The sequence below is a fragment of the Triturus cristatus genome, chromosome 5_1 (assembly GCF_964204655.1).
Source record: "Triturus cristatus chromosome 5_1, aTriCri1.1, whole genome shotgun sequence".
In the NCBI taxonomy this organism is placed as follows: Eukaryota; Metazoa; Chordata; class Amphibia; order Caudata; family Salamandridae; genus Triturus; species Triturus cristatus.
Genome location: NC_140587.1, coordinates 840,507,566 through 840,579,654, shown reverse-complemented (window position 1 = coordinate 840,579,654; position 72,089 = coordinate 840,507,566).

Below are 72,089 nucleotides of genomic sequence, written 5' to 3'. Positions count from 1 at the left end.
CTCAGATTTGTTGCAACCTCTTCCCTGGTTCATTTCTTTCTCCATGAGTCTGCAGTTTTACATGCCTGTCGCCTAATCTTGGTATTGGGGGACATTTCCTAAGCCCCATTTTTGAGCTACATCTTGTTTTGCTATAATTTCAGACCAGGTTTACTAGGAGTTTCTGATACCGGATGTGGTTAGTCTGTCCCCATAACTCAAGCCTAGGTTGGAGGACTTGGGGCACACCTGTCGCCTCCACAAGCACTCACCACACTGCCTCCCAAAAAAACACACTATTGGGACAGCTCCAGAACCCCCGACGGAAATATCGAAGTCTCTTGCCTGTCCTCCTTGCCTAGGTCCCCACAATTTTGCGACCATCTATCCATCAGTCTAGATGGGGGGGTGTATGTGCTCCTCATTAAGGACCCATATGTTAAAGTGATCAATTTGCATTCGACTGGTTCGTCTAGCAGTCTAATTTCCAGCATGGATTCTTCTTGGATCTCCTTCTCCAGGACACACTTTTTTAGGGCAGTCTTTAATTCAGTGTTCTTTCACCACTGCATCCGTGACATCCAATATTCAGACTGTAGGTGGGCAGAGGGGACCACTCCATTTGATTCCCATACATCTGCAAGGTTGGAGATACCAATATTATCCCACCACAAGATTCCTGTCAGGTTTGCCACATGTCTCAGCCTAGACCATCCCATAATGGCATTCTCATGGTCAGCCTATTCCCCCACCTCAACTCTTTAGTCAACTTCCTCCAGACATCTATCGCCGTTGCTGTTGCCGTGGCTGGGCACACGTCACATCTCAGAATGCCTCCATATAACACATTTAGGTAGCTTTTTCCACCCATCGCCAGTCTATCTATGCAAAACGCTAGATCCTCCCAGTCTAAATAAGCTCAGTGATTAACCACGCACACCTGCACCACCTCATGATATGTCCGAATATTTGGCAGGACTATTCCCCCCTCATGCTTGGACAATTGGAAGACTCTTAAGGCCACTCTGGGTTGGCCACATGCCAATAACAAAACTCATAGCAGAGTGCCCACCCTTCAAAGAATGAATCTGGAAGCTTATACGTTGAGTTCTGAAGTACAAAAAGAAATCTAGAGAGTGCCAACATAATGAACATTGCTGTCTTGCCAAGTAAGGAGAGTGGCAATACATGCAAGTGTTTAATGTATCGATCTAACCTCGCCAAGAGGGTTACCACGTTTGCCTTATAGCCCAAATTGGAATATCTAATGATCCATATCCCCAAGTATTTAAATCTACATACTTCAACTCTCAGCTTTAAGGCTAATGTATGTGTCTGATCCCAATCTCCCACCAGAAACAGTAAGTATTTCTCTTAATTAACAGCGAACCCAGTGACATCTCTGAAGGTGTGGAAAATGTTTCTCAGTTTAGTGAGTGTCAAGGTTATGTCAGGTAGTCAGGTAGAGCAACATATCGTCCACGTGTAATGATATATGTTCCTCCCGTCTGGACTCTACGGCCAGCCCAGATCTATGCCCTACTCTCACCCATTCTGCCAGTCCCTCTATCACCAATGCAAATAAAATCAGCAAGAGAGGGCATCCCTGTCTCATGCCACTGTATAGATTGCATTCCCTGAAGAAATACCTATTGACCCATACCTCTGTCTTTGGCTTATCATTAAGTAATTGGACCCATCTCCTATATTTTTGGGCCGAAGTCTTTTTTTGCCAACACTCCAGATTGCATCTGCCTCATAGCTAAAGAAACCTCCTTCACTGATATGTCTTCCTATATGTCCATAGTTTGTTGTATGTAGAGCCGAATCATGGGACAGTATTTTATAAAGTCCAGTACCTCCTGGTGAGCAACAAACTTCTGTGACCTATAAAAATCCTTAAGCTGCTCCGCACACTCTTTCGCTATTTTGTGACTGCCTCACACCATCTCTCAGGAGGTCTTCTTCAATTCCCTGATTAACAAACTTTACCTTTCCTTACTCCCAATCTATGGCAGTAGTTTCCATACCTTATTCCCTGCCTCATATATCTTTTGTTGTTGCGCTTCATATTTCGTCCTGACCTCGTTTTTAGCCACTGATTGGTATTTGGCCCTTCGCTTTTTTCCCTACAGGTGTGTGTTTCACCACTTTGCGCCTCTCTAATCGTGTCAGTTCAGCTTCTGGGATAGCATATCGATGGCGTCGCTCCCTGCAGTGCCCAATTTCCATGGCTATGATAAGCCTCTGAGTTGTAGACTTGTAATCTTCCCAGAGTGTAATGCAACTCTCTACCTACTCTCCATTTCTGCAAAACAAATCATGGAAGCCCCGTACAGATGCTTGACCTCTGACTTGTTCACTAGGTGCCATGCCTCAATCTCCACCCAACCCTGGGTGATCACACATTAATATTTGTAACCCTTAGAGGCGAGTGGTCACTAATTCCATGTTCCAGATACTCTGCAGTTTCGATTCTGGGTAGTGTGTCAGTGGTTGTGAAGAAGTAATTCAACCTAGAGGTTACATCAAAGGCCCCAAGTAGAAGGAGTACACCCTTTGATCTCCATGTATAGCCCTCCGTATGTCACATAACCCCAACTCCTGTGCAAAGCTCTCCAATTTCCCTCTTGTCAAATCTCCTTCTGCTCGTAAGCTAGATCTGTCTAGATTCGCATCTAGTGCTAGGTTAAAGTCCCCTCCCACATTTATGTGAGCCCGTGGTGTCCCCACCGATAAGTCACCCACTTTTTGAAGAGTTAACCATTGAAGTCCAGAAGGCACATTGACATTAAGTAATAGCAGAGATTCTCCTTCATGTTCACCCAATATCGCCAAGTAGCACCTCTGTGAATCCACCTAAGTGCGGAGTGAGTGAAACGGGAGCGATGTACGGATAAGAATCAACACTCCACTGGATTCAGATGTGTATTGGGCATGTCCTATCAGGTTGTACCTGTCCTTCCCCATACTACGATGTTTTGCATCTACAAAGGTATGTCTCTTCTAAATATATTATGTCTGGTTGGTATCTTTTAAGGGCTTTGTGAACCAAACCCCTTTTTACCATGTTGCCCAGTCAATTAACATTCCATATCAATAGTGACAGCTGTCTAACCTTTATCATGTCTGGTGTGTGCCTCCCTTCACCAAGTACACATGTAACAATTGTGCGACTGCTCACGGCTTACGGGTGGCATGTGGTGTACTACAAAATAATACCCCAAAACCTTCACCCCACCCTACATTACTGTGTCATGATTACAAAACTAGCCACCCCTCTAACACACAGTACATATAATTCCCAAACCTGGCAACCAAACAAACTGATTGTGACTCCATCACTGGTGCGCAGCTAGCGGCTTCCACATTTCGACTGTCCAAGAATCCACTCATAGTTCAAGATGTAGCTCACTGTGTGACAGGACCCCTTGCCTGCGAGAGCATTCTTTCCCCAGAGCTTGAGCTGCTAGTACCAGGAATTATTGTCCTTAGATCCCCCATTAATCCAGTTGATCCAACGTCATATGTGTTACTCTAGGCAATGTTTCGTCCTCGAGCCACATTCCATTTATGTGTGTTCAGAGCCACTGTCCCCCTCCCTCCAGTACCAGACATCATTACTTGTTGTTACCTAGAATGTCTGTGTTATGTTTGATCTCTTGGACCGCCTGCACTTTTGCTGCTTTCATTTGTTCTTTAGTTATGGAGGCGTTGATTTTCCTCTTGTTGTTCCTGCACCTGTTCATCGCTTGTTTCCAGCCGTCTTTGTCATCTGCATCTGGTGGTTGACCGGACCATAGACCTCATGTCTTAAGCCATGTCCAGACCTCCTGTGGTGTAGTTGTAAATTGAGCTTCCCCTCATGCACTAGCCATAGGTTCGCTGAGAAGAGGACCAAATAGTTTAGATCAAGTTGGTACAGCCCTCTCTTTACTGGGACATAAATCCCCCTTTGCTGTTGGACCAGATTGGTGAAATCCGGGTATAAATTGACCTCTTGCTCGTCTATCATCCAGGGACCATGTTTTCTTGCTGCCTGAAGAATCACATTGCTGTCCCTGAAATTCTTCAGGTGAGCAATGACCAGTCGTGGGTTTGTCCCTGGCGGTGGCAGAAGTGTCCATTTGTTAAGAAAAGTATATATAAGCACACGTGCCCAAAAGAGTCCAAGTCCACCTCTGTAAAGTTGCGGCTGGTGCAGGGACCTCTTTACCTTGGTGTGACCGTGAGTAACCACTCTCCGCAGGTTGCCACTGTTCCTTGCATCTCGCCACAGGTTGCTCATGTCCAGCTCTGACCAGCATAGGCCTCTCCCGACGGTGCGTCGGTGTCCTGGCCCCATGTTGGTCAAGCAGTGCTGCTTCTTCCACCTGGGGCTACCCCTGAGATGATAAGAAGACCTTGTCTGGTAGGGCCTCTTATGCCAAATATGTTGTAGTGATGTTCTGATCTCTTAAGGAAACCGCCCTATCTGTTTCCATATCTAACCCCCTGGCAGGGTCCATCCCAACTGGCCCGTTCATTTTGGTCTTAGGACTATTAGTATTATGAGAGGTATGGTGATGCACCTCAACTGCAACCTGAATGTCCTTGCCAGGTTGGAGGGCTAAGTTTGGCTCCTTGCTACTTTCGGGTATTGCCACAATGATTGATGTATTACCCATTGCTACCAGAGCCTTGTCCCACTCCCTTCTGTGATGCCTATAGCCCACTCTGTGTTCTCTTGAGCTTGGATGCTTTTTATTGCCTAAGATTCCCAGTGAAAGAAACACTTTTTTATTTTAGGGTCCTGGTTGTTGGCTCTGTGGAGTTCTCTAGTACATGTAAGGCTACGTTAAAGTCTAAATTGGACGCCTCTAGCCAGAGCAATTGTATCAGGCTTTGTAAACCGGTTGTATGTATGTCCTTATGATATCTAAGTAAGGAGTCAACTGGGATCTTTCAAAAGACAAATTTTATTTGCACTTTTCCCTGATGTTTGTGAATGGGAGCTTGTACTTCTGAGTGAGTAAATGCAAGCCCTTCTTCTTGTTCTACTAAGCCTGGCTCCAGTTCGGCTTCCCCATGAGAGACTTTGCTTAAGATTGGCCCATTAGACTGTTTTGGTCTCTGTAGAGCAGCTGTTGGCACTCCTCTTGTTTTCCCTGATCGCATTATGCAGAGATAGCGGTGTTGGTAAGCTTTAGAATACTGCAGAGTTGTGCGTGCTAGCTCAACCTGTGGCCTCCTTCCCTTGGCCCTCACTTGATTCTCCATTGTTCTTCCATACCACCTCTGTTCTGAAGCTGGATCTTTCTTTGCACCTCGCTCTACACAGATCTTTTCTTTCTCTACCCCCGACCTTTGGGACCAGCTAGAGCCTGTTAGAGCCCGGCCTCTCCCCGCACTTCGGGAGCTGCCGCGTTGGCAACGACCAGAGGCAGAATCCTACTGCTCCTACTGCTGGGGGACCGGGACTTGCCAGGGCTCACTGGAGTTCATTGGGTGACACTGGGGCCCGCTGGGGGATGCACTGAAATGTGGGCTGGATCTTAGTCAAGATTAGAGCTGGAACAGAGCAGCAAGAAAGTACAAAAGGGCCTTCTTACCGCCAGACTCCAGTAAAGCGCATGAGGTCCTTACAGAAAATTACTGTTTGGCTGGCGTATAGCTAGAGAGTAGCTGAAGTGAGGGGCCCAGTGGTGCTCAGGGCTTCCCAGACCAGGTTTCTTGGCCGCTGCAACTGAAGCAGGACCAGTTCTTTCCCTGGTCCTCACAGGATGGAATTTTACAATTTTTTCCAAGACCTCAAAGTCCACAAATCCTCAAGCCCTCTTGTCCTCTATCCCGCAGGCCAAGGACTTCCTGCTGTTGATATTTTTAATGCCATTTTGGCTTCCCAAGTGCAGAGCCACTGGATGAGTGGGGCATACCAGATGAGTCCACAGGCCACACCCAAACCTAGTCAGACAGCCTTCGTGGACCACCTGAGAATCTCGCTCTGCGGCCCCAAACTATCGGCAGCTGCACTCGTCGTTACGCCACGAGAATGCTCACGGTCAATGCACAGCTGCCGGTAAGGAGCAGTCAGGAACATTACCCGTGGACCCGTGAATCTCGTCACGAGTGGCTTGCAAGTCGCAGGTCACAGTTACATGTTGCAGTGGGACAGCAGACTCGAGCAGAACCTCGCTTTTGTTTCACCTCGCTTCACCGCTTCACTGCCTTGCTTCGATACTTTGTTTCTCCCACTGCAACCACCAAGTTTTAGGTTAATTTGACTGTGGCTGGCAATCCCTGATATAATCAATGACCTGTTGCCGTTGTCATAAGTTGCTTTAGCAGGGGTATCTGAGGGAGTACGACCATTGATAAATCGTAGTTGGTGGTTTAATAAGAATTTTTAAAAAGAGGGATGTTGGCTGGCCGGCTATGGCGTCGGACACCTAGTTCAGAGCTCCGTAGCCAGCTGGATGCCCCGCAGCAATATATCCTGACCTGGGGTGCCCATAACTCCATTGTTGGTGGCACCTGATTAAGAGCAGTAGATGTGATCTGGGTTTCGCCCGTTCTGCCCTGCTCCTGAGGCTCTGAGATTAGAAGCTGAGCCTTGGAGGCAGAGAACGAGCACTGGCAAGATGACATCTTGCTATGGCCTGTTTCCTCCTATCGGTTACCCCTGACATTTCCATACAAGCTTAAACCCCACACAGTCAAACCCCCAGTCAAAAAGTAAGAAAATCAAGAAAGTAACAGTTGGAAACTCTGCTTAGTTAACGCCTTAACGTATCAATCAAGCAAACTTGATATCCAGGTGGATCTTCTAAACACAATGGCTCTTTATATTACTGCAATTGACTAAAAAATCACAGCACTCAACTCACTTGTCCAGATGGCACAATCCGATGCGTAATCCGATGCCCAGCGTGTTTCTGCCTGTGTCCGTAGTCCAGTTTTAGATAAACAGACATCGCTCCCAGGAATGCTAGAAACAGTGCTTGCAGAGATTAAGTGGCAGCTAAAAACCGGCACTGCCGAAAATGCCATTCCATTGTGAATTAATCTTGACAGCAGGCAACCAGAAACTAAGTTCTCTCCAGAAAGTCATCTGATGCTGGAAAGCCCACTGGGGAGACAACCAGAATGGAGATGGAACATCGGGAGATGGGAGCTGAGAGGTTGTCAACTAGTAGCCAGTTTACCAACTCTGACTACAGTGCTCATCTCTCACCTAATCCATCAGACTTCATTGCACTGGGAAGGGGAGCTCCAGCAGTACATTCAGTGACAACGCATGCTTCACAAGGGGAACAGGCCCAACTTTCAAAAAGGCAATGTAAAAGACTTAGGAAAACTCACAACAAAAAGGTTAATCCATGTCCAGAGGAACCATACCCTGGACAACTCGGGCAAGCCTCCCTATTTTAAAAAATGTGGCAAAGGCAACAAAGTTAGTTGTCACTCCAGATAAAAAACAAGAAGCCTCCATAGAGGACCAACTCATGGAAGATAAGGGGGTTAATTCAGTTACCACTCAAGTTAAAGCATATACAGCGAGGAAGGTAAAAGATTCCCTACAAGAATAATTGGACCAGAGTCAGCGGCAGCCAGCCCTCCCTTGGCTGGGTAAGAAGGGACTGGTTACATCAGGGTGCGCTCAAGATAATTACCAACACAGTCGAAAGAATCAGGCCACTATAGTATCACATATAACAAACATGGAAAGTAATTTATGATCCCTCCCCCTCAAAGATAGAATTAAACAAACCACCATTGAAAAGTCAATTTTCTTTGAAGATGAAAAGGTAAAAACTGAAATGCGGCTCCTCGAGTTAAATAGCAAAGTGTCGCAACAGTGTTCGCAAACATTAGTGCTGGGGCCCACTGTTCAACAGGCAGTTGAACTCAAAGCTCAGCCAAGTTTAGGAGCAATGTCATTCTACATCTGTCTACCTAACCACCTCTGAAAACTGACATTTTTCCTAAACTACAAGAGATCATTTGACAAAATAAACAGAGGAACAATGTTACATATGGCCAAAGAAATACCGGTGTTACGCCACATTGAGTCATCTGATATCCATTCAGTCACCTTTTCAAATGCATCATCAGGGGGTGGCATTGAACCGACGTTGATTACCTGGGCCGACAAAGTGTGAGCAGAAAAGGAGGCATTCGCAAATTGGGGAATAGACATGTCACGGGAAAAGGAGGAAGCTTACCCACAGCTTCTCCACCTGGAATGTTCTGGGGCCTGTGCCTGGGCAGAAGGTGAAGGGGGAGGATAGGGCTTGCATGGAGAGAACAAAAGTTTACAAAATCCTACGAACAATCAACACTCAGCGGCAACTTCAATTCTAAAAGGGGCATGGAGCCAATCAATTTCATCGCGTTGTGCCACAGCAGTCATCTCGGACGGGAATAGCTCTGATGAACGATCAGTAAGCCAAGCCCTAGGCCAACCTTTTGTTTGGTCTTGGCTTCCAGGTGTACTGCTTTCTGATCCACATAAAAAAGCTTACAAATGACAGAAAAATTGTTCCCCAGCCGGCCAAATACAGAACACCATTGCTGTTTGTGCCTGAAACATCTAGGGGCTTTCTGGGAAGAAGGGCGATAAGGATTTCCTAACCTTCATCAGAAGATTTCACATATTGCTCCTGCAAGAGACATGGGCACAAGAAGAAATTGATCTCCCAGCAAATGTTATGCTTTAGCAAACCAGTTATTAAAACAAAATCAATGGGGTGTGCTGCAGGAGGTCTGACCTGTCCGTAACAGTGGACTGGAACATAAGATTAGAAGAAGTAAATATTGATCATCCTAACGTACAGGCGATAAAGGTTTAGGCCAATCACCCATTCGATGTGTCAACACTGTTGATTATAAATGTTTACATTAATCGTCACCCAATTAGGAAAAAAGAAATGATCGCATTTGTATTGAGTTTCATATCATCCAAATGTTCATCTAACCCAGCTCCTCTAATTCTTGATTTCCGCAATTTTCATATGAACTCAATTCAGGTTATGCCTAGGGATCAGATAACAAATAAAATTGACCATATTTGGCATGTTCCTCAAACCCAAGCCTTTAAACAATGGTCAGAAACAAGGGGGAACGAACTGGTGAACAACTTGGAGCACTTGGGCGTACGAGTATTGAATGGCCGGGTGTCTCCGGACATTTCGGTACAGGCATCGCACCACTCAGAAAATTCCCATGCAGTCATAGAATACTCTTTAGTATTCTCCCCCTATACCACATGGTCATAAACTATGGGATGGGCAATAGGTTGCAAAGCGACCATCAGCCACAAAGGATCAGTTTTGACTTAAATATTTCATTGCACGATCAAACTGCCACAGGAATAGGCTATGCTGTGATGTCCAATTATAAATAACTACAGTGGTCGGTAGCCTGCATTGAGAAAGTCGAACTTCAAGCTAAAGACCTGGGGGAAAACAATACAATGTAAATAAAAACCCTTTGGATCATTGGGAACAATTCTCAACACTCCTAAAAGAGAAAAATGGCAGCCGTCAAAGAGTTAGAACGATAACAGTGATTTCCTTCCCAAGGAAAATTTCAGCTCAACTTACAATAGCTAAGAAGAAACGGAATCATGCTCTGAGGGTATTAAGAAACCATAGGGATTCGAGCACATTGGAGCGAGATTTTAACAAAACTAAGGACATTATATAAAAAAGCGGTATAGTCCCAAACTAAATCCGAATTTGACCAATATTGTTGTATAATTCTCCATGCTTTCAAGCGCAAAGATTCAAGAGAGTTCTGGAAACTAGTTAATCAAACTACCAGCTGGAAATCCCAATGCTCAATATCAAATTTCTCAGGAGAAGCTTGGAGAAAACACCTGGGAAATATGTAGGGGGGCACAGTCACTGTAATCTGATCTTTAAAAACAATCAGTCAAAATGTGATCTGGGAAGACCCGCCTAGGCGGATCCATTCTAGGACGGTGAAAAAAATCATCAGCAAACAGAACCCGCAATTCTGGGAGGAGAATCTAACCATTCTATTTAATCACATCCTTTTTAGTCAAGAAATTCCCGACAACTGGAGGAGATCAATACTGGCCCCTATTCAGAAGACAAGATTCCGCCAATTATCGGTTGCAATTCCTTATGGATTGCACGGCTAGTTTTTCACCAAATGCTTGCTGGCAGATCTTACGGCTTGGGTGGCATCTAACAATCTGTTGCCCAGAAATCAGACTGGGTTCATGAATGGTCTTGGCACATCAATCAACATACAGATGCTGGTCCTCACAATCGAGCAAGCAATGCGTCGCTCAGTCAATCTTCACCTGTGTTTTATTGACTTTTGATCAGCATTCAACATGGTGCAGAGAAATATCCTCTGGGGAAAACTATTAAATTGGGACATCTCTTATAGTCTTTTCAGAGCAATCCAATTTCTGTATACAGACAAGTTAGGCTGGGCCAAGGTACAACAATAAAAAAAAAATACTAACAATTAACGGCCTAAAACAAGGATGCATCCTTGCCTGTCTCTTGTTCAACATGTACCTCGCTGACATTACTCCTGATTTGAATAATACTAACTTGCATTCCCCGTCTGTGACCAGCTTTAATGTTTCCCATCTTCTGTACGCAGACGACATTGTGCTGCTCAGTTACACAAAGATGGGGCTTCAGTGGTTAATCAGCAAAACTGCTCAGTATGCCTCAACCCCTGGGTTAAAAATTAACTTAACCAAAACAAAAGCCATGCTAGTGAAACAGGGTATAGTAACTAGACCAAAATATTGCATAGAAGGGATAGGGCTAGAGTCAGTACAAGAGTAAAAATATCTGGGGGTAACCTTTGACTCGAGAAGCTCATTTACATTTAAGATCCAGTGTGCTGTGCTACAAATACGGAACAACGCATTAATCGTAGTGTTCGCTTCCCTACCGGAACACCTTATAAGGCTTGTCCCTCAAACCATTACTACAAGTCATGGCAGCCAAACACACCCCGTCATTGACATATGGCGTGGAGATCCTCAGCAGGCCTCGCCATCACAAATCCGATTGGAGTTCGGACTCAGGAGAGCAAATGTAAATCATTTTGGGGCATTTTTGAAATTCTGCCATAAATTAAAAACAATAAGAACTCCACTCTCATGACAACCGTATGGAAGGCGATAAGTGACCCTAGAAATACGGCTGCCCATAAATATTTTAATCTGGCCATATCTACTTTTAGAGCGGAACAATTATGGGCCTTACCCCTCTCACAACTCGTATTTGACTGAGTTATCAATGGGATCAGTAAAAAAGTCTCATCATTGATGGACAAAGCTGTGCTAGTGAAAAGATCCCATGCTTCGATGGTTATTGAAACTTATTGCCAATTAAAACCCCAGAATTATAAGGGGGGCCTGAATGGATTCAAAGCAAAGCTAATGCTTTTGCGACTCTGGCTTGGCAATTTCCAATTCCGTTGCAACACACCATCTTGGAAAAGATCGATCAACGCAATGTCATGTCGCTTCTGCTATTACAACAGCAAAGACATTTGTCACAAAGTCTGCAGTTGCCCAGCTTTAACTGTAGAATGTAGAAGCCTTTTAAAACATGATATCAACCAACATGCCATTGCAAACACAAGGAGATGATGGATGGAGCGCTGAAACTTTACAGACACTCACCCCCAGTCACAGATCTGGGTTGAATCCACCATCATTGTTTAGCTCACTTTGCCACCCCAGTTCAGACACAGCTATATGAAAATCAGTCAAATCCCTGTGCGTGGGTACCTTGCTTACTTTGCCACTTTGCCACTGGATTCGAGCTAGCCTGGCTGATGAGGGCTATTAGCCCAAAACCAGTACCAGGATGCTTGTTTCCGGTCCAGGGAAGACATGGATTGGCAGTTTGGGCTGGACTGTTCGCATGAGGCACAGGGTCAAGACGGATTTGCATATAGCTATGTCTGAACTGGGGTGGCAAAGTAAGCTAAAGAACAATGATGGATTTAACCAACATCTGTGACTGGGGTGAGTGTCTTAAAGGTTTCAGCGCTCTTTCCATCATCTCCTTGTGTTTGCTTTGTTCACCCTAACTTGTCAGGGTATGCCGAGACGTGGGTCCCTTGCTCACTTTGCCACTTAGCCTGTCTGATGAGGGCTGTAAGCCCAAACCTGGTCCCAGGATGCTTGTTTACGGTCCAAGGAAGACATGGCTTGACAGTTCGGGCTGGACTGTTCCCATGAGGCACAGGGTCAAAACTGATTTGAATAGAGCTATGTCTGAACTGGGGTGGCGAAGTGAGCTAAAGAATGATGATGGATTCAATCCAGATCTGTGACTGGGGGTGAGTGTCTGAAAAGTTTCAGCTCTCTGTCCATCATCTCCTTGTGTTTGATTTGAACCAATATGCCATAATCTCCTTGTGTTTAGTTTGAACCAACATGCCATTCACACACGCCGTCAATGAGTTATAGCTGGCTTGCAGGGAGAAGATTTACCATTTACTGGATTTAAAAAAAAAATATGTTGATATAGCCGAGGGTAAAATAGCTAAATGTAAACGGTAAAGGGTTTTCGATTATTTAAAATTAATTGAGGAATAAACTAATAGGAACGAGACATAATTATAGCGAGGGCCAATAAATGAGCGCCTCGAATAATGAGTAAAAACAACAGCTTTGAAAATGTAAAGCATTGAGTCGATTTACAAAAAGGCACATGGCACTTTAAAACCTTAAATGAAGTAAGCCCTCCAGGTCTAGCGCCAGGGCCCAATAAAAATCTCTTGAGACACTCTATGGGACATATTAAACTCAATTTATTTTGCACCTTCACTGAACAGATCCACCCACAGTACGTAGTATGATTTAATGGCCAATAGGGCAAATATGGTACTCTAGGCATAACGGAATTAGCAAGGATATCAAGACCCAAGTAAATGCACCTTGGCAGAACGTTTCGTTTTTTTTTTTAATTATGAATGAATCTTTTTAAACATAGAAACTATCTTTTTAATTTGCATTTTAGAAAGCCGTTACTATATGATAATATGTATGAAATATGTAATGTGTCATATTTTTATTAACTGAACAACAAATTCTTCTTCTTCATAATTAACATTGCAAGCTGGACGAGTGCCCTTGATACTGTGGTTGTCAAAAGACCAGAAAGTGATAATGATCCTCTGGTATTATGTGTTAAATCTAGCTCCGTAAAGCATTTTAATTCTGATGCGTATGCTAATTATGGCCTTGTGATCACTCCAACTAATAACAGGAAGTGTATAAGATGGAACACGAGGAAATGCCGAACTGAAATATCTCATCTAGAGGCCATAATGGTAAAGACCCTCAGATTGAGAGCAGTGACTGTAGACTTATAGTATTTGGTCTGTTATTGAAGACCTGAAGCTGCTTTAGTCCAAGCCAGTAAAGGCCAAGACAGATCGTCACATAGAGGCATAGCTGGTATGATGCAAAATGTTTCTCTATGAAACAAGGGGGCAGATTTACAAGCCCCTTGGGCAGCCAGTACGTCACTTTGTGTGACACCCTGGCAGCACAATACACCCTGCGTGGCTTTTCCTGTCCTTGTAAATATGGCCCCTTAACACGCAGCACTTTGCGTGAAAGGGGCGTTCCATGAGTGTCGCTGTGGGTGTTCCCACGCAACACCCCAAGACACATTCCCAGGTTTACAAGGAATCGTAAATCTGGATATGCGTCTGAATGCTACGCCTACCCAGGGGAGACGTAGGGAGGCGCAATGAGGAGGAATGTTTTCATTTCTGCTCGTTTTTTTCCTCTTTCAATGAGTGCTGCATTCCGCAGCACACATAGAAAGAGGAAATCACCTCTAATGATTGTTTTTGTTCAGGAAGGGTTCCCTTCCTGAACAAAAACAATCTCCCCACGACGCAGGTATCCTTGCTCCATGGTTCAAGGGTGCCTGTGCCGGCGCATGGCAGCAGATTGTGCGCCAGCGCAGGGGAGGCACAGAGATGGGACATATTGTTGTAAATATGTCACATCGCTGTGCTTTCCAAACTAACGCAGCACGGCGCAGCAAAATGACTTGCTGCACCATGCGTTAGTTTATTGTAAATCTGCCCCGAACTGTCTAGCAAGCTTTGACTTTGCGTCACTATAGTCCACAGAATGAAGCACGTTTTCGTTTATGCAGGGAAGAATACAAACATCTTTTAAACTCCAAGAAACTGGTATTCCAAAATGATCTGTCGGTTGAGCTAAGAGAGTGCTCCTCTATTGAACACTGAGGGCCTCATTTTTGAGACTCCTTGCGCCTCCGGAACGTCACGTTCAGTCACTTTAACGCAGTATTCTGCGTTAAAGGGGCTACAATGGGTGTGGCTGGGGGCGTTCCCAACAACATCCATGGCCTTTTTACACTGTCCCAGATTTACGAAAAATCGTAAATCTGAGGCAGCACCAAAAGCTTACACCTCCCCAGAGGAGGCGTAAGGGAGGCACAAGGAGAAATATCTTTATTTCTCCTTGTTTTTCCTTTTTTTATGTGTGCTGCATTCTGCACCACACATAGAAAGAGGAAAAAGCCTCTTGTGATATTTTTGTACAGAAAAGTTTCCCTTCCTGTACAAAAATAATCATCCCCGCAACGCAGGCACCCTTGCACCATGGTGCAAAGGTGCCCGCGTTGGTACTCGGCAGTCCATTGTGCGCCGGCGCAGGGGAAAAGGATAGGAATGAGCCGTATCTTATAGGTACGGCGCATTCCTGCCCTTTTCTTTTGTCGTAGGGAAGCGCAGCTGGAAGGCCTACTGCGGCGCCCTACGGCAAAACCTCATAAATGAGGCCCTAAAAGGTTCTGGGTGTTTGTTTCTCGTGTAGAGAAGGGTGGATTAAACATACTAGATTGACTTTTTGGCCCAGACATGGGGGTCAAGCTCTTTAGCTCCCTGTAAGGGTAATTGCTCATTGAATATTTTAGTGTCTGAAGTGGAGCGGGCTATAAAAAGTATGAAAAAGCACAAGGCACCAGGACCATATCTAGTGCCTGCTGATATCTATCGGGAGAATCCCGAAATATGGGCAAGAATTGTTGCCAATATATTCAATTTGGCAACTGCAATTAATCAGGATCCATCATCTGTCCTAGTGCTCATATATTCAACTAAGGTGACTGTAGTAGTCCCTCTAATTACCGCCCAATGTCTCTCTTGGATGGGGTAGGGAAAATATTTGGGAAAGACCTTCTAAAGAGATTGCAAGCCTGGATGGATAACCAGAATATATTAACAGAGGCGCAGGCAGCTTTAGAGCAGGGGTTGGGGCTATAAATCAAACAATACACCTGTGCATGGTCCCGCATAAATATACAATTAAAAGGAAATCTCCACTTTATCTAATCTTCATTGATCTAAAGGCAGCTTTCTGTCTTGTAGACCAGGAGAAGCTATGGAGATCTTAAGCTGCATTAGGGGCTGACATAACATTAGTACATGTAAAAATGGTGCTCCACAAGCACAACAACGCAGCTAGGGTATGGGCGGGGGATGAGTGCACTGTAACCTTCCCGATAGAAAATGGTGTCCGCCAGTGATGCCTGCTAGCCCCTCTGCTTGTTAGCCTATACCTAAATGATGTAGTAGAACACCTGCTCAAAGATCACATTGACGCTCTCATTATAGCAGGGAAAAAGGTCAAGCTGCTGCTATTTGCTGATGATGCAGTTTTATTGGCACAGACAGAAAATGCTATCCACAGCTTGGTATTGAGCTTTGTAGACTATTGCCAAAAGAAGTATCTGAATGTTAACTGCAGTAAGGCAAAGAGAATGGTGCTGAAACCGCCCCCCAGGGCCTCATTTATGAAAAGTGATGCATTGCTGCGAGAAAATAGCGATGCGTCACTTTTCATTGCGCTCTCCTTGCGACACCAAAGATGCGTCATATTTACAGTATGACACATCATGTCGCAAGGAGTTACAGATGCGCCAGTATTTCTGATGTATCTGTAGGCGTAAAAATTACGCATTGCTGGGGTGTGCCACAAAAGTGATGCAACTCTAGCAATGGGTCATTTCACATGATCAAGTCCCATGTGAAATGTGCCTGTGTCAGTCTTACGCCTGCTGTGAGGCAGGCATAAGATATTGATGCATTTGCATCCTAGAAGTGGCGCAGTGAAATCTTATAGATTTTACTGAGTCACTTCTACGACCCTTTTTTGCGTCAGAACGCCCCACCTGCATACATTATACCTGGCACAGGTATAATGTGGTGCAGGGGTTAACAAAGTGACACATCTACTTAGATGCGTCACTTTGTAAATATGGTGCAACATGGTGCATTTTTTAGGTTGCTAGTGTGTCACAAAAAGTGATGCACCGGTGGCGCAAAAGTGATGCAAGGGCTCATAAATAAGCCCCCCAGTGTCAAACGGAAGATGCCTATGTATTGCAAGCATTTAGAGCCTGTCAAACAGTTTGACTGTTTGGGGTTATGGTTTATTGTAGGCTAGAAATGGAACAGTCACATCACAAGGCATCTAGAATTTTAACCCATACCCCTGGGGCAATTTTAAAATGTAGGTACAAGGCAGGTGTCCAAAGTATTAGCACTATTCTGCAAATTTATCGACAGATAGCGGTAGCAGCAGGACTGCTGCGCTCTGGGGGTATGAGAACCTAAACCCCCTACAAGTTGCTGAGAATCATTTTCTTTGATGCCTGTCAAGGCTGGACCCCGGTACTCCCCTGCTAGCACTTTATATAGAACTCAGGCAAACAGCAATAGGAGACAAAACACCTCTAAAACCAGTATCGAGAAAGCAAAAGACACACAATTGATGGACGGAATACACAACAAATCAAAACATTCACCCCCAGTCAAGAGATCTGGGTTAAATCCATCATTCTTTTGCTCACCATGAAACCCCAGTTTAGACCTGGCCATATGCAAATTAGTCTTGACCCTGTGCCTCATGGGAGCAGTCCAGCCCGAACTGCCAAGCCAGGTCCTCCCAGGACTGGCAACAAGCATCCTAGGACTGGTTTCGGGGGTTTCACCCCTCTTCAGCCAGGATAGCATAACTCCAGTGGCACAGTGAGCCCAGGACCCACGTCTAGGCATACCTTGCGCACTTAGGGCGAGAAAGCAAAAAACACACAATTGATGGACGGAATGCAGAACAAATCAAAACATTCACCCCCAGTCAAGGGATCTGAGTTAAATCCATCATTCTTTTGCTCACCATGCCACCCCAGTTTAGACCTGGCCATATGCAAATTAGTCTTGACGCTGTGCCTCATGGGAGCAGTCCAGCCCGAACTGCCAAGCCAGGTCCTCCCTGGACCGGAAACAAGCATCCTAGGACTGGTTTCGGGGGTTTCACCCCTCTTCAGCCAGGATAGCTTGACTCCAGTGGCACAGTGAGCCCAGGACCATCTCTTGACTGGGGGTGAATGTTTTGATTTGTTCTGCATTCCGTCCATCAATTGTGTGTCATTTGCTTTCTCGCCCTAAAACCAGTATTATCAAGCATTAGAGCTGTAGTGAACCCCAAGGCAGTAGCTTATGTAAAATCTATGGAAGATGCCAGCCACACTGGTGCTCATGGTAGAAACACCTGGCTGTCCTATGCTCAATGCTTACTTGTTGAATTACGGCCGGGGTCTCTTTAGACTGGCCCAAGTTGTGTAAGGTGGGACACAGTAAAACTGGTCAAAGTACGCTACTTTGAGATCAGACTGGAGCGAAACCTTTTGTCTGATTAGACCTAGGAGTTTATTGGAGCAGTATTTTAGCGACACCTATGGTACCATCGACATGCTCTATCTAGATCTGATCTATCCTGAAGAAAAACCTACGTTTTATATAAAAGTGAGATTGGGTTCCTTGGCGACAAAGGAATACCTAGTGACATGTGCACGGCCTCCTATAAGTGAATAATACAGTGACTGTAAATTTAAAGGGAAGAATAATCTATTGCAATTTTTGCTGTTTTTCACTAAATACATCTTTTAGCACGTAAGAAGTGGCTTGTGCCCCTTTTGAATAAATATGAGATTAAATGCTTTTGAGCGGTATTAGCATTTTGTTTTAGAACAGATGATGAATGTATTTTTAATTTAATCACCTCATACCCATGGGCAGATTGGCCACATATGAGGGGGCTGGTAGCCTCCCCAGGAACCTGATTAGGCGCCAACAGCAATGCATACAATTATGGACGCTATGGTGCCTAAGCTCGCTTTATAAAATGTGTACATCTGCACCCTGCAGATCTTGATTGACAGTTGTGTTCATGGACGCCATTGTTTGTATCTCATATGCCAACACAGCCAGTGGGAGATTACTGTTTTTACGTGATTTTATTTAGCTTGGGGAATGCCAACACCATTTCTTTATTGTATATGCACTTGCACTTCGCAGGGTTGTCAACTTGTAGCTGCGGGTCCTGCAGGCACTACTGTCCTTACTAATGGTACCTTGTTGGCTAATACGATTAACAAGAGACTGTTGTATCTGATTTTATGTATCTATAGATTTTACTATTTTTTACTGTATGGCAGAAAGCCAAAACAATAAACAATAAAGTGGTGGGATGGTAAACCTCAGTGTGCAAGTTGCACATCCTGGTTTGTGAATGAGTCTTTGTACATCCGGTCCTAAATAACTTTTGTGCCAGTTTCAGCGCATTGGCACACCAGTGTAGATTTTTCTACAAATGACTTCAACCAACCTGTAAGGGTCCCTAATTAGGTCTTCAACTAATTTCTGTCGTCGAAGGATTATATATCCTCAAAAATCATGCTGTGCACCTAGCCCAGGCATTCTATATGTTGCAGTTCTCATGCAGGTTCTGTTGCTTCGGAGGTTAAATGCTAAGGGGCAGATTTACAAGCCCCTTGCGCCACTTTTGCATCATTTTTAACGTGGAAAAAATGACGCAAAAGTGGCGCAAGTGGCTTGTAAATCTGCCCCTAAGTACATAGGTTTGTCAATATTTACTATGCGAGTTTTCATTTTGGGTCAACATGACTGAAAGTGGCCATCGTCCCAAAATCCTTTGGGGCATATTTACAAGGGCTTTATCTCCGCTTTTTTGGCTTACAAAGATAAAACCAGCGCCCTATTTACAAGAGGGTGCTAACATGCATAATCGCATGTTAGCACTCTTTTTCCCAACGCCTCACTTTGCATCTCCAATGAGATGCAAAGTGGGCGTTACTGGGCGTACCCAAGATGGACTACCTTGCAAATATCGCTGATGTTTACATCGCGATATTACAAGGCAGCCCACATGATTTTGGCTCACATTAGATTTTGGCGAAAACTGCAGTTTTCGCCAATACCTAACGCCTGCTAAAATCCTGACTTAGCCATCCCTAACATAGGGGGTGGATTATGCTGATGCGACCCTGTGGGTCATATCAGCAATGTTATCGCCCTTTTGCAGGGAACATCGCTGGAAAACCAGCGATGTTCCCTGCAAAAGGGCGATAACCTCGCTATCTCTGGAATATGTATCACCCTGGAGTAACGCGTTGTTAATAACGCGCTACCAGGGCGATAAATACCAGAGATAGCCTGCGATAATATAATTATCGCTAAGCACGGCCAGCGATAATTATCGCTGGCCGTTGTTAATATGCCCCTTTGTGCTTGCAATAAGTTTCTCCATATGTTTCTAACAAGCCTCATCTGCAGCCTTTTTGAACTGCTGAGGTAGTGCATATGGCTAAATTAATTTCTACCTACGACTCATTCTGTTTTTTAGATTCCAGTGAAACAGTTGAATTTACATTGTCAAGCCATATAAGGTGAGATTTAGACATCTCATTATATAGCTGAAAACTAAAACACATTTTTGCAAAGTTTATCATAACTGTAATTTGCAAGATGAGGATCATGGAACCCAGTTACCTTGACATTACAGTCGCCTGTGATGAGTATGACTACGTCAGGGTTCTTATGTGTAATCTTGTCGAGCATTTTTCACTTACACCATCAAAGACGCATTGTCTTCTCGAGGATATAAATATATGTTTAGCAAAATCATATTTTCACACCCTATGAACCTGACTTCACTGTTATGCATACCCATCACAATAACCAAAACGTGCTTGCATTAAACATGAGTGTTGGGTATGTGTGGCACAACCCTGCCATGACTCCATTCACTAAGCCCCTGCTCCTTCAACTTTTTAAGCTTTTTCTCCCTAGATAGTGAAATAGAATGGATCCTGCAAGTGGTAGATGGTACAAAACCTAGGTTTCTTGAAATGCAGTTGGATGAAATTGCTCCAACTATTCTCATAAACTAAAGTTCTCAAGACATTGGTGTAGGCCAGCAATGTTCTAGGGAGAACTGTTTATGGCACCAATGTCCTAGTTAGGAACTGGCTGTTACTGCTTGGCTTAATATGCCCAGGAGACAGGTGACCATGCATCTCTTTTCTTCTTTTTATGTCATATCTCAATGACAAAAGAACATCATTAAGAGTGTTGCAATCCAGCATTTCTCGTCCAAGACATGAGCAGAAGATTTCACCAGGGCACTTAAACAATGAGCAGAGGCTGTGGATGCTGGATTAATGAGAGAAGGCAGACAGGAGATCCCTGAAACATCATCATTCATGCTTTATTCACAATAGAGTACACACAGCATCTCAATAGCTATCCCTTAACACTAGGACAGGCCTATCTTTGTGGTGTACTCCGCTTGAATGTGCAGTCTCTGCAGTTGTAAACTTACTATTACATCCATTGTTTGTGAGTAGTGAATAAGAGAAAACTTACTCAAAAGTGTAAGTTTACCTTTGTGAATCGGGCCCACAGTGCCCAAAATGACACAGTGATTACATGAAGAGTTGATGAGAATAGCAATGGGTCCTACGTCTTCTGGCCAGCAGGCAATGGACCAGGCTGATCTCTTGCCAAAAACAAGACTTCTGTTTTGTCTGTGCTCAAATGAAGTGTGTTCAGATCGATCCAGTTGGCAATTGCCTGCAGGTAGTCATTAGAATGGGATTGGCTGAGAGGTTGATTGCTCTCTAAATTTAAAATGAATAGCATTTCATCTGCAGATGGATAGAAATGCAAATGAAGCACTGCCAAGTTTCCCAGGTCCATGTGTGATGTGCTTCTCCAGTCCAGGTATTTCCTTCGAATTCTGGGATTGGAGTCTTGTTTATATCATTATCAAACAGTACTACAAGTCCCAGAAGTCAAAGAAAAAAACACCTGGACTGGAGCAGAAAATCAAGCATGGACATGGGAAGCTTGGCAGCTGTGCAACCAGAGGGATTGAACGAAATCACAAGAGGAAAAATTTAAATTTGAGAAGGGCAAAACTCAAAGAAGAGTCCGGTGGATCCAGCAAATAACTTCTTTGTAGAAAGACTGGATGGCTGGGTTGGTCACCACCTGAGAGTAGCCTGTTAGAATGGGAAAAGCCTATGTAAGACCAGATCTTTTCTGCATACATGAGGCAGCCAAATGAACAGTGCAGCATGAGACAACCTTTTGAATGACACCAAGAGTTCAAATAAAAAGAGTGCAGGCTCTCCACCCCAGTCGAGAAGTTTGCAAATAATGTTCTTACCACAGAAACTGGTACTAAATCAGAGGAGGTAGGCTGATTGTTTGGAGGTGTTATTTTGTTATACTTGACATAAGTGGAAAGTTGCTGGTTGACCTTGGATTTGTAAGCAACAAGAGCTAGACCTGACATGGGCCTCGAATTGGCAAATGTGTTTGGATCTGCAGCTGGCATTGGGTGCAGCTGAACAACTAATTCTCTTTTTCTAATCAGACACCAGTCCAGAAGCTAATCAGGCATTGTTAATAGCTGTCAAGATGGGAACAATTGAGGAAGTGAGGGTTTTGACCAGTCTCCTAAAATCTGATGAATTAGAATCAATAATATATGTAGGATTGCAGCCTAAGAAGAAGGGAAGAAGCAGAATAAAAACTGGTAAGAAAGAGGGCCACTTAGTGCAGCTTGTGGTTGATAATATAATCGTGCGAGAAAGTAGTAGAGGAGGGTTGCATTCTGGTATCACTATTGCATTGAAATAAATTACACAGATCAAAACATTGCTGCTGGGATGGACGGATGGATGGCTTAATACTGGTGCAGGATGGGTAAAGGTGTGAAAAATTAAGAATACCTTTTTGGCATTCTTAAGATGAGATTGGAAATATCTGGCAAAGTACTGTCAGAAATTGTTTGTATTTAAGGGCCACTAGCCTGTATCATGCTCTTTTGTGAGCTGAATAGAAGACTCACCAGTATCCCTCATAGCATTTTCAATGCCTTTGGAAGCAGCAAATTATTAATCATACAAAAGACTAGAGGTGTATGTCTATAGGATTTGTGTAATTCCTTTGGCATGGTAACATCTAACACTAATGTGACCCACTTGTTTAAAGAGTCTGAGCAGGACTTGGCACCAAATGCAACAACTGAGGAGTCGAAGAGGGAAGACACCTGTTCAGTTTCAATTCAGACCAAAGTTAATGTTGGAAGTGCCAGACTTGCACCTTTTCTTTTTCCGTGTGCGAAATAGAAACTTTTCCATCAACTTCTATGAGCAGTGTGTGGGTTTTATGTGCCTGGTAAGTGGACATGTCCTGGAGCACAGATGCAAGAGTTAAAGTGATCTCAAGAAGGCCAATATTTAGATAAGAAATGACACTCCTCCCAAAGGTGGCGGCATCCACCAGGCTTGCAGCTCTATGATGGTAACAGGTAGCAAGTTAGCTAAAAGTGTCCTCCCCTTGTGCCCCTGTATCTCACACGACTCAAAGAGATAGGTCATCCAGTCTACCTCCATTGAATCAGGTGAGCTTGGGTACTTCAAGCGCACTTTACGCCTTCCTTTGGGATAGTGCTTTAGCACTAGAACCAAGAAAACTGATGCTGAATAAAACAGCAGCAGGAAGAGGGACAAAGAAGTATTCATGCAGATAAATGAGGAGAAGATAAGCAGTAAATGTGAAAGAAATGTGCACTAAGCAGAGTGAGCGTTGGGTAACTTCTGAAAAATATGGTTGATATCAGTGATATGTTGAAGTGTGCACTGCCCAACATGATGGAATAATGAGAATGGGGGATTCAATAGAAAGAGGTCAGTTGGGCGGCGTACAGGTGACAAACAGCTCTAGAAATGGTGTTTGGCGTTGAGTGGAGTTTGCAACGCAGCTACCATTTCCCTGCCTGGTTCAGCTATAGTGTCCTTTACCACAAAGGTTTTCACAGCTCTCACATGGCTTGAAACTCGGAATTCGGCATTCCGCAGTCCTGTTACCATCCATGGGGAGGAGGGAATGTGGTCCGTCGGCTCGACTGTCGACTTTGGTGCTGGAAACCACGGTTCGAGCCTCCGGGTCGCGTCCACATACTGTGATTCTGGGCAAGTCACTTAATCTCCCCGTGCCTGAATGTGTAATGTAAATACGGTGCTCGTGTAAAGCGCCCCAATACCTCCGGGTCGAGATCGCGCTATATAAATATGCACAAAAAACAAAGCCCACACATATATGTCAGGTCCCTCAAGGTCACATGCTAGATCTCACTTAACAATCCTCTCTGCCCTTTAAAGCAATCCAAAGGAATCCGCAGCAGCGAGTTACAGCTTCATCAGTGCTTTACAACTCTCCTCAAGAGGCCACAGGCTTGGGAAGCTGGCTAACGTCACCACCATATGACTATGTAATTTCACGACAAATAGTAGCCAAAATCTGACCAGCAGTAATACATTTTGGGATTCATGAGGAGGGAAGACTCATAGTGATTTTACACAAGGAAAGAAAGAGGACAAAACAAAATCAAGCTCATATTTGACTGAGAACATTTGGAAACATGTAGTCATAACATATCCATTGTTACACATTAGTGCAATAAAAGCGTTTGCCATACAGCACTGGACTTTTTTTTTAAAAAAGCATTACAAAACAGGGCTCATTTTATGACGGCAGTGCAAGTTTTATATGAATGATCAGTATGTGGTGGACTTACGTTGTCAAAACAAATTCAGACCTTATAGAATTATGAAAAGAGACTATGTAGGTTTGCTCAGCATCACCTCTTGCTTTCTGATACTTCTTTCAAAACTTTGGAGAGAGCTATTGTGAGGGTTGGAAAAGTAAAGGATGTTATTGCTGGACAAAGTTAAAATGGGCTCTCCATTCATGTGAAGGACATGGCATCAGGCTTACTGCCGTTCAAAAGTGCTGTGTGAAAAACTGCAGTGTTGTGTCACACAGAGGCCAGAAAATAGTGCAAGAAGAGTAGCCTGCCGATGATATCATGGGTGATGCTCCTGCTAAATCTGGTTGTTCTGCAGAATGCTCTAAGCAAACACAAGGAGATGATGGACAGGGCGCTGAAACCTTTCAGACACTCACCCCCAGTCACAGATCTGGGTTGAATCGAGCATCGTTCCTTAGCTCACTTCGCCACCCCAGTTCAGACACAGCTATGTGCAAATCAGTCTTGACCCTGTGCCGCATGAGAACAGTCCAGCCGGAACTGCCAAGCCATGTCTTCCCTGGATTGGAAACAAGCATCCTGGCACCGGTTTCAGGCTAGCAGCCCTCTTCAGCCAGGCTATCTTGAATCCAGTGGCAAAGTGAGGAAGGGACCCTCCTCTGGGCATACCCTTCCAACTTAGGGCAAACAAAGCAAGCACAAGGAGATGATGGACGGAGCGCTAAAACTTTTCAGACACTCACCTCCAGTCACAGATCTGGGTTGAATCCATCATCGTTCTTTGGCTCACTTCGCCACTCCAGTTCAGACACAGCTATATGCAAATCAGTCTTGATCCTGTGCCTCATGGAAACAGTCCAGCCCGAACTGCCAAGCCATGTCTTCTCTAGACCAGAAACAATCATCCTGGGACCTCTTTTGGGCTAACAGCCCTCATCAGCCAGGCTAGCTTGAATCCAGTGGCAAAGTGAGCAAGGGACCCACGTCTGAGCATACCCTGCCAACTTAGAGCGAACAAAGCAAACACAAGGAGATGATGGACGGAGCGCTGTAAAATTTTCAGACCCTTGGCATACTGCAGCACACATAGAAACACCATGTAGGCCCCCGTCCACTCTGTGAACAAAGGGTCACCCTTCCCTATCACCAATCTCACAACCTACCCTAGCACATGTGCTGAATCCAGCAAAGCAACAGCTCTGTGAGCCACACTGACAATGCAAGACCAATAACATGGCTGCAGTCAAAATATATGACATGGTGCATGACACAACACTGAGGTGGCCCAGTGTGGATCACTACCTCAAAGGAGCAGGTCACACCCTGACACATCCATGTGCACATACAACCCCTGACGTCAACAACACATCTGCAGACAAACAATGCTCAAGAGTACAAAAACCGTTCAAGAGCACAAATAACCAGAGTCGCTATCATCTCAGCACCGTAAAAGCACACAAGTCAAAGGCACACCGCCTCAAAGGGATAAGGGGTCGCTAAATCAGAGGTGCAGGGGAGACTCTCCCACAATGCAGCACACACACATAGCAATCACAGCACATCAACATTGACAATAATGTGGTACAAAGTGCAACACTTTCAATCCAGAACGGAGGACACAACTGGTGCCGCTTGTGTGTAGAAACTGGCCAATCACATCTGCCATAGCAGCGAACTGTGAGATGACAATGTACGAGTACAACCTCACATCCGTCATATAGTCAAAATGTCCACTGTCTCCCATCAAATATCCAGCTCCTCCAAAACAGTCACAATGTACATTGTCATGCAGTCTGAATGTAAACATGTACAATGCGTCAACATACATGGTACACACTGTTAACCTGCACCATCCATTTACATTTCAGAGGGACAAGCAACACCTCCTGCAGAGCACACCAGACATCTCTTCAGGGATGATGATCAGGAGTCCCTGGCCATCTGCCCCGACATCCTCCAACAGTTTGTGGACAGCCTCCGCACCCCACCTCCAGGAGCAGGGCAGCCTAGCTGCATCGAGGAGACCCCACTCCCTGCACAGCCCACACAGCAGGGGGCACCCACTACCACGGCTGGCTCCCAGCACCTCGTGGAAAAACACATTGCATTCTAACGCCGTGTGTTAGACTGCCAGAGGGGGCTGGCTGAACAGGTGTGGGTGGGTTTCAACCTCAAGGCAGCCAAACTTGATGCCATACATGGGTGTATGAGTCCCATCAGGGACCACTTACAGTCCCTACCGTACCATGCTCTACAACATTCCTTGTCTGACCTCGCTGGAGCCATTACTCTGATACAAGAACTGTCTAGTCAGATAGTCTCCTGCGATGTCATCCGGGAGTTGGGACACATGCGGAGGACAATGGAGAACATGGAGAGGATGCAGGCTGGAAGGATGGCTGCCACTGATGTACACCAGCGAGATGTAGCTGGGATCTTCCATGCCCTGCAGAACCTCATCTTCCATTGCTGCCACAGAGCCTGTCCCAGATGACTGCTGCAGGAACTTCAACACACACCCCTCCGCCCCCTGATGTGTCAGTGGCACCCAGTGAGGCAGCCATACCACCCCAGCCCAATGATGTGTCAGGGGCACCCAGTGAGGCAGCCATACCACCCCCACCCCCTGATGTGCCAGTGGCACCAAGTGAGGCAGCCATAACACCACCAACCCCCTGATGTGCCAGTGGCACCCAGTGAGGCAGCCATAACACCACCACACACACCTGACACAGAAGACATAGCAGATGACTAAGATGTGGATGGCAATGACTCTGTGTGTGAAAGGAGGTTGTAGCATTCATCCCCGCTATATGGCCTGTTCCTGCTTGGTTCAGCCCTCTGCATCATGCCCTGGAACAACACCATCTACTGTGCGACATTCACCATGGACTGCCATATCTGCCCTGGTTACCAATTATACAGCTATCAGGCTGCGGACTAAACTCTTCCTCTTCCGACTTACTCATCATTCCACAAAGGACTCAGGCTGGCCCTCCAATGGGCAACCATGTAATATGTGGTTTGCATGGCCATGTACTGCTCCAGCTCCGACACACCACAGAATGTGAATAAAACATTAAAAAATCACACAGATGTGTCATGTCTATGTTTAATCAAGTATGAAAGTATGGAGGACTGTATGGACATTGATTGCACAAAAAGGTACACCCTGGGAAATGACATCAATGCGGATGTTGGAGCCTGACCCACATGGCCAGTAAGATGACTGTGAAGGTGAGAACTAGCTGTGGCCTCATTGCTCATAAACAACAATCTCGCAACCCCCCAACGTAGCCCCACATCGATGTATTAAATAGGGCTGTGTGTATAAATGGCAAATTCGGGAGCCGTCCCAAAGAAGAGTCCTCCATCACATGTGACAACAGAACTTCTCTTCGCATACCTACTCACACTCAATCTGTGGTCACAGCCTGTTTTGATGGATAACATTGATCCACATGGAAAGAGGTTGGACACCATACTCACATTGCTGAAGACACTTAAGAGCACAGGTCTCCTAGCTACTATCCCAACCACAATGTCTGGCTCACAGAGGTGGAGCTGTGAATAGGGACTCACCCCCAAGTGAAATGCATCAGTCAGTCCCTCCCTGTGTACGGACAATGCTCATTGATGCACACAATTTGTCATTCTAATCAACACTTATCACAGTTGAACACTAGTGAAGTTGCCAAGACTTTATTAGCATGTGCGTGTCAGTACGGGCAAGACAAGGGCCACAACATGCAGACCAATGCTTCAGACACTAACAGGCAGAATAGGAACATATAGAGGTGCAAGAAATGGGTCAAAAATGAACACAAATCATTACGGATGGCAACGGTCTCAGCCCACCTTGCCTTGCTGGACGAGTCATGTGATGTTTGTCGTATGCCCATTGCCCCGTGTCAGGGGACATAACTCACAGCCCATGGGATCTGCATAGTGCTGTACCACCGGACTGCGCCGACTGTCTGCTCTGCTGACAGTGAGAAGGTGAATGGGTCCAACAAGGTCACATGTACTACTACATTGCCATGTGTGTACTCTCCCTCCAGCAGTATGTCAGATTTTGGAACGTTGCCAAATGACGCTGTGCAGCTCCACCCATGGTACTGCCTCACCTTGCATAGGTGTGTGTCAACACGCGTAGGTGCACGCACATGCATTCTGAGTCCAGGCGAATGCAGACATGTCAACTGTTGTGGTGGGATATGTGACCATTCCTCCAAGATACAGCAAGGTGTTGGGACCTGTGCTCTGGGTTACAATCAGTTGTGGCTGCAGGAACATACTTACTCGTCCATGAATGCGAGCGCAGCTTCATGGGCATTGAGTTACAAGAGTACGTCATTGTCAACTTCAACAAACGTGTGGAAGAGCCAATCCATTAACTGGTCTGGACAGATGTGCTCTGTCCACACCGTATCACCAATCCGCAAAACAGCCCAATAGGGTAGCGCCTCGATGTGGTCACTGCACACAAGGACTTGTGCAATCTCCCATGCCCAACTGCCTGCACATACGCCAAATATCGAGGCATCCCATGCATGGGTATCACAGTTAAACTCCTGTTCGTGGACCAACAGGGGCGCACACACAAGTCGTAATCCAGTTCAGCTACCGTTGTGTTGGATAGAAGGACATCCATGGGCCACTCGAATGTGCTTGATCGACAGTGGAACCAGGGCTGGACTCAGGTGATGTACGCAAGACAGAAGCTCAGATGGTAACTGATGCACAACATTGTCAGTGGCAGTGCCCCCAACAAATGCAGCATACATGCACGGTACAGTTCCACGTGACTGGGGTTGTGCATGTGCCCGGGATGTCCCGCCATTGCGTTGTTTGCTCTTATAGAACCGGCACTCTTCTGTCCTGCTGCAGTTATGTGGATGATATGCCACAGCTCGGAGCAATGAGTCGTATGTGTGTGCAACATTTGGAAGAATGGGTTTTGGTGTACGTAAGTCTCAAGGGCGTCCCATGTAAGACTACCTCAAGCAAGGACTTCTTTGTGTGGGGTGTGGATATGTTGGTCTTTCATTTGCGGTGTGCGTGGTGTGGGAGTTGTCATCATCTGCAATGGTATCTCTCTCAGGGGGTGTGAGCCGCATGCCAGACCAAGGTCGGAGGTGCAGATGTCCTTCTGCCTTATGTATTGAGACAAAGGAGCTTTCATCCCTAATGTAAGTCTGACTACTGCTTCCATTCGGGAAATGTGATGTTGCTTTTGCGCTGAATTGAAGCTAGGCATTAGGCTTATGGTGCACCAATGGCGATACATACACAATAGTTGACATGTATAAGCCAAGAGGCCGAGCGGCCTTGCGCTCCTTGTACAATATCTCTCTCTCTCTCCTTTCTCTCTCTCTCTCTCTCTCTCTCTCTCTCTCTCTCTCTCTCTTTCTCTCTTTCTCTCTCTCTCTCTCTCTCTCTTTCTCTGTCTCTCTCTCTCTCTCTCTCCCTCTCTCTTCCTCTCTCCCTCTCTCTCTTCCTCTCCCTCTCTCTCTCACTCTCTCTCGCCCTCTCTCACTTCCTCTCCCTCTCTCTCTTCCTCTCACTTCCTCTCGCCCTCTCTCTTCCTCTGTTCCTCTCTCTCTTCCTCTCCCTCTCTCTTCCTCTCTCTTTCTCTCTCTCTGTCCTTTGAGAAGCGCATGACACACCTTATCTTGAATTTAGTCATTCCGGTTGTGACTTACAGATTGTCCAGTGTAGACCTGCTATGGCTCTTCCTAATAGTTGTTTTGGGTTGAAGTTGATTGCAATAATTTTTTGGGAACTTCAAAGATGAATGAATGATTCTCCTTTTTCTGTCCACACGAGTGTTAATTGTTGTAATTGTGTGGCATCAGGTGAAATGTTTTGTTCATGATTTTGTGCAGTTGCTGTAAGGTAGCTTTGTCCAGGGGTGGGGTGGGGGGGAAGCCCGGGGTAGGGCTCCGTGGGGGGTCCTGTGTATGGTGGCGGTAGGTGTTGTGGCCCTCTTGGGTGCCCGGCTGCATGATCATTAGCTCCATGGCATCTGTTGTTCTTCAAGTGTGGCTCTGGGCTGGGCTCCCTTTGATGGTGCAGGTTGTCGTCAGGCTTAACACCAGGTTAGGAGAATTTGTTAAATCCCTGCTGCTAACGCGCCTTTTTGCATGTTTTGTGATCTTATTCCCGATCTGTCTGGTCGTTGAGAATGCTGCGAAGTGGTGTTGTCGCGGCTATTGGTATGGGAACGCCTATTCTGCATCTCATTAGCGTTACTTGCCGGTGTCATCCGTGGAGATTTTTTTGCGGCTGATATCGCAGGTAAATTGTTGATATTCGCTGTTAGCACCAGCTTGTGAATGGGGCAATACATTTATCACCACTGATATAAAGTGCCGCTAACTCGGCGATGAGTCCTTGAGAATATGCCCCTCAGATTCAAAATAGTTGAGTAAATGGGTATTTAACAAGCGGCAATGGGACAAAATATGGAAAATTGTTGCCATAGGGAGTGAACATAAGTGGAAATTGGTGGATGTTACCATCCACTCACCTTGCTGTTCCCTTACCCAATATGGATGCTGGAGAATCACCAATTTTCTGAGCAAGGATCAGCAATCAAATCCATTGACAGAAACGTCATTCCGGGGCCACCGGCCCTATAGTAGAAGAAGGCTTTGACTATTCAAGGCAAGCATTCTGATGGCAGTAGTTTTCAGTTCACAACTGGCACAAAAAGTCCTGGGATTGCAAACAAGAGACATTGAAAATATCCCTTAGAAAACTTGCAGCGCTTTAGACACTTTTTTAGGGGGTTTTCAAACCAGCTCTTTAGGACTTATTTCTGTACAATAAACAGAGTGCTGAGTTTGCAACCATAATGTTTAGCCATACTGCATTCTATTTTCATTAAAAGTGCTACCGCTATGTTGGAACACTCCTTGCCACAGCAGTGGAGAAATTTAAGTGTGGTGGGCTGGCTGCTGCAAGTTCGAGGGAGCCAGAACCTCTGCTGGTCCAGCTGCCTGGCATCCTCCGTGATTTCGTTTAAATGGTGCCATTACTCTGTTATATAGAGAGCAATTCCCACAAAACCACTGACAAGCATAATTTTACTGATTCTAAAATGTAGTACGTTCTAACAAACATTGAGAACATTTTTTTCCTAAGATTATTATAAAGCTCCTTTTTGCAAATGAGAGGTGTTTTAAGTGCACAAGGAAGCCATAAAGAGTACATGGGCTGGATACTTGTCCGCACACGTTTCCTAGCTCCATGATGGCTTCACTTATTTATATGATGTTTGGTACCGAACATAGAGGCAGATGTACAAGCCCCTATAGCCACCACAGCGTCACTTTTATCGATGTTGTTGTGGCGATAGGGGCTTAGCCTTATTTACAAGGCAGCGTTAAGCCTCTTAATGTGGCTTAATGCTGCCTTGTAAATAAGGCCCCCTTTCATGCTACAGTTAGCATGAAAGGGGTGGAGCGTTCCACCACAACATCTATTGATTCTGAAGCTACACCCTATTTACAAGGGCAGCGTACATAGAAGTCAGCGCCAACATTAATAACAGGGACAACCTGGTCTTAAGTTGGGGAAATAGGACAAATGCATTATTTATCCTCGTTTTTGCTTTTTCATTTTGCACAAGGCAGCACACATGGGAAAAGCAAAATGCCATGGATTGTTTATGTACAGGAAGGTCCCCTTGTCTCCTCACAAAGCTTGAAGACACCAGGAACTACTGGAGCCGCCGTGTAACGATACCTGGGGTACTGGACCCCCAATGGCAAACACTGAGAAGAAGAGTTCACAACAGACTCCCAAAGGACCAGAAGCAAGCACCCATCAAGAGACGTGGAGACATCCGAGACCCACTTCCTGAGTGGCCTAGCTGTTTCCAGATCGCCTCTCCTATTTGCCGTTTCCTGACAGCGAGGACCTCAAGACTCACCACTCCTGGCTGACCTGTTTGCTCTGCACCCGGCTCTATTGGCTCCGGCACTGACCAACCAGCTGTGCACCCGTGGTCCTCGAGCCCTTGTGACCTCCTCCCTCCAAGGAGACCAACTGGACTTACTTGTAAGTCCCACTGTGCAGTGTACTTTCAAGTACTCCCCCTTCATCCTTGCCCACCAGCTTCAAAGACTCTCAGCACTCTGCTCCTGGCCGATCCAGAATTATCCCGAACTATTCCTGCTGGAAATTTGGACCTTGTCCTGACATTCACCTAAAACAGGAAGGTGAACTTCAGGCAAGCATTGCCTGAATTTCTAGGCCTTCTTCTACTTTTCACCCATTGTTTCCTAAGTGCGTAATTGCACAATTGCACTCTAGGATTGTGCCGCTGCCCGGTGCAAGACACTTTTAAAACTTTTATCTGTTTAAGAATTGTGTGTAAACTGATTTTGATGTAATTTTTAAATATCTCACCTCCTCAACTTGGTTGCTCGGTCACTTGACGTTGCAGCGCTGATGCAGTCATTTCCTGGTTGACGCCCCCCAGGGGCGTCCAATCACAGAGGGCAAGAGGAGGTGTCAAGGCTGCAACTGCCCACTTAATGCCGGACGCAGTGCAGGAGTGCAGCAGATGCACGCAGCAGGTGTGCCAGTGCCGCGGCTGGCAGCGCCAAGGTCATGCCCATCTGCACCTGTCGGCGGCCGTCCGGGGCCAGCCTCTATGCACAATTTTCATCCTACAGCCCATCTGAACTAAAGTTATTACATTCAGAAAATTACCTTTTCAAACCCTCTATCGGTCTTAGACTGATTCGGCACAGGACTATGGAAACAAGGGCTTCTTTTTCAGAAATTGCCCCTTCCCCCCATGAAACAGGATGCACCCAGGGATGGGATAAACATAGGACCTTTAAACTAACAATCTCCTATTTAAACACTCGCTGCCTGGCAAAACATAAGCTAGATATATTCCACTGTATGGACTCAACTAATGTGGACGTTCTCTTCCTAATGGAAACCTGGCTCTCACAGGAGTCTACTCCGGATATTTTAGGTGCCCTCCCCAGCAACTACTTCAACCTCCAGGCGAATCGCCCAGCAGGAAAAACTGATGGAGGGTAGCCACCATTATACACCAGGAATCAAAATTTACCTCACTAACCATGTTAGATATAACATTGGTGGATATTTTAGTTATCAAAGTGGAGTCAGTCATGGCATCCTTAATTTGTGTACTATTATACAGGCCCCCCCAGAACATGCCCCTGTTCCCACAATGACTGGGTGAGTAGGTAGCCCACTTAATAACCAACCACGCTAAAATTTTATTGATTGGCGATTTCAGTTATTGGGCCAATGACCCACTGGGTGGCCCCCACTCCGCAGCATTGACCGATCTACTCAATGGGTTGAATTGTATTCAACATGTAACATCCCCCTCACACATCAAGTGAAACACACTTGATCAAGTCTGGACAGCCAATCTTACAATGTCTGCATTGACAATTTCCCCTTTCACATGGTCTGATAACTACTTAATAAAGTTTGTAATTAACAACATAACCACGGATAAACCCCCAGTCAACGAAGGGTCCATGGCAAGGAATTGGAATAACATTAACAGAAATATTTTTTTCAATTTATTCGGCGAACACTGTAGCAATTAATCAGCTTCCCATCAACCTAAGTGAGGAAAACATCACAGCGTGGCTAACAGTGGCGAGCAACAAACTCCCCACCCCTCAGGACAATTAGATCAGTCAGGCGTCATGAGGCTCAGAGATGGTTCTCTTCAGATCTAAAAACCTAAAAACTAGCCCTACGCAAAACCGAAGGAAAAGGAGACGTGACTACTCCCCTTACAAAAAAGAGACCTATTTAGCTGAATTCAAGGAATATAAAAAACCATTTTAACAACCAAGGCCACTTATTTTTCTTCAAATATCCTTAGCGCCACTAATCTATCAAAGGAAATATTCTCAATCCTCAATGAACTGTCCAACCTTGACAGAGTCACAATAAAATCCAAACCTTCCCAAGCACTTTGCAACTCCCTGAATACCTTTTTTATCAATACAATTACCACGATTAAAGCCAATATTCCTACCGACCGCACTCTTGAGGCACTACCATCAACGCCGAAAAACTCCTGTTCCCTTCATCAATTTCCGGCAATAAGCAGACAAGTGTTTCTGGACCTTCTGGCCACAGTAAAATCTGGATTGCCCACTGAAAGCTGTCCGCCTAATATTTTTAAAGATGTTTTTTCTGTACTCCTCAAGGATGCCCTCTCTCTTACCTTGACCAATTACCGTCCAATCTCACTGCTTCCCTACCTAGCCAAGATACTGGAATCTAATGCGGCAAAATGCCTCTCTTCCTTTATTGAAAAGTTTAAATACCTCGACCCCCATCAAGCAGGGTTCCACCCTTCCCACTCAACAGAGGCAGTAATATTGACCGTATTGGACAAGCTTTGGGAAGAAGCTGATAAAGGCTACTCCCAGGCCTTGGGGCTGTTGGATCTCTCCGTAGCATTAGACACAGTCAACCATGGCATCTTAGTGGACCATGTCAGGGACGCAGGACTCCAGGGTTTGGCTCCCAGTTTGATTATGTCGTTCCTGGAAGACCGCTCCCAGAGTGTTCGTTATCCCATTTTACTGCACTTAATATGAAAACAACATGCGGACTACCTCAGGGATCCTCATTCTCCCCGCACTTGATCCATTTGTAATTACTCCCACTGATCCGGTCTTTGAAAGAAAGGAAGGTGTGCACATTTAACTATGCATACGACCTGCAATTAATGTTAGCCATTGATAACACACCCGACTCTGTGTCCGAATTCCAAGCCACTATGCTGCACATTCATAACTGGATGAACAGCAACCACTTAAAATTAAACCCGGACAAGACCGAACTGATCCTCACATGGAGCACTCAGAATCCGTGGAGTTCACACTTCTGGCCAGCTGAGTTGAGTTCTCCCCATACTGTTCCCCCTCAGCTAAGAGTCTCAGATCACAAATAACTGTGACCTTACTAGAAATCTCAGATTGGATCAGTAATCTCAACCTGCTTCTTTTAGCTAAGAAAGATATGGAAAATCAGCAGACTCCTAACTAGGGAAGCACTCGTGCAGGTTGTTCTAGCCATGGTCATGACGCACATAGACTATCCCAACTCTCCACACTTTGGCCGACCATTATATCTAATCAAAAGACTGCAACTTGTGCAGATTCAGGCTGCTAGGCTGATCTTCCAGCAGCCCAGATGGCAACACGTTTCCCGTCTTATGAGGAAGCTGCATTGGCTTCCCATACCACAACACTGTCTCTCAAAGTCGGTTGCCTTATTTTCAAATCCTTGCATGCCACCAGCCCAAAATTCGTCTCTAGCCTCATTCAAAGACATATACCCACCCGTAATCTGCGTTCAGCCCACTTGAACCTTTTGGTCACACCATCCTACATCAAAACGAATAAGGGCTTGGCACCATGAGGAGTCACATTTGAACTTAGGACCTCCACTGCTATTGGGAATACCTATCTTCCCCCAATTTCTGGCATCACGTCCAAATTAGTGCAGTCCTAGACCTCTTACATTTTAATTAAAAAGACCTGCAGCACTGCCCTCCGTTGCTTGACAGTAACTTTCCACAAAAAGTAAATCACCAAAACTCGGAAAAGGTAGTCAGAGAAATAAATGTGAAAAGTGAGAAGGCACCTCACGTACGCAACACCAGGGAGTCTACCAGCTGGTTCTCGCCAGTATGCCCACGTTTTGTCATCATTGGTTGCCAACTCACAAGAGTCAGGAAACTAGTGTCCAGTGAGGGGAAAGTAAACAGACAAAGAAAGAAACTATTAAAGAAATTTCGCTGTCCCCATCAAGAGAAAAAGAAATCCCTGTGTATTGCAAAGAACAAGTGATCCAAGCAATGTTAAGATTGAGTTGAAAACTCACTTTAGGTCACCCTCTTTATTCAAACCAGTGAGTTCACTCAAAATAAAAGCAAAATAAAAGCACTATATGTTGCTAACCTTTATAAAGAAGGACACCATCCTGCAAACTGAAGCGACTAGGCGGATGCAGGTTTGCAGTGCAGGCGCCTAGATTCTGGAACACCCTTCCACTTGACATTAGATCTTGCACTGACCTCTTGAGATTTAGGAGAGTTCTCAAGACATGGCTGTTCACTCAGGCATACGAATACATCACCAGGGCTCAGGTCACTCCTAGAAACAGCACCAAGAAACCAATTGTGTGCTAGCGCTCTACAAATGATTTTAACATAACATAACACATAGAAAGAGGTACATTTTCTGAAATTTGCAAAATCCTATCTCTGAAAGTACTTATCTTAGAAACATGTTCTTTGTCCTAAAGATTATATAAAAAATCTATACTATTTTTATAAATTTGTCTTGGATTTATTCTGAGTTTGTGTCTTATAAGACTCTGTGACTGCTCGCCCACACTACCACAAAAAGAACCTTAGAATTATCAGTTTTTTCTTCTGTAAACCATTTGTGAATGCAAAGGACTCTCTAAATAGTGTACTACATTTTAGTACACTGTACAGAGAGCCACCTTCCTATACTGGGCCACATAACTGATTAGAGTGGCATTTGGCCTTTGTGTATTTTTCCAGATAGTGAGGCAAAGGGGGACTAGGTGCTGGCAGAATGGACCATCCTGCAAGGATGCGATGGGTGGACTGGTTTCCTGCCCCACTTCATTTCAAAGGAGCTGCTTCAGCACATTCACAAAGAATTTCACACCAGTTGTTTGTCACTCTAAACCACTTGGAGACTGGGAAGGGGGAAAGGAAATTCCATGACCAACTCTGCAGAATATTTTTTAAAGTTTATTCCACTTCAAAGCTGGCAGCAGGTATAAAAATAGGACCCTCAGACCCACTCTTTTGTTCACTCCTGTACCTGTGGAAGACACTCAGTGGGCCTGCCCTGAACTACAGAGGGCTGCCCTACTGCTTGTGGCCTACTTTTTACTTCACAGAACAACCCTGCCGCAACATGAGAGCTGCCCTTCTGTTTGCAGCCTGTCATGAATGCTCAGAGGTCTGCCCTGCTTCTTGAGGACTGCCTAGCTGCTTGAATCCACATCTTTCAGAATGACTCCAAGGGCTAGGTGACTGGCATCCTGTCTGAGTTACAGTGCCACAAAAACCTCCAACAACTTAAAACCTGCACCTGGATTCTGCCTGAAGTGAGTCCTACCCTCCAACTAGTTCCCACTGGATCCTAGTAAATAGTAGTAAAGGTGCCCAAACAGCCAAAACACATACCTTGGGACTTAAAACATTTTCAGCCCAAACAGTGATCTGAGGACTGACAAGAGACCAGGACCTACCTGCTTGTTTGTCCACTCATGGTGCATCACGGTGTTAGAATTGGGGGTCTCTAGTTGGCAAGGGCCTGCACCTTTGTACAAGTAGGGACCCTTCTTCCTAGTCAGGATAAGGAAGTTACACTCCTAAAATAACCCCTGCTCACCCCCTTTGTAGCTTGGCACGAGCAGTCATGCTTATCTCAGAGGCAGTGTGTAAAGCACTTGCACATAACCAACAGTAACACAGTGAAAGCACTACAAAAGGAAACCACACCAGTTTAGAAAAATATCTAATATTTATATATATGCTTAAAACAAGACCACAAACGATAAAGAATCCACAATACGGTACGTGAAAAATAGATATATGTTGTACTTCAATGAAAACACGTGAGGCATCAGGACAAGGTAAGCACGAACTTTATTCCTGTCATCCACTCTCCAGAACACAGGCAACGGTGCCAACGTTCTACTGTCACCTCCAGCGGGCCGTACCAAGTGGGCACAGACGGAGGGGGTGTGCGGACCATACCAACAGCAACTGAAACATAGATTACAACACATCTCCCTTTAAATGGGAAACAAGGTTTCTACCACAACTTAACACATTGCACTGACATTGGTCTTACGGCTGAAATGATGCAGCTAATCTGTCCTTACTCCATGTCTGACCATTATCTAAGCGAACAACGTTCTTCCCTTCCCATTGCACTTTTTGGTGTGCCTGGTACTTGCTCAACCCTGGTTGTACATGTGTGGGCTTCTTAACAGCTACAGTGGAACCCTTGCTGTACTCTTGAGTTTTGACCGCATGACTCTGATCATACCACCCCTTGTACTTCCTTTGGTGTTGGGATCTCAGCTGCTTACTCTCGCCCTGGTCTATGTTCACTTTATTACCACCCCTCAACCAGTGTGGGACCAATTTGGTACACGGTTCCCTTCCTCTCAAGATGACAAAAGGAGACACCCCCGTGACCAAATTCGGGGTAGTATGGTACGCCCATAGGCACTCCCTTAAAGAGTCTTCCACATTGAACCCACTGGGAATGGCCAATTGAATGTGCTCCTTGATGAATCTGTTTGTCCTTTCCACCAAACCATTGGCTCTCGGGCAATAGAGCGCAGTTCTCTCATGCTTTACATTCAACTCATCCAGAAAGGTGGTCATAGCTTCTGAGGTAAACTGCACTCCATTGTCCGTAACCAACGTTGCAGGAATACCTTCGTAGACAAAAACACTCTTCAAAAATGTGATAAGGTTACTCGTGGTAGTCTGTGATGTAAACTTAAAATGTACCCAATGGGACGTGTAGTCAACTAACACAAACATAAATCTTTTCTGGGTACCTAGAACCTCCATAGGACCAATTATGTCTACTGCCAATTTGGTCCAAGGAACATCTGGCACCTCTACTGGGGATAATGCGGTTTTGCGTGTAACCTTGCTCTTATCGCTACTAGCACAACTATTACACTCCTTCACTTTAAGTTCGATCATGGAGTCTATCCTTGGGAACCAGAAATCGTTCCTGACTTTGTTTTTGGTGAGGCTCCTCCCCAAGTGACCCTCGTGGGCCAGGTCAATTATCTTGTCTCTCAAATTACAAGGAGGAACAGCTCTGTTTCCCCGATGTATCATGTCAGACATCAATGTCAGTTCAAATCTCACTTCCCAGTAATCTTTGGCCTGCTCTGGAACCTGTGACCGATGTTCAGGCCAGCCATTAATGATTAACTGTCTGAGGATGCCCATCTCCTTGTCTCCCTTTACACCTTCATCCCACTCTTCCTTAGACAACGAGGAGAGATGCAAGGACAAAATGGGGGCATCCAATTGATCTTCTTTAGCATCTTCCAAAAGTGGTGATCTTGACAGATAGTCAGCAATTACATTTTTTGGACCTGGTAGATATTCTACCTTGAAGCAATAGTTTTGTAACCCCAACACCCATTTAGCTATGCGTGGGGAATTGTTGTGCGCATTTTTTGGCGAAAACATGAAGGTCAGAGGCTTGTGGTCAGTATGAATGACAAATTGTATTCCCCACAGGAAAAACTTGAAATGGCTCACAGCCCAGAAGCATGCCAATGCCTCCCTCTCAATGACGGAGTAGTTCTTTTCCGCTGAGTTGAGTGATCTAGATGCGAACGCAATAATAGTGACTCGTCCCTGATCTTGTTGGGAAAGCATTGCTCCTAACCCTTTGTTGGAAGCATCCGTGGTCAGGATAGTTTTCTTGCTTGGGTCGAATGTACCCAGTGCAGGGGATTTCAATATGCTCACTTTTATATCCTTTACTGCCCTGCTGTGTTTTTCCTCCCACACAAACTCTTTTTCTTTTTTTAACAGATCACGCAACTCATCACACATCTCTGCAAAATTCCATACATACTTAGACATGTATTCCGCTAGTCCTAAAAAGGATTTAAGTTCTTCCTTATTAGTAGGGTTGTGGGCATCCATAACTGCTTGAATCAAACTGTATTTAGGTTTAAACCCCTCTTTCGAAATAGTATGGCCCAAGTAGTCAACTGAGTCCACTTTTATCTTACATTTGTCTAGTTTCACAGTCAATCCTGCCTTGGTCAACCTTTGACAAACAGTGTTAAGAACAGCATCGTGTTCTTCTTCCGTAGCCCCATACATCAAAATATCGTCTTGGAAACACAACGTGTTCTTGATACCCTCCAACACTTGTTGCATCACCTTCTGGAAAATGGATGCCGCCGAGGCTAGACCAAACGGCATCCTAACAAACATGTAGGCCCCAAACGGCGAGGAGAACGCCGTAAGCGGTCTCGACTCAGGATGAAGCTCTACTTGGTGGTAGGCCATTGACAAATCGATGACTGAGAAGAAACTCCCTTTACCCATCGTGCTCATCATTTCGTTTATGTTGGGCAGAGGAAACCGCTCTACCCAGATGTTGTCATTCAAACTGCGTAAGTCCACACAAACTCGGATCCCCTTATCGTTGGCTTTAGACGCAATAACCAGGGGAGCCAACCATTCTGAAGCATCAATGGGTTGTATAACCCCTATATCACATAGCTTGTCCAGTTCGTTTTTCAGAAGTTCTCTGAGGCGCAATGGTACAGGGCGCGCCCTATGGACTACTGGTTTAGCACCTTTCTTCACTTTGATCTTGTGCTGGAAATCTTTCAATTTCCCTAACTTTTCAGTGAATAAATTAGGAAAGGTATTTTGTAGATGATGGGATTCCTTGTTCTCAGGGATGTCTACCAGGATGACTTGATCCCTATTGTTGGGGTCTAGGATTATACCTAGGGCTTTTTGGTGCTGCCACCCTAGCAGATTCGCACCTTTTTCGACCACATACACCTTTCCCACCATGGATCTACCCTTAAACTCTATTTGGCTACTCAACATCCCCACCAGGGGAATGGGGTCTCTGGTGTACCCCTCCGGTGAAATGTCAGGAGAATGTAGCAAGTTTTTGCTGCAACCCAGAATTTCCTCAAAGTCCTTTACATTTATTAGCGTATATGGGGAGCACGAGTCAGCGAACACTTCAATGGCTTTATTGTCTATCTGTATAACACATTTAGGATAGTTGGGCTTAGTAGTTTACTCGCTGTCCTTGACTTGGAAAATGAATCTAGCTTGTGTTTCACCAACTGGATTGCTGCCCCTAGAAGAGTTGCTTGGCCCTTCCCTGCATACTCTGGCCAAATGACCTCTTCTATTGCATTTTTTACATAACACACTGCGTGCTGAGCAAAATGGACTGTTGGCCAAATGGTTGCTGCTTCCACATCTGTAACATTTCAAATTCTGTCCATCTTTGTAAGTTGGTATATTCTTAGTCCCTTCCCTAAGATGTACTTTCAATACTTCCCCTTCAAACTCTTCGCACTGAATGGGAGCTACCACCTCCTCTTTGGTTTTCATCTCTCTCACGCACTTGGCTGTGTGCTCTATTGATTGAGCAATGGAAATGGCATCCTTCAAGGACGGATTTTTAGCAAGTAATTTTTCCTGCACCTTTCCACTGTTGGTACATCTTACCAGTTGGTCTCTTATTAGTGAATCATTAAGTTCACCAAAATCACACAATTGCGTCAATCCTCTTAGCGCCGCTATATAGTTATTTATGGACTCACTTTTCCCTTGCACCCTACTAAAAAATTTGTGGCGTTCAAGCACCACGTTGACTTTGTCGCCAAAATGAATTTCTAATTTCATCAAGGTTATATCATACACGTCTACAACCTCCTCTTCCTCCAATTCTGGTTCAGGAAGCGTTTCATAAACTTTGCGACCGTGCACCCCCAAATTATGCAAAAGTATGTGTTGTTTACGTAAAGGAGAAAATCTTTCTCCGCCCATCGCACTCAAATACGATTCAAACAACTTTGTCCAGTCCTTCCAATGGATCTCGGGATCCCCACAGTCATTTAAAAATGATGGAGGTTGGCTCATTCCTGGTGTACCCATCTTACTGGTTGGAGGGTTCCTGGCTTGTTTAGGTAAAATGACTCTCTCACGAGGACCTCAAGTAGCCCACAAAGTGACCACTACCGGATCCAGAGGAATCCCTGGGGAAACTAATGGGAACAAGCACAGTGTGTGCACACACCTAGGGAAGATACTATGCCACAGAAGAGCAAAGACGATGTCTCCTCACGCAACGCGTGCGCCTCCCGGGCTCACTTTTATTAGCGCCTCCAGGGGAATGCTTCAGAAGGCACGTAGATTGTGTGCCTATCACAGTGGTATACACAAAGAAACATCAGCGGGGAAGACCCATGGCACAGTCTTTCGAATGCAGACTAACTCTAAATGGAAAATGGCAATAAGCCTCACACAAAGTGTACGCCTCACAGGATGATAACTCCGAAGGCACGCAAATGTGTGCCCATCACAGTGGAAGAGACAGAAGAAAATGGAATAGTCTTACTTGGGCTGATGACCTTCCACACTTTGCTGCTGAGAGCTGCACGGGAAACAATGGGGCCCTTCGCTGAAGACTCAAACAGGCAGATGCAGGACACTCTCCGCCGGGATATCCAGCTGACAGGGACCGCTTTCCCTCCTCGCTACTAACCAGGCGTAGAAGATCACGATCCCTGAAATGCCGCACTGACTGGGAGCCTCCTCAGACAACGGTACGGAACGCCAAGGAAACTGACATGTATCCGCTGACAGGATTAGCTCAGCTGGTCCACTCACGCTCCGCCGCCCTTCGCCTCTTCGTGAACAAGGGACAGCTGACTCGCTAACAGCTGACAGGGGAGCTCAGCTGCTCCGCTCACGCTCTTCGTTTCTTCACGCGGAGAACGCTGCTCTTCCACAAACAGCTGACGCAGGAGAGGAATACGAAAAGGGGAGATGACAGGCTGCCCCCCACGCAGATTCGTCGCCAGTGTTGTACTTCAATGAAAACACGTGAGGCATCAGGACAAGGTAAGCACGAACTTTATTCCTGTCATCCACTCTCCAGAACACAGGCAACGGTGCCAACGTTCTACTGTCACCTCCAGCGGGCCGTACCAAGTGGGCACAGACGGAGGGGGTGTGCGGACCATACCAACAGCAACTGAAACATAGATTACAACAATATATTGTAAGATGTCTTCTAAACTGCAGAAATACCTCAAAAACACAGTTTGTACGAGTCGGTAGCTCCGACCAGGCCTACCGCTATGCTGAAAACAACAGTTTCTAACAGTTCCAGCCGACTGCATTGATACGGGCCAGCAACAGTGTGAACAGACTCGATAACAGTACCTTTCTCATTGCAGTTCACACAGAGGTGTGAGCCGGTCCTGGCAACCATCGCGGTTGCGTAGCAAGATGGAATCGGTGCAGGGCGTGGTGTCCTCTCAATGCGGTGCAGGCAGCGGTTGGGTGATGATCGTCCAGAGGGTGTTGGTGAGACCAAAGCTTATGGTGCAGGGCGAGAAGGTGCTCGATGCGGTGCTGGCAGGTTGCGGTGCAGATGACAGAGCCGGTTTGCGGGCCCCACCATCGGTCGGCCCAGATGGCTGTGTGGGACAAGTGTTGTGTTGTGAAACTTTACAAGCGGTGCCCCCGACCACGATGCGGTCATGGGTGTCGAATCAGCAGCAGCGACAGCGCCGGTGAGACCAGCATGGCAAAGTGAAGCGAGGTGGTGCAGACTGCAGTGCCCACAGGTTACGGTGCAAGCATCTGCTCTGTGGCGGCAGTCATCGTCGTTGGTGAGACCAGGGTTGGGGTGCAAGATGCAGACGGTGCGGTCTGCGGTGCCGTCAGGACACAGAGCCAGCGATGGAGTTCGTGACGGAGTCGGTTGCAGTTCCCTTCTCTGTGACAACTGAAACATCGGTTCCAGAAGCGGTACCCAGAGGTTGGTGAAATTTTTGCAGTCCCTGAGACTTTAGAATGGGAGGCCCACTCGATTTCAGGCCCTTGGAGTTACTCAGCACAAGTCAAGAACGTTCAGTCTAGTCCTTTCACTGCCCAAGGCAGAAGCAGCAACTGAAGGCCAACTTAACAAAGCAACAACACAGCAAAGGGACAGTACGCCTCCTGGCAGCTCTTCTTCTGGCAGTTTCCTTGATACCAGCAAGTTCTAAAGTTCTGGGGTCTGGGCCCCAGTATTTATACCCAAATTCCTTTGTCCTCTCAGGCAGAGAGTGTATGTACTTAGTTCAAACCAGTTTGGTCCTCTCTGGCCCAGCTTCCCAGCAGGAGGTGGAGACAGCATTGTCCAAGGCAGACAGGGCCTATTCAGGTGCAAGGGAAATCTCCTCCCACCACTCTAAATGCAGACTGGGCCTATTCAGGTGCTAGTCAAACCTCCTCCCACTACTCTGAATGCAGGCCAGGTCTATTCAGCCAAGCCCTAACTCATCCAGACTCTCTGGAGCCACTGCACATCCCCAACCCCTGTCACTCCAAAGCCAGACAGTCAATACACATCCTAGCAGAGGCACAGAGGATGGCTAAGCAAGAAAATACCTAATTTCTAAAAGTGGTATTTTCAAACACAGAATGTAAAAGTCACCTTTACTATAAGATGCATCTTCAGATTCTGAGTTCAGGCATACTAAACTTTTTTTTCCTATCTGGTCCCAATGGGAAGTTATATTTATACGATGTTATAAATTAACTCCCATGCTTTCCTGTGGGCCAGATAGCCTATCAATAGTGAAAAACAAAATTCACTGTAATTCACTACCAGGACTTGTCACACACACCAGTACATGTCCTTTCTTTAACCTACACAGCACCCTGTCCCCAGGGGTACCTTGGGCCTACTTCAGTGGTTACTAATATTTAAGAAAAGGGAAGGTTAGGGCCTGGCAAGTAGGTGCCTTTGCCAAGTGGACATGGCAGTTACACAAACTGCGCGCAGACACTGCAGTTGCAGGTCAGAGTTACCTTTTCAGGGCTACTCATCTGTGTGGCACAATCAGTGCTGCAGGCCCACTAGTAGCATTTGGTTTACAGGCCCTGGCACACTCAATGCATTTTACTAGGGACTGATTAGTAAATCAAATATACCAATCATGGAAACACCAATCCATAATAACAATTTTCACAGACAGCAGTGGTAGAGTGCCCAGAGTCCTAAAGCCAACAACAGAAGGTCAGGAAAAAATAGGAGGAAGAAGCAAAAAGTTTGGGGATAACCCTGCAAAAAGGGCCATCTCCAACAGCTGGTCAGTCTAACTTTGGATTAGCTTCTGCTGTGAAACATCCTGTTCAGCAGCTCCTTGTAGAAGGTGTGTTACACCTTGTTGAGCCCTCAATGGCTGCAGCTTACAGCTTTGTCCCACTGGAGATTCTTGACTTCCCAAAAAGTGAATGTAGAATTTTTCACTGTGATTTTGTTCAGTGGCTCTACAACAACACCTCCTCCTCGTAGACAACTGGCTGCCTTGCCTAGCTGAACTTAACATTCTCAAAAAAATCCTGCTCAATTTCTTCTAAATTCGAAGGTAAGCCAAGACCGGGCTAAAACCGCCTTGTTAATCCAAATCTCATCGCTTTGGGCCATAACTTTGGACTTTGCCCCGGTCTTGTGTGACTATATACCTACCTTTGGTTGGCACTTTGATCTCTTAGGTGCTAGTTTTTTATTGAAAAGCTTTAAAAAATTATAACTCTGGTTCCATTGATTGGATATTTGTACAAAATTGGTGTGGAGATTGTCTTCAATTGTGTTTTCATTTTATTCCAGTTCTAAACTGCATTAGCACTTTACATATTACCTCAAAATAAAGCCTGATTGCTTTTGTGCAGGTGCCAGAGGGTTAGCCTCAGGACAATCTAGTGACATTTTGTGGTTTACCCTGACAGGGATTATGGTTGTGGCTTGAGAAGGGTGTTCACCACCCTCAAACAAAAATCCAATATCCCAAACTTCCCATTATTACAAAATGAAAAAATTATTGCAATAGTTTTTTTAATGTTTTGCTCTACATTTAAACAAATGTTTAAAATCACTTTACATTAATATTTACCCAAAAAGTACTTTTTGATAATTAATTTCAGATTTCATATACTTTGTTTTATTTTTCTCTCTATTTTTCTATGCACAGATCTCCGTGACGGCTGCTGATTCTCCCTACGGTAAAGTATAGGGCAAATTGGACAGCAGGAATGGGAGTGAAATTAGACATATCCTAGGCATAAAAGCTTAGCTGCAGTAGTTTTTTTCAAAAACTGTGCCTGACTTCACACACTTTCTTCCAAAATGGTAATTCAATTGGATCATGTAATCTTTTTCAGTGTGCTCTGCAGAAATGATATTAGCACATGCTTTAAACATATTAATGACACAGTAACAGTGAGAAACACATGCTACCTTCAGCTCCAACTCCAGAATTAACTTCAAGTTAAAGTCAACTCATGAGGACCTGAGGCTCCTAGTTCGTAGTATTCACAATAGATTGGTCTTGGGTGGAATAAAACAATTCTGAAGCACCCCTCCAGAGTAAATGTTTTTCTGAAATGCAGGATGATGTAAAGCATGACATTTGGTTCCCCATCATGAAGATGCTAAATCAATGAAGGCAACTCAGTTCACATTCTCCACTATGCAAGGGTCACATGTGGCATGAACAAATACTGAAGCACACCATTGACACAAAAAAACTGTCATTGTTTGCATTTTGCAGACAAGTAAAGAATACACTGACCTCTCTTCCAGAAACTTTAAGAATGTGATGCATTCTTCACATTTCTGGAAGAAAGGTGGGGCTGCCAGTGTTTACAATTTTATGGTGGAGGCAAGTTTATGCCTCATTTGACCTTTCCCACCACATGATCAGGGATACAAATCCCTGGTTCCTAGTGGAAGCATCCGGTGCAGGCCAAGAGAGGTGGCGCTGGTAAGCTCAGTTTCTCATCCTGTGATAACTCCATTTTAGATCAGTTTCCTACATGGAACACCCTATTTTCAAACTGCAAATCAGAGCCATCTTCACTCTAGTTGGGACCCTGATTTACTGACACTTAGGACCCAGAGTCAAGTTTGACGACAGAATCTCAGACGGTGTCACCCCACTAGCCATCTTCTCTAGCGACTACATCCTTCTTTAAGACCTCAACTTTCACCTAGAAGACCTGACAGACCTCAACTCAGCCACACTCCTCGAATGACTGATAAACCACAGACTCACGCATTATGTCTGAGCCCCACCCACGCTGCCGGACACATCCTGGACCCTGACTTCACCTCATTCAATGGTATCACCATGAACACAACCACTAACATCACCTGGTCAACTTCTCAATCGATGTTCCTCATCACAGAAGAACCGCTGTGATGGGCCCTGACTTCTGACACAAAAATAATATATCAGAGGTGGACTAGGCTTCCGTCCTCCACAACAACCAGCAAGAGCACACAGGACACCGATCCAGTGATATCAACAACTTTAACTACAGGATCTCCAGCTGCACCCATAAACCCTGGTCCCTTAAAAAAGAAGCCAGTTTGCAAGACCAGTGCCAGCTGGTGGGTGGAAAAAATAAGAATGACCAAACAACACTTCAAACAACTATTATGGAGGTGGAGGACAAGCCAGGAAGAAGAGGACAAGGAAGTATTGAAATACGCCCAAAGACACTGCCTCCAGCAATTCCAGGGAATCAAAAGAGAGGCCCTAGCTTAACACATCAACAACAGTTCAAATAGCGGCAAATACAGTTTAGCATCCATCAAGGACTTTACCTTACCAGCAGCAACCTCCAGCAATTTCACCCCAACCTAAGCACTCTGCAAAAATCTCTCAGACTTTTTCTGCAGCAAAATCTCAACCATATGTAACAACTTGGCCCCACAACAGACCTCCTCATTCCTGCAATAAGTTTCCCAGTATCAGGGAAAGTCAGCACCCTGGCTTCATGGAACACCAATACTACAGAAAAAACCTAAGAAATCATAAAGTAAATCCACCCTGGAGTACCATCTAACCCTTGCCCCATCTTGCTTTCAACAAAGGTTCATACCTCATTGGCAAGGCATTCACCCACATCCTTAGTACCTTCACCAACATAGCCACCTTCCGGGAAGCCTTGATGCATGCAGTCCCCCTGAAGAAGCCCTCAGCAGACCCTATCAACCTCAGAAACTACGAACCGATCTCCCTCCTACCCTGACCTGCCCAGATTTATTTTTAAGGTTATTAAAGAGAAGCCCTGCCATATTCCTGAAGCCAGGCAAAAAGATTTCAGCAGGAGGTAGACAATAATGTCTTAGTAGTCAGCAAGCTTTTTCAAAGTGGCTGCAGTTCCCCAATTGTACTGTTACCAAAACCAGATGGTACTGTCATATTTTGCATTGATTTTTGTGAGATAAATCAGATTTCTAAATTCAGTGTATACACATTGCCCCGTGGGGAGGCACAATATTTTAACACTCTTGGACCTTAGCAAAGTATAGGTATTTAGGATACCTATTCGGCAGTAGAAAGATAAGACCTCAATATGGTAAAATGACTGCCATTTAAGACATTTCTTTTCCCTCTGGGAATTTCTATGTCTTGTAGTCTATTTTCATTGGTTTATACCCCAATTTTCACGGGTTCCTGCTCACCTCATGGATCTCTTAAAAATAAAAGCCCTCAAAAACGATCAAAAACCCTTCTGCCAACTCTAAGGTAGCCTTCAAACTATTGAATATTTTAATATCTTCTGAACCAGTGTTACAGTTCTCCTGATTTTACTAAATCATTCATCTAATAAACCAACTCTATGTAGCAATAGATGCTGTGCAAGTGAGGTTAGACTTTGAAGAGAGACCTCCTCTCTTTATTAGTAAAAACAACGGTTCCAAAGACATAAGGGCTAAGCCACCATTGAAAATAAATATCAAATGGGCAGTAGAAAAACTAATTTACTATTTAGATGGAAAAGAATTTTCTTTATATGCGAACCATGCTCCCTTTCCTTCCCAACCCAAGACACATTTAATAATGTAAGGTTACTCAAGTGGTTTTTGTCAGAACAACCCAGTAAATTTGAGATGAAACATAAAGGGAACAGAAAAATGTAGAATTCTTGTCCAGGTTTCCTGTAGATCTTCCCGAATCTAAGAATTCAGGGATAGAGATATGTAGACAAAGGTATTCACCCCGAGGAAGTGTGTGCCTCTGATAACATTCACAGGATTTTCAGAGACAGCAGGCGCCTGATGTACAGAAAGTAGGTTATAAGGGAAAGTAGGGGCCTATGAGAGATAAAGAAAAGAAAAAAGACTACAGGGAGAGGACAGCAAAGACAAAGGTGCTTAATTACCTCAATATATGTAATCAACCACAGAGACAGAAAACAAGCAGCAAGGGAGAGCCTCAGTTATAGAAGAAAAATACACAAATCAAGCTTTATTTAGCTTCCTTTTAAAGTGTGTGGTAACACTCACCTTTGTTTATTTCAAGTGGCATTGAAGTGGAGATCATGGCCATATCCATGAGCCATTTTGTACATTGGATTTTTCTCTTGTGATTGTATAAATTTGAAATATCGAGAGATGGGTATGGGTGTGCTGGTTTGTGAGGGGAGTGTAATGAATGTATGATTGAATTGAAGAGATTGAGAGGGGTGTATTGAGGGTCTGTAAAAGAGAAGTTTGTATGGGTGAAAGGATGTTCAAAAAGAGAGTTTGTGGGTAAAAGGAGCTTGGCTGTTTTCAAAACTTTTAAATTGAATGTACTTTGTTGTTGGTGATTTATATATGTGATTTCTAGAATAAATCTTAATTAAATCTAACGGAAAAAGAGGTTTATGGTGTCATTGCTTCATTTCAATGCACCGATTGTAAGGTAGGAATTGTGCATCAGCATTGGCATTTTGTTGTTATTGTATAGTGCTCAGCCAGGCTAATTTAGAGCCAAAACCCCCTTTGTTTTTTGTTCACAGCTTGTCGACAAGTTCTTAACCCCTTACTTACAAAAAGTGGGTTCAGTAACTGTGGTCATTCGGCCTGTAGAACCCTGCAGATGCACAATAGGTGCAATACACTTTTGTTGGTGTCTTCACATGAGCGGCATTTAATGTGACCAGGGGGTCGGGTCCAAGGGGGAAGATGCGGTAATAATGGTAAAATGCCCAAACAGGAGTGAAGGTATTTTTCTTTCATCCTTCAATTAAATCCCACGCCTAGGTACGGTTGTGGAGAGGACTTATCATAGCTGTGGACAACAAACCATCCTTGGGCTCTTTCTGTGAGTGTCACCTTATCTTTTACTAGAGATAATCTTTTCACTCTCTTGTTTACAGTTTGTTTTAAAACAATGGTAGGTCCCTAAGGCCGCCCAGAGATCCTCAATTCCCAAACAATCTATTGCTGCTGTCAAGTATCTCCTTGCTGGGCACTCCCTCTTTCGATGTATTTCGATCCATAAATGGGAGTTCAGTGTACCTGTTTCAGCTTTTTTTATCCTGTACCAACTCTTGGCTTGGGCCTTTTGCGGGCTATTTCTTGGCTTTGCAGGCCAAATTCTAGCCTTTTTTTGGGCTGGCGAGACGTACTTTGGTAGGTTAAATATCATCCTGGGCGTTCTTGAGACAGTACTGTCTAAAGTAACCACGTCTCTTCCCCTCAGGCACTCACTCCTGTAAGTGATTGCTGGGATGAGTTTTGTTTGCCAAACTTGTAGCAGTGGGATAAGGCTGGGGCCAGCAGTTTTATGTTTGATCGATTTTGTAGCTACCGCAATGGAGTTACTTCTTCTTTTAATTGCCCCTTTTTGTGAGTTGAAAATCCCTTTGTTATCTATCATCACGCCTAAATACTTGTATTGGTCAACTACTTCAATTGATGAGTCTGCCATATACCAGCGGTATTTGGAGGTTCCCTTCTTTGGATGTATCCTCTGTCAATTGAGGTGGCAGAGTATAAGTATAATTTACAAGGGACAATGGATATGCAGTGCACAGACCAGTGAGGTGGGGTAACAAGCTGTCCCTTCTCCAAAGAACCTCTTATGTGTCTCCAAGAATACATTACTCGGGGCAGTTCTTTTGTTTCTTTTCGGGGAGATTACCTTACCGTTGCTGCGTAAAGGTACACTTTGATCACTTTCCAAAACCCATGACACTCCACACAATATTATTATCAGCAAAACCAAAAGACCAACACATATCTTTTTGTTTTTCCTTCTCCACATCATATTATGCTGTGCAACAAGAACTATCGGCTGCTCTTCCTAAGCAACTGTTCTACCAAAGGGATGCATAATAATTTGCAAAACAAAGGCAAAAAATGCCAAGGAAAATATACAAATTCCCAGTGTCGGTCAGAGTCTTACTGGTACAGGCTACTATCGTTCATCAATAAGTTGGGGCTCTTGAGCACCGGCAGTGGAGCTTGCTCTGTCCTTAGCTCTTGTAATCTATCCCACGTCGATAAAGATGGTATACCTGCAAGGTATACTTCTGTTTTCCCTACCTAATGTTCAGACAAAAAGGGCAAAGTAAGTAAAAAATTCTCAACCATTTTCTTTAAATTCCTTTGGAATTGAACTCAGTACTACCTATCTTGAGCAGTCCATCCCCAATCTTTCTTCTCCTTGGACCCAGTATCCCTCAGCCGAGGGCGAAAATTGTACCTGGTAGCCCCAGGCACTGTATGATCAATAAACAAAGGTTCCTGAATAGCTCGAATCTCTGGGGAAACAGCCTCATTCAAAAAATCATCGTTCTCCTTATCTGTCTGCGTCCAGGTCAACTGGGCTTCACTGAAGAGAACAAACCTGGGCACCTGGTAGCACTGTGTGTCGCCCACCCCGTCTTTCTCTGGTCGTATGGCAACAGCAAAGGAATTCTCCAGCAGTGGGTGGAGTGGACCCAGTTCTTTCGACCAGCAACCTTCACAGCTGTTCGTGTCACCAGCAAAACCTGTTTAGGACCCTATCAGCACGGCTCCAAACATTTCTTTCGCTTGATACTCTGGATGAGAATAAAATCTCCAGGCTGAATGTTGTGGCCAGGCCCCTCTGGTACAGAAGGTAGGGACCCTTGCGCCTTTTGGTGAATAGAACGTAAACTTTCTGTTAACTGGCCAAGGTAATCAAGCAACACAGGATACTCAATATCAGAATATTTACGAGGACGTGGGATGCCCCACACATTTGCCGGGCGGCCAAACACAACCTCATAAGGTGACAATCCTTTTCTAGAATGAGCTGTTGTTCTAGTTGACAAAAGAACTAATGGTAGAGCATCTGGCTATTTTAATCCTGTTGTCTCTTGGATTTTTGCCAATTTCAGTTTGAGAGTACCATTGTACTTCTCAACAAGGCCAGCTGACAGTGGATAGTTGGCAGCGTTAAATTCCTGCTTAATGTGCAACCCTTCACAAATTAATTTAATCACTTCCGTTATAACTCTAGATAATTTGGGGCAAGCCGAAACGAGTTAAGTACTCTTCAAGGAGTACCTTCGCAGTCGTAATGCCTGTATTGTCTTTAGTGGGATAGGCCCCAATCCATTTCCTGAATGCACAGACAACCACCAAAACGTATTTAAGATTATTGCATCTCTCTAATTCGATGTAATCCATTTGGAGGACTTCAAAAGGAAAAGTAGGCGGTACAAAATTAGCAGGTGGTGTAGGGGTACCCTTCCCTGGATTATGCATCAAACAGAGCATGCAGTATTTCACCAAATGCACAGCTGTCTTTGAGATGTTATCATTATGTCACACAGGGGCTAACAATTTACAAATGCCTTTTGCACTAATATGAGCTGGACCATGTGCCATAGTAACCACTAGAAGAACATGTGCATCGGGCAACATCCATTTTTGTTGTCCTGATTTATCAATTCAACAACCTATGATGAAGCATGTCACCAACTAGGTTGGTGAGTGAGGGTTCTTCTTTAAAAAGGAATTGCTTAGTTTTTTCTTCATAGAAAGCCGTAATCCTTTTATGGAATTGCTCCTTTTTTGGTGATTGTATTAATTTAAATCAAGAGCCATCGACATATAGTTCACCTTGAGGGTCAGATAAGGGAACATCAGTCAGGTCTACCCGTCCTTTCGACTCTTCCTCTGTACGGAAAATATAGTCATGGTTATTGACTGCATAAGTCTTAGAACGTAGGGGTAGTAACGTGGCTGGATTCAGAGTGGCACATCTCTTGATCGTAATAATCTTAGAAAACAATGTCAATTCATAGCCAGTAAGATGTGCACTGGTGATGTGTTGTGTCTTTGTGATATTCAAAAGTGTATCCACAGCATGGGATACCATAACTGTGAGATCAGTATCAAGTACGAGTCCAGCCAATTGCCTGATTGAAGTGGCCGCGGCCGCTCTCAGACAACTCGGGAGGGCTCTTGCAACATGATCAAGCACAGTGGAAAAGTAAGATCAAGGTCTCTGTTAGCCCCCAAACTTGTGTGTTAAAACAGAAAGTGCCCAACCAGCCATCTCATGGACATAGAGCACAAACGGTTTGTTATAATTCGGTGTGCCAAGTACCGGAGCCGAACAAAGCGCAGCTTTTAATTGCTCAAAAGACTGCTGGCATTTGGGCGTCCAAGGCAAAGGCTCATGCACTGCTTTTACTGTTAATGCAAGCAAAGGTTTGATTAATAGCGAGTAATTTGGGATCCACTGGTGACAGTAGGAAGGAATACCTATGAAAGCACGTACGTCTTTCTGAAATTGTGGAATGGGCATTTTAACAATGGTACTGATGCAGTCAGGGGTCAACATCCTACCCTCCTTCGACAGTAGGTGACCTAAGTAGGTAACCTCCTGTCGACAATACAGAAATTTCAAAAGAGAGACCTTATGTCCATGATGTGCATAATGTAGCAACAATTGGACAGTACTGTCCTTGCAACCTTGTTCCGTATCAGAAGCAATTAGCAGGTCATCGATATATTGCACTAATACATTTCCTGGAGGAAGCAATAGTGAATCCCACGACTCTACATATAACCCTGAGGAGTGCGACAGTATCTAAAGCTCCTGCCAGCCAGTGTAAATCCAAACAAATACCTACTGTCTGGATGGTTGGGAATACTAATGTGTTTTTCAGATCAATGACAGAAAAGAACTTAGCAGTAGATGGAATCATCGTTAAGAGCTTAGTGATATCAGGAACCATTAGAAACTGCGGTACTACAATTTTTTTAACCTCTCGCAAATCAATCACAAAGCAATAAACATCATCAATAACATCAGGGGGACCCAAAGGTGCCCTCTTAAGAACCAGAAGAATAGGACTATTGCAAATGTTGGCAGACATTTCCTCAACTACAACCTTTCGTATCAAATCTTGAATAATCTGAAGAAGAGCCCATTCACCTTCTTCTACTGAGAAATGCGGGGTAGAATAGCATTATCTTTAACTTGTATAGAAACTGGCAGCATCACCTGTGGCCCACAATGTGGGTGGTACTTGAGCAAATTCAGCCGGAAGGGGCACATCCTGAGACAAACACTGCCTAGTACTCACATCCGGACCCATAGTAATATAAACAGCTGCCGGGGAACAATAAATAGTAGCATGCAGTTTCTTCAACAAATCCAAACCCATGAAAATTTCACCACAATTAGATTTTAATAAGAATGGAGATTCCACAGTGAAAGGACCAACAGTCAATGCAAAGGGTCGTGAAACAAGGCTTACAACCGGTACACCTGAAAAGCGTACCAAACCATTATTGTGGCCATACAGAGCCGCCCCAGGGACCATGTGTCAAGAAACAGAACTTTTTGTTGCACCAGTATCCACCTTAGTCGAGCCTTGCAAATCCACTGTGACATAAGGACCACACTGATCTACAGGTATCTGAACTGGTCCCTCACTTTGTCCCTGGCTGTCCTACCTATAAGACATACCTGTCACATCATTCATGTCATAATCATCATGATAATACTGTCCAACTCTCAGGTCATCAAAATAATTATTATCAGAACAGCCCAACGGAGGTGCTGCATTCTGATTTCTGTCTGTTCCATGGCCTCTACCACCAGAACCTCGTCCTCTAGGAGACACAACCTTCTGTAAAAGCACAGGGCACTGGTTACGCCAATGTCCTTCCTCCTTACAATACACACACTGGTTCTCCTAAAGGTGTTTTGAAAGGCTGCCGAGTACGCAGCAGCTGTAGAGAAGGACCTCCTCGTCCCCTATTATGTCCCCCTAAATGCTTGCTGTAACAACATCTTCATCTTTAAATCCTTATGTTATTTATCAGTTTTATCCTTTTCCTCTTAATCTCGGTGTTCATAATATTAGGCCATATTCAAAATAACAGTAGAAGACATAGACCAAGTACTCTCAGACGCTTTTAAACGAGTCATGTTTTCAGGGAGAAGGTTAGTAACAAACCTGTCAACAAACAATCAAACTCCTCCCTCAGTGGACATATCCTGCCCACTAGAATCCAAAATTGTATCTTTAAACTGAGTAAAGAAATCAGACACAATCACATCTTTCTTCTGTCGACAAGCTGTCAATCTGTCCCAGCTCACCTTCTTAGGTGGAATAAGAGTGTGCATGTATGTAATAATACGACCAGGCAAAACAAGTACCTCAGTAGAGGTTTTATCAACCGGTTTCCTTTCTTGATCCCATCCTTTAATTACATCCCATGTACCCCCCAATTCTGCAACATGATCTTGTGTATGGACCTGTCTCCAAATATTTACCAAAATACATTTCGATATCAGCAAGAGTCATTAAAGTCGAAGAAGCAGTCTCTGTTGGGGGCATATCTACGAGGCGGCGAAATAAAATTATCACCGCTTTTGCGGCCGTTTTCGCGTGAAACCTTGCGTTAGCGCCTAAATTCCTAACGCCCATCTTTGCATCTCTAATGAGATGCAAAGTGGGCGTTCCTCCCCAGGATAACGGGAGAAATGTCGCTAAGCGACATTTCTCCTATTATCAAGCCTCACGCAAAGCAGCATAGCGATAAGAAAAGTAGCGATAACCTCTGTCATCGCTACTTTCCTTACGCCTGCTTTGAAACTGACTTAGCCATGATATCCTATGGAAGGTGGATATCATGGCTAAGTATGTGAGGCCCTATCATCAAGCTGATGCCAAACTTCGTGAGATTATCGCTGGGTTTCCAGCGATAATCTCACGTTTGGCAGTTAGCGCTAGGATTTTTATCGCTTTTGAGATAAGCGTTGCTAATAGCACGCTATCTCAGCGATAAAAATACACTCTAGCCGGCGATAATTATATTAGCGCTAAGTGCGCTTAGCGATAATTAATGTCTGGTTGTTGCTGATATGCCCCTTAGTTCTTTATAGTAAGCTGTAGGATTTTTCCTAGGGTAGGGAAAAGTAGCCTTAAGGGCTAAGACCTCACTTTTCCATGGAGTATAAACCCATTGCTCCTGAAAACAGGCCGTTACAGCTGGTCTAGTGACATTACCACGCTGGTCTATTAAAGCAGGTATTTCTGGATGATATATTGAATGAACCTCACGCATAGGGAATTGAGTAATTTTAGTGGGACTCTTATCATACAATCAAAATCTATAAGAAACTATAGTGGCAATATTTGTATGCACCTGACCTGGGGCTAAATCAGCTACATAGACACGATCCTTAATATCAAATAACACTTGTGTGGCCTCAGTTTTAGTATGTGTGAGCCAGAGATCAATCAATGTAGCGGACATATGTTGGAGAACGTGCTTCTGTAGAAAAGGCTCAAAATCACACATAGCTTGCCAAATGTCCTCAGTGTCATAAACCGGATTACTGGCACACTTCATAGCCTGTCTGGCAATACATCCTTCTCATCCTCACCTACTCCACAGCGCACCAATGGACCCACTCTCTCCCTGAAGTTTGCCCAATCCCTGTCCTCAAACCCTCGTACTGGCTTTGCAGCATCCAAAAGTATCGGAGGATGAATAACCATGGAAGGAGAAGCAACAGAATCAATAGGTACAACTGTAGTCAATGTTTGTACCGAAGAAGAAAGAACAGACACAGAAGTTGAAACAGTAGATGCGCTAGAGGTCACAGTCATCAAAGATGGCGAGGACAAAGAAAGAGTGGGATGCGCCGTAGCCAAAGCTGTGGAAGTAACAGCCGTAGATACAGGAACAATCAAAGCAGAAGAAACAGACTGCTATGACTGTAAAGGAACAGTAGGATTATCCTCTGCAGGGCATAAGGAGCCGTTGGTCTAGTATCTAACAGATCCTCTACAAAAGTATCATTGTCCTCTTTGGCCAAATAAGACTTGTCAATATGCAGATGAAATCTCCTACCCTCAAATTCAATTCCTGACTCCTGTTTTTCTCTATCATATGCAACAGCTGCATCAATGTTTGAATTGTCCCTTTCCGTACCTCCCTCTGCATCTTCAACCACCTCTGTATGGCCTCCTTCTGCCAAGTCCTAATGGTGTTTACTTCATCGGTAGGAAGGGGTCCCTGTTCGGGCGCCAACTGAAGGAACTAACCCTTTTAGGGCCACCCGGGTCACTAATGACCACCTCTCAGCCTTCCGTACTAAATGAAGAGTCGGTCAGACAGTGAAGAATACAAACCAATAACTGTTTATTCATATACACTCAAAGCGGAGCCCCATCTGCCCTGTCTCTAAGAGTGCTGCAGAGGGAACTGAACTCTACAAGCATAAAGATACATTATGTACGTTTTGTAACTGGGCGAAAACAAACCCACAGTGGAATTTTCCAAGCAGGTGCAGTTGAACAGCAAAATACATAAAACATGTTTTCAGTGCTCATATCTTGTACAAAGTAACATAGTCCAAGGTTGTTCTATCCCGAGCCTGCCACCAGACAGGGAAGAGAGGGCCTCTATCTAATGAGAAAGCTATTTGCTAACCTGAACAGTGTGCTCATTACTGAAACAAAACCCAAGTGAAGAAGCGAAACTCATAGAGGAGCATTTCTCGGAATTGAACTAGATCAGTTTCGAACAGCCTAAAATAGCGCCCAAATAGAAAATGGTGCAGTGAATGCTAACGTACATGGAACACTGCCTAAGCATAAACTATTTCTATTCTAACAGCAGGCCCTTATGTTTCAAGCTAATCGAACAAGGCCTGATGCAGATTGCATCAGAACTGCATTGTATGGTGGTGAGTGGGAGTAAAACACAAAGAGGGAAAGTGCAAGGGAGAGGTTTGGTTTAATAAAAAGCTGCAGCAGTTTTAATGGCAACACTGTCCTGTCTGCTGGCAGATTGGAGGTATGTAGAGGTGGCAATGACCAGTCACTGATGTACCAATCAAAGAGTTTAATTTTTGTGGCAGTGATATGTTGAGCCAACATTAGTTGAATCAAAAAGTATTTGTCCATCAAACTTATTTTTTCCCCTGCATTTTCACTGCTACAAGCAAATACAATTAGCTTAGAAATTGTTTGAGTTAGTGCAGGAACTGAAGAATGCACAATTTGGAAACAGTGTGCAATGACTGCCTCTCTCTGCTTCTGGACTTTGCTCTCTGAAGGTCTTGCATGAATTACGAGTTAAACGTATAGGCTTTCGACACTCCAAATGCAAAAAAACAGGTGCTCAGCTCTGTGTTATGACAGACATGTCCATGACATGGTCTCTGGAGCTTCCAGCACATTAGTCAGGGAAGGTATACCATTATCCTAAGTGCATTATTTCTGACCCCTATACAACAGTTAACATAACTCCTTCCTACTTAATGGTCTGCTGTTTCATTTCTGTGCATCTTCCTCTCACCCCTTGCTGAGCTGTATTTCTCCATCACTTTATTTCTATCTTATTTTATGGAGGAATGATTTTACTCCGCATTCTAGGCAAGTAGTACACATATCCCTTAGTTCATTTTTGGATGGAAAGACCAATATTCTTTCTTTACCGAGTCTTCCTTTTCAACCACTACTAACGCTCCTACTCTTCCACAGCATCCTCTACAACGGAACTCTTTCTATCACCAATGTACTTGTTCCCAGGAAGTGATTTGTTTCGGGCTTGAACATTTAATTAGTGCAGTATTGATTGATAACTGGTGGTTAGCAAAATTAGGTAAATGCAGGAACTACGTTGGGAGCTATTTTTTAATAGTTTGCACCACACATCTATATTAATGTGGCTTGTGATCGACAGTTTATGTATTTGTTTAAAGTATTTGTTAGACACTACTAACCGCAAATTGGAAGCCTCAGAAAGCACATGACGTGGAGCCATGTTCTACATGGGAATGAGCCAGAGAAGTCAAGCAAACTTTCAAACCAAGTCAATGACACAATCAATAAAGGAACAAAAGATAATAAAGCCTTAAGCATAAAATAGTCTGAGCCTTGGTCTTAGAATAGACCGATTGTATGCATCTGCTCAGTGGACTAGGATACAGATGATATATGTAGTCACTGGGAAGATTTGTTCTCCAAATGCCATGGTGAAACCTGGGCATCATAGGATTTTTAGAATTTAAAGGATTCTTTTCCTGTCTTAGGTATTAGCTGAAGAGTTCCAGAGGGAGGTACCTTGATGACGAAAGGTCTGGCCTCCACATATTGTATATCTGTACTGGTGTGTGCTAGACCTGACAGCCTTAGGGTGGTCTTCTTGAAACTTTTTGCCTCCTTTCCTCGATTTTTTTGATCTCGTGGTTGCTTTCTTTAGGTCTCTGCTAACAAGTTTTCAAGTCCTTGTGCTCTCTGCCCTAAACATGGTATAATTGGTTCATCACAAAAAGAGCCACTCCCAGTATGGTGACCTGAGTGCTACAGTGTTATTTTGTAAGTGCAGGCTTCTCACAAAAAGTAAAAGACTGGTCTCACACACCACCTGGTGTCATGTCAGGATCGGAGTATCCGCGCCTGCAAGCGCGTTCCGCAACTACCACTCCCATGATGCCCAGCGGGAGGAAGTACTTGAGGAGGGAACGCGCATCGGCCGATGCGCGTAATTTTATTTTTCCGTCTTCTGGCATTTTCTCGCTGCCGGATAGTGATCAGAGGTCAGCCAGGGAGGATTTCCTGCTTCCTTCGTCTCTCTGTGGTAGAGATCCAGATTGTGGTGAGCGCCCCGGTCTCCAACACAGTTTGAAGACGGTTCGGTAGGGTTGTTCACCTTTTTGCTCCCAAAGCGGAATGCAGTAGTTGGCTGCTAGGCATTACCGTGTTTGGTGGGAGGTTTCCTGGAGAGTATTTGTGTGGATATTGTGCTTCAGGTGTGGCCTTTCAGACTTTGCGTGAAGCGGAGCATAGTGGTTTTCGCTACCACACGTTACCGTTTTCAATCTCCTGTTTTTGGGTTACTAGTGTGTGAGTAAAAGCGGAGCGCGGTGGTGATTGGAACCCCGCGCTGCCGTATTGTGAACTACCTCAAAGAGCGGAATGTGGTGGTAGACAACCACGCATTGCCGTATCAATGGATTACCATTTTTGTTTTGTTGTTGACTTATGATTTGATTACTCAGGGAAGGATGGGACTCAAGACCTTGCAAAGTAGCTATCAAGAGGTCTTTCTGTGACTTTTCACCTATTTCTCAGAGTACATATTTATATTCCAGACCAAGAGTTCTCCATAGGCTTCCAGTGACCTTGATGGTATGTTGAGGTGGGGACAAGCCCTTACAGTTGCAAAGACGAATTGTGCGGTAGGGCATGCTAATATTCCGCATTCTATGCTTACAGGCAGAAAACCCAGTAGGAGAAGAGTGCTGATGGTTCTACTGAACAGAGAGTGTGTTCGGTTCCCTGAGAAGGTACAATAGGGCTTAGTGAGAACATACGAGAGTAGAATGTATTAAGCTCTGTTTATATCTTTTGTTGTTTGTTGTTTCAGGCTCCTTTCCCTGCTGTCCCTTCCCTTTGCTTCCCTCACCTGATCCCTTGAACAACCCGTGTGCTGTGTCGGGGTGTTGATGATATCAGGAGGTCGACCCTTATTTGCTGCAACATGATCCTGCGGAGCATATCTTGACATGTCATGCTTCATCATTGACCAGTCCTCGCCCTCTAAAAACCTGGTTTGAAAGAGGGCGGGCATGCACCTGATGACAGGGGTGCACTTCTAAAGCTAAGTGGGGCCCCTACAGAAAAAGTGAAGTTTAAAAAGCCATTACAGATGTCAAACTCTTTTTAATGTAACTGGCATCTGTATGGTGGTTAAAATAATTGATCGGTGTGTTGGGGATTCTATTGTCCCCCCACTGTGATGTGAGTGGTCGACATGTTTCTGCCTATTGGCCCAGAGGGGTCCGTGGCATTCATCAGGACCTATGATACACAATCGGGCTCTACCCTTACCGTGCTATGTTGGCAGGGTTCCACCGAGTGGGGTGATCACTATCACACTCCACTGGTGTGCGGCTAATTAATGTAAGGCCTATCAAATGGGACCTACTTTGGTCTTGGGGTCTTTGTGGTTAAACATAATTGGTTCATCCTCATTTGGCATACTTAATTTACTTCTAAGTCCCCAGTGAAGTGTGCTACAAGTGCTCAGGGCTTGTAAACTAAATACTACTAGTGGGCCTGCAGCACTGATTCTGTCACCCACTAAGTCACCCCATAACCATGTCTGAGGCCTGCCACTCCAGAGCCTGTGTGTGCAGTTTCACACTGCCATGTCAACCCGGCAAGTAAACCCTCTTGCCAGGTCTAAACTATCCCTTTTTATACATATAAATCATTCCTGAGATAGACCCTGTATAACCCACAGGACAGGGTGCAATGTATTTAAAAGGCAGGACATGTACTTTTAAACGTTAAATGTCTTGGCAGTGAAAACTCCCAATTTCTTTTTCCACTACTGCAAGGCTTATCTTTACCATAGGATAACATTGGGATTACCTTATTACATCATTTAAGTATAATCCCCATTTGTGAAGAGATAGCCCTTTCAAGTTTAGTGTCACTTAACTCACACTTTAAAAAATCGCAACTTAGGTGAAGTGAGATTTTAAATTCCAGTTTAGCAAATCCCACTTTTAGAAAGTTAGCATTTACTTTAGCCATTTGGTGCCATCTGCCTGTCTCTGGAATATAAATCTGCAGTGGGCAACAGCTGTCTTCCTGCATTCCATCTAGACAGTCACACACAAAGGAAGGAAGGTGTGCCTGAGTGTTTGTCTGCATGCAGAAGGGCTAACCTGATCAGAATGGGAGAGAAGAGCTGACACTAACACCTACATCTAAAAGGACTGTGTCCTGTCCCCACACTAAAGATTGATTACCCCCCCATAGTATGTCTACAGCCAGGGCAGGAAGGGAAAACTTCTGTGCACTTCAAAGCTTTCTTCAAAGGCACCACTGGGCATGATTGCTGGACCTCTGGCACTACCAAATCAGTACACTTCTAGATGTGTGACAACGGTGCCAGGAACAACAGTTGTGTTGCTGAAATGACTGCTACTCTGTTGGACTGCAGTTTTGCTGAACTCTGCCTTGCTGTGCTCTTGCCATACTAAGCTGCCTTGCTGCCTGCTATTCTATTACCTAGGCGAGAAGTACTGGGCCTGCATCACTTGAACCCGGAGGGACTCCAAGGGCTTGCTGTCTTGCCTTCAGTTCCCAAATATCAGGAATATCAAAGACTTAAATCACCTGCATCTGCACCTGGAATCTGCAAGCTGTGAGCCTGCCCTGCCAAGTGGTGCTACCTCAGTCCTAGAACCTTGGAAGTGAGGCATAAGGTGCTCCTTCATCCAGAACCCACACATGCTCATTGGAACAGGCGCTTCTTCACCTTTGCATGAGTCAGAATCATTGCATCCTCATTGTTTCAGTGAGTGGACCTTGGGCATCTTCGCCTTTGCGTGAGTCTGAACCAGTGCATCCTCATCATTGCAGGACGCGGACCCAGTGCAACCCCCTCGGAACCATGACTCGACACCAACACATTGCTTCGGGTGCACCGTGAATCCTTATCAATGACGACGCATCCCGGATCAAGGTACTTTGGTTCAGCAAGCCCAAGTAGGTCCCTGTCTCCATCCTCCTCTCTATTGCTGTCTGCCTGAACTTTTGACTTTGCCCCTTCCAGCACGAACAGAGACCGCGTATAGGCAAAAAATGTGTGTAAGACCAGATTCTACACATTGGATTTCTGACAGTTTGGCCTTGTTTTATTAAAAAAATTATAATATATTTGTCTAACCTGGTGTGGAGTCTTTTTGTGGTGTTTTCATTATGTTGTTGTATGAAGTGCTGAACAAATATATTGCCTCTTCAGTTAAGCCTGACTGCTCTGTGCCAAACTACTAGATGGTGAGCAAATGATAATTTAGGTTATGTTGTTACCTACCCTGACTAGGAGTGTGGTTCCTGCTTGGACAGGGTGCATACCTCTGCCAACCAGAAACACAATTTCTAATGGTGTGGTATCAACAGTCTTTTTTGGCAGAGTTGCGACTTTGGGATGGTAAAAGGGAATGACAAAACCAGTGATATAGTTTGGGGTGCAGTTTTTATTGACTTGTGGAGAAGACGGAGCATTTTGAACTTTGTCCATTCCTGCAGAGGGAACCAATGGAGAGATGTAAGAGAGGAAACATGATCATGGAGTTTGGGATTGTCTTGCAGCATAGTTTTGAAGTAATTGTAATATGTTAAGGAAAGTAATGGGGAGACCAGTGTAGAGTCCATTGCAGCAATTAATGTGTGATATGACCACTGCAAGGATAAATGCAACTTTCTGCAAACAATGTAGCAAAGGTAAGATCAAATTCAGTTGATGAAGATGGAAAATGCATTTTTGCATACCACAGTTGGGAGAATGTGGATCACTGATGAAGATCACTCACATCTTGCATGCTTGATTCCCCAGTTTATTGGGGAAGTCCATATCATCAGGCCAAGCAAAGGGGATCTAATGGCTGAGCAAACCAAAGAGCAATCCTTTGTTCTTTTTCTAATTAAGGTATAACCAGTTATCTTGTATCTTTTGGTGCATAAGTGAAAGGCCTTGAGATAACTTGCGAGTTTTTCAGGGCTCTCCTCTGGTTTCAGGAAAAACTGGGATTCATCGACATACGCATGGTATCCAAACATACTGGAATCCAGAATTCCTTCGTGGAGAGCGCTGTGGATATGTTAAATAGAATAGGAAGCAAAGAAGAACTTTGAGGCATGCAGCAATGGATGTTGAATGCTCTTGAAAGGAAACAGCCCAGTTGTACTAGATCTGTGCAGTTCTGTAGAAAAGAGAACAACCATCCTAAAGCTGTACCACCTATGCTGGCTGAGGATGCCAGTCTGGCTATGAGCACATTATGGTCAATGGTGATGAAGGTTTAATGGTGAAGTTGGATTTTATGTTACAATAATTGGAAATAAATATTTTTAGAAAGCTGTCTTGTTCCTGCCTAAAACCGAAAGGCATTTCTGCCAGTGCCCAACTGTCACCTGACTACTGATGGCTACCCTGTAGTAAGATGTTATTGCTCCCAGGCAATGAACAAAGGGCCCACTGCTTGGAGAGGGATTTTCCCTCTTGACAGGATGACCTGGGGGGCTGTCCCAGCCCCCTTCCTTTGTTTCAAAAGATCACTTTCAGATGAAGCACAAACCTAGGCTTGCCTCCCTTTTTGTGTTTCTAGTTAGACTGACTTTGACCCAAATAAGAGGAGGGAAGCTGCCCAGAACTGGTTCAGAAGGCTGACAAAGTATTGCCCCCACAGTTTGGCACTGTGCATACAAGTGGCATTCTGAGAACTCTCCCAAGAACACTCTTTTACCTGGAAAGAATCAGAAGAAGGACTGTGTGAAGGAAGACAGAAGTGACTCCAAGGTTTAGTTTTCTGACTTCTGTGTGAGATATAGGGACACAGCTAGCTTCCATAGGCCTTCTGTCTGCAACTGATCAGCTGATAAGTTCCAACTGGAACTGCCCAGGACCCTGCTGCTGGTCTCTGCCGGATTGAGTCCCCATGTTGTACCCCCATGTCCGGGACCCTTGGCTGGTGTTAGATTGTGCACATCCTGTCCAAATTGCAACAGCTGGGACTTCCAAACTTTTTGCCAACTTTTCCTCTGAAGATTCGGTGGTAGACCTGGATCATCATCAAGTCAAAGCTGTCAACATCAAATCACCAGTCAGATTCAACTGCCGGTTTGTCCAGCTGAAATAGACCCGCCTTCCAGAAAAGTTTCTAGGTCCAGATGTACAGGTCTGCACCAAGACCGATGCCAGGCCACTTCTGACTGACATCAAAGTTTTTCTGGCACTGGGTTTCAGCGACTTGTAGCTTTTCCCACCTTCATCTCCAACAACAGCAGATCCCACTCAAGAGCACCCCACTGTTGTTGAACATGGCTTTGGATTCAGCATGCAGCCTGCTCTACAGACAACTCGTCAATGACTACGTTTTCAACAGAAATCATTTTAAGTCAGAAGGTAAACTTTCCACCTAGACAAACCTGATCCAGTATTCAAAGGGTGGCCCATTGCAGTTGGCCTTAAATGTTCATTTTGACAAAGCCTAGCGTGATCAGAGACCCACGTTGGCTCATTTTAACTCAAACTTTAAAAATTTATATATGTGATTCTACTTTTTGGATTTCTGTCATTTTGTTGTTATTATATTTAATATAATATTATCTATTTTCTATGATAATTTAGGATTTTTCTCGTGCAGTGTTTTGGCTTTATTACTATTCATAAATATTTGAGCCTTTATGTTTAATGTTAACCCCGACTGCTCATCTAACATGGGGATGAGCACAGGTTTATTGACTTTTTGTTTTTCACCCTGACAAGGATTATGATGATTGATGACGTGGGTTCTCACCTCCTTCAACAAATACTACATTTTCAGACAAGGCGGTTAGAAGCATCTCCTGGATTATTGAAAGGAAGATCTGAGATTGCCTCAAGTATAAAGCCATTCATTTGTAATTTGCTCAGGCTGCACCATGTGGATGGAGGGCCCTGTTTATGCATGTATGATTTACAGCAATTTGTCTGAGATAAATCTTATTAGAAATATGAATAGAGAGAGATACCTGGTGGATTTCAATGATCTGAATTTCAAGAAACATTGGCAGTAACCACAAGAACGACACCATGAGTTTGTTCTTTAACTCTTTAACCAAATATTTGAAGAAAAGAGCATCTATGTCTGCAATATAGTCTCTGACAATAGCTGTTCATTTGAATGACAGCTCAAATGTTTGTATCACCAAAAATTATAGCCATTTGTAGAGCATAGTTACATGATGGGGGAGATCAAAGACATCTGACCAATAGAAAGACAGGAATGTCTTGCCTGAATGATAGATAACTGGAGTGGGCACTAATGCTGTGGGAGAGGTGGAAACCTTGGTGAGTATATATATTCAAATGAATTAAAAGCAGATCCATCAACAGATCTAAATAGAAGAGAATCATGATGGACTAACGACATTGGTAACATGTATTGTATGTGACTGGAATGGGTGGCTGCAGTTGCTTGTTGCTGCTGACTCGTCTATTCAAATACCATTGCCAAACTTAGGGGCATATTTATTAGCACCTTGCACCACCAGACCCTCACTTTTTGTGATGCTCCGGCACAGCACACCTTGAAATTATATCTATGAGGCCACACACAGCCACTTTGAGTGGCTTTGAATGGCCTCACAAATATGGAGTAAGGTAAGGCAGAACAAATCGCTGCATTGCTTTACTCTGCGCTCAGGAGGCATTCCCATGGATTTTGGCACCTGCCCAGATTTACAAAACCATGTAAACCTGGGGATGCTCCAAAACCTTGCGTCTCACCTTGTTTTTTCCTCTTTCCATGTGTGCTGCATTCTCCAGCACACATAGAAAGAGGAAACAGCCTCCGAGGAGTGTTTTTGTGCAGGAAAGTGTTCCTTCCTGCACAAGTACAATCCTGCTGACAACACAGGCACCCTTGCACAATTGTGCAAAGGTGCCTACATTTACACTAGGCTGCCGAAATGGCACCAGCAATGGGAGAAAGGACAGGAATGCACCGTATTCGATAAATATTATGCATTCCTGTCCTTTAACTTTGACATAGGGCAGTGCAACAAGGCCAGTTGCTGAGCTTCCTTGTGCCAAAACCCCATGAATGAGGGCCTTAGTATTTGCACACCCTATAAATCTACCTATCAGTATGAGTGAAAGGATAAATACTAGCTACCAAATCTCCAGAGCCTCTTGCCTAGCTCACCCTTATCCTTCTTTTTCTAGTGTAGAATGTCCCCGCTCAGCTGGAAGCTAAGATCTATTTATGTTAGGGGAGCAAAAAATGATTTTCTCCAGTGTGGAAATATTTCTGTGGGACTCAAGACCTCAATAAGACTTCCCCTGGTAATCCAAATGAGACTGGAAATAAGTTAACTGCCCCATTGGGATTACAATTTGTCTTGTTTCATCCCAAATTCTCTAACTGAATCACTGAGCCAAACAAGTGTGGCTTGTCAGCTATTAGGGAGTGATTTTGCACCTGATCACTTACCTATGCACCAGACACTAGTAATTTGAGGGAAGGGGTATAAGAACAAACCCCTGCTAACTCAAATCCCAGTCCTTAATGCCATTTCTTTCACATTCTTTAGAAACTGTGTAAGAAATGTGGGTTATTAATTAAGGAGGTATACTCCTATCAACTCAATAAACCACCCCTGGTTAGAGCAAAATGCAGTTCTGAAAGAATCTTTGCTCAATCCCTGACAACAGCCAGTCACCATGGAAATGTGCGTTAAGTTCAAACAGTACCAACAATGTCAAAGTGAAAAACAGAACACCGTGATATTGCCAAACTAATTTAGAAAAATGTAGAAAAAATATTTAGCAATAAGACATAAGTTAAAATAGGTTGACACAAACAAGGACATGGATTTGTACATTTTTGGGTAAAAAGGGCAGAGAAAAAATACAGCATGGTTGACCAGGACCTAGGTGCTAATTCATGCTGATCGTGATGGAGTGCAGGTCAAATAAACTAGGTAGGTTAGCCCAGTCAATGTTTTTACCTTCGGGCATCACATTTTGAAATAGAAGACAAAATCCTCCAGCAAAGCAGGTTCCAAGGCTGTGGCGGGTGTGGATCCCGCAAAATTAAATAGTTCATCATTGAGCTCTGACTGAAGCCGTAGGTTTTGGTGCCCAACACATCAAGTGAATCAAACCCGGAATTCATAGCCACCAAAGTCATATTATCACATGGACATATTTGCTGCCTTGCCCTGTCCAAAGATTTACCTTCAGACTTAAGGCCTGATTACTAGTTTGGCAGAAACGGGCCTGATGTTGAGATGGCTTTGTATTTCCCACCCACCTACTACGAAGCATGCAGATTCATAGACATAAGACTGCCACAGTCCTGCCAGGAAATCTCGACCACATTGATGGCGGGATAGCGTAGTGAGGCTGTTGGAGGTTGACCACCTGTTTCCTCACCGACCCAATCACGATGTGCCTTCCTCCTGACATGACTGTGGCGGTCAACCCTCTACACTGAGTTGGTTGGATGGAAGGGATATAAGGTACAAACTCACCTTTACTCACCTTCACACTTCCTGTACTACCATTGTGCTGATCCTACAAGTCCTTCCGCTTCTGCTTGAGGATGTCCAAAACAAACCATGGCATGGACGCAATCAATGGTAAGCCCCAAACCTTTCTGTTCCCATGAACATGCCAATTAACAGATGCACAGGACCCCTGGCTTAAAAAATATTTCCGTCAACTAATAGCATAACCAAGTGCAATGCATATGTGGGTAATGTTGAAGTGCAAGATATTAAAATGAACAAATCTGTAACAGCACTTGATTCACATGTAGACATGCACAAAAGAGGATCGAAAAATGTATGACAAATATTCACCCTCCAGTTGTGGAAAACAAATATATAACCTCCACACATTAAACACATATGCAATACACATTATGGGGAGAAGTGCAATAAAACATGATGTTGACATTGTTCAAGACAAGCTGCAACCTTTACCATTTGAAATACCACCTAAACCAATGTTAGTCTCAATTAGGATTCCTGCCACATGTCCATCCATGGACGATTTCTTCTTTCCTGTGTAACTCCTGCACTGTTCCAAGGACAGTAGATGCAAACCTCTTCATATTAATCAGCAATCACGGTGAAACAAACACACCTGTAGTCACACAGCCCAATTAATCATCTCAGAACAATTAGGTGGAGCAAGTCGTCACTACTATGATGGATGTGTTACCATACAATCTTTTGACCATCACATAGCATATCCATTGTGTATGTATATAACAAACTGTACTGTGAATGTAAATGTTGTATAGCCTTACATAATGTACCAGCAACAAAATATTTTACACAATCTAAGCCATACAAAATTGCTAGTTACACAACAATAGCTATGGAAAGGTAATGCCAGGACTAATGTGGTCAAATAATAACAAAATATTTTCAAAACAAGAGAATAACTCAAGATCAATAGCCAGTCCAGAACTGAACAGTGCATCTGTGCACAGTGCAGTGCCACTAAGTTTCCCTCAAAAGACACTGCCTGGGAAACTTCCTCAGGAATGAACATTGATTGGGCAGGACAGGCATCTCATACATCTTACTCAGGAAAGGGACTTTTAGGAGTGGTGTCCTTCTGTTTGTAGGGTGTGGTTTTTGAAGAGGATGAGATGGATTTTTGTTTAGGAGGAGTGGGTTGCAAAGAGGAAAAGATGGACTTTTGTTTAGGAGGGGGTCTTGGGAAGAGGAAGAGGTAGACTTTTGTTTTAGAGGGAGGCATGGGAAGAGGAAGAGGTGGACTTTTGCTTTGGAGTGGAGCTTAGGAAGAGGAAGACGTGGACTTTTGTGTAGGGGGATAGTGGAGAGAAAGAGGTCGACTAATGTTTAGGAGTAGTGGGTTTGGAAGTGGAAGGGGTGAATTGAGGCTTGGAAGGCATGCGTTGGGAAGTGGAAGGGGTGGATGGGTCTATAATTAGGGTGGGTTTGGATGAGGAAGGGGTGGTCTTGGGTGTTGGAGGGGGAGGATTGTTATCGGAAGGGGTGGTTGGAGGTTTTTGAGGGGTGAGGGCAAGGTAAAATATAGGATCTTCAGAGGGGAACTTGGCAGACTGTTTGGGAAGGAGTGGGGTATTGGAGGTAGAGGGAGTGACAGTGTGTTATGTGCCTGTGTCTGTTGAGGGTACAGTTGCTTGCGCTTCTGGGATATGTTTTGCAAGAATAGATATGTCTAGTGTCTAAAGTGTCTGTTCGGTGCATGATGGTGGCATCTCTGTTTCAGGGGTATAAACTGTGGGATTCATGTATCTGTGGAGGATATTGCTGTGGATGTGCTGTGTGTAGGTGTTGTGCATGTTGATGGGTTGTGGATTGGGGGTGTGGTAGTCAAGGTGTGGCTGTGGTGGTGGGGGTGTGGTGTGTGCATGAGTGTGTGATGTTGTCTGTGCTGTGTGTAAATGTGAATAGGTGGGGTGTGTGCATGATGTTGTGGTGTCATCAGTGCTGTGTATGGATGTGATGGGCTGGGGTGGGGTGAGTGTATGTGGGTGTGGTAGCATCTGTGCTGTGTGGGAATGAGATGGGATGGGATGGGGTGTGTGTTTGTGGTGTTGTGTATGGTTTGTGGATGGGATGTACAGGGGTGTGTGTATGTGGGTGTGGTGTTGTTGTTAATATCTGTGAACACAATGTCCTTACACACCATGATCCATGCAGTCTGGAACATAGCAATACCAATAAATGCAATTTCGATGCATGCTATAAAATGTGCTCGCGTTACAATGTCTATACCAGTAGAAACAATTCTCAATGTTGCCATAATATAAACATGCATAACAATGCTGATACCAGTAAAGACAATATTGATGTATGCTATGACAACTGTATGCACAATACTGAGGATGTCAGTAAAAATAATATCAATAACCTCCATGCTAATTGTACACATTTTAACAAACTTATATCATTGCTGTCAGATTCACCCAAGGTGACCTTCCCATCAACCCTGAGTCAGAGTTACATGGTCAGACAGGCCCTGTGACTCAAACCCGAGCCTACTGATTGACAGGTCACAGGGGGTGTTATACTTAGCTTAAAGACAAACACGCACCCAGGGAAAACCCTGATCAATCCACAGATAGGCAGTGACACCACAAGCAAGTCTGGCCCCAATAAAACACGTTTGCCCAAAGGGGTGCATTCCAGAATACCACAAAGATAGATGCCACATAAAGTTAGGAACATTCAGCCTATGAGGACACATCATAAACGCCGCACATACTGATCCGACGCTCCCCATGGCGGACATCAGGACACATATATACTGGCCCACACTAGTTCTCCCCGAGGTCGAGAGCCACCTGCTCCCCCTTATCAGCTGGTTGTACTCGTTGTTTACGACCAAGCCAAGAATGGCAAATCGGTTTATTGTACCTCTGAATGGTATCATTGGCGGGCCAAAACTTCTGTATGAGGAGAGACTTTTTTCAAACTGTACTCTGTCAATACTCTCCCGACTGCTGCCTTAATTAAACTAACTTGTTTGTATTTTGACAAACACCTATTATCTTTTCATTCTTTAAGGTAAATTCATAACTGACTAACACCGTCTGTTCTGTGTGTGGATGTGATGGGGTGGGGGGTGTGTGTTGGCGTGGTGTTGTCTGTGCTGTGTGTGGATGTGATGTGGGCATGGGGGGCCCTGTGTGTGTGGTGGTATTTGTACAGTGTCTGTCTGGATGTGCGTTAGTATTTCTTGTGTAGTTTGTTTTTATGTGCAGATGTGCTGTTGGGGTCTCTATGAGTGGAAGTATGCAAATGTGTGCATGTTGTTGGGACATGTTTGGGATTAAGGTATGGGAAAGGGGAGGGGGTGGGGGTGGGGGTGAGGGTGAGGGTGGGGGGAGGGCCACACAGTTAGGGAATTTGGTAGGCAGCGGTGAGGGAGGCCAGAGCCTTAAAAGATCTCTGTAGGACAGACATTGCACTGTGAATGCCTACCAAGTTGGCCACCATTTGTTACAGTTGGCTGCCTTGTCCCTTGATGGCATTCAATAGTGCAGTCTGACCTACAGAGATGTTTCTCAGGCGGTCAATAGCCTCCTCACGCTGCATAGAGGAGTGATATGGGAAGGGGGTGAGGTGTCTGGTGCAAAGGAGAAGGCACCCCTCTGAGTGGTGTGGGGGCCGGCCAAGTGTGTGGCAAGCAGTAGAGAGGGTGGTGATGGTACGGGGTGATGTACAATGATGATGGTCTCACATTTCCTGTGAGATTTTCAATACGAGCAAAAATATGGTGAAAAAAAAGTGAACAATATGGAAAGACCATGCGGAAAAGGCACATTTGCTACAAGCCAAATATGTAATGTAATAACACCCGCTTATGTTTTGTTAAGTGGCTCCCATAAACTTCCCACAATTAAGTTATAGATAGGCAGGCTCCAATAATGACCCCCGAGTTATACCAGAGTTATAATACTT